The sequence below is a fragment of the Humulus lupulus genome, chromosome 7, assembly GCF_963169125.1.
Source record: "Humulus lupulus chromosome 7, drHumLupu1.1, whole genome shotgun sequence".
Classification (NCBI taxonomy): Eukaryota; Viridiplantae; Streptophyta; class Magnoliopsida; order Rosales; family Cannabaceae; genus Humulus; species Humulus lupulus.
This window is the reverse complement of record NC_084799.1, coordinates 188,679,517-188,751,605: the sequence shown is the minus strand read 5'-3', so window position 1 is coordinate 188,751,605 and position 72,089 is coordinate 188,679,517. Positions and strand designations below refer to the sequence as shown.

Below are 72,089 nucleotides of genomic sequence, written 5' to 3'. Positions count from 1 at the left end.
ACATTAGTTACATTCTTTTTTTTTTATCTTAGTCCGCAATCATTAATCATAAAAATATTGGCACATAGATTATATAGATTTAATTGTTAAAAATTTAATTAATAATTAATAATTGACAACAACCAATTAATAATTAATATTTATTAATTATTTACTAATTTTTTTTAAAGTTAAATGATCATAAATTAGTTAAGGTTATGCAACTTACATGTTTTGTCGCCGCTACATCACTAATCCACTTATCCTTCTTCTTGTGGAGGTGCTTGAATATGTCGATCATGCTCGGGAGCTCACCAGTAGATGGGTCCATCTAAAAAAGAAAATTATTTAAACATTGTGACATTTATAATATTTTCGTAAATGTGAGGATATAGGTTATTATAATTTACGTGATCATAAACATGGGCAACGATGGATTTGGAACCGTGTCCTCCTAGTATGGTCATTTTTGCTCGAGCTTCTTTATTTTTCTTCGATATACGCTTCAAACAAAAAATAGTACTCATTAATCTAGATTGTAATTTTATAATTAAAAATTAATGTAAAATCTACAACATACCTGCTGAGAATCAGAAGCCCAAAAATCGCATAGAATTGCCCAATCAGAAGAAGTAATCGACCCAAAAGGTTTTGACTTCGCTCTCTCATTGTCCACCTCTCCTCCAACCTCTACCCAGTGTTTCTTCATCGTGTGGTGCCAATCAGTCAGATGTTTTTGCATTTGTCTTACCATGGCATCGTTGATTACTAGATTGTCTTATAGATAAATGAATTTGTCCTAAAATCACAATTAAATTTGGAATTTGTTAAAATATTATGAAGATAGACAAAATATTTAATAGTGAGTTATTAAAGGTTTAAAAAATGCTTACAGATAGCCTATTTCGAATAACTTAAATATTAGCTGGTTTTACTTGTTCCCAAGCTAGTGTAATTGGGGGTACGGTGTTACGCATATAACGAGCCATGAAATTGTTGAACCACTTGCCGTACGTTTGAATAGATTTTCCAGTTTGTGCATCAAACTCTACTTTCAAATGGCTAACTTTTTTGGTGGCCAGCTCCTTCTCGACATTGGCACCATAATAAGCTCCACTGCCCCTCTTGGAGCCACCACCTGTGTCATTACTTGGTTTGGCCATTCTACATTAAAATATTCATTAATTAACTAATTCAAATTATGTATGTCTGTTGTTTTTTGTTATAAAATTAACATTTATTCATTATGGTCTTTCCCTACCTATCCTATTCCAACCTAGTGGATCCCTTGGAGATAGTAAGCAGTCATGTACTTTTCCACATTTTTTCAAGATGTTTCCCAAACATCTTGAAAAAATGAGGAATAGTACATGAATACATTGGCTATCCCCAAGGCATCCACTAGGTGCATGTCTATTACTTTATATATATATATATATAAAACATTAACATTTTATTACTTATGGTATTTCCAAACCTACCCTATTCCGACCTAGTGGATCCCTTAGAGATAGTAAGCAGTCATGTAGTTCTCCTCATTTTTTCAAAATGTTTCTCAAACATTTTGAAAAAATGAGAATCAGTACATGAATACATTGGCTATCCCCAAGGCATCCACTAGGTGCATCACTATTGTTTTTTGTTATAAAATTAACATTTTATTACTTATTGTCTTTCCCAACCTACCATATTCCGACCTAGTAGATCCCTTGGAGATAGTAAGCAGTCATGTAGTAATTCTCATTTCTTCAAGATATTTAATCAAATATCTTGAAAAAATGAGAACCAGTACATGAATACATTAATTATCTCCAAGGCATCCAATAGGTGCATGTGTACCTATATCTAATACTATCATTAGTTAATGATAATAAATAAAGTTTTCATTGAATTAAATAAAAAGTTACATATACTTGTTTAAATTACATATCATTGTCCTCATCATCACTAACTACAACATCATTACGAACATCACTATCACTATCGACTAGAACATTGTCGTCATCCTCATCGTCTTCATACTCGGCCAACGTGTCATCTTCAAATTCAACTTCATCATCAACAACAAATTCATCTGAACTTTCGCCAACTAAATCATCGACATTGTACACTTCAGTGGCATGGACATCAACCCGTTCATACTGAAGACTATCAAAAATTGGAAGTTCTACCCACAACTGAAATGAAGAAGAATTAACTTCTTGCAATATTGGTATATCATTTGTGGTCTCAATATCATCAACATCGGAATTTGAGAAATCTCATACATTCCTCGGAATGTATTCATTAACGAGCCTCCAATCATCTCTATTTTTCACATCTCGAAGATAATACACCAACTTCGCTTAAGATGCAAGAACGAAAGGATCATCTTTATAACATTCTTCCTTCACATATACGCTCGTAAAATTGGATTCCACTTTAATTCTACTTGTATTGAACCATCTACACTTGAATAGGACAACACTGTAACCCATCAAGTAGGACAATTCAATTACTTCTTCCAGAACTCCATAGTAGTTCACTCCTTCCTCACTTGGCACCATTACACCGCAATTTTGTGTTTTAAGCTTCATATCACGACCATGAATCACAAATTTTATACCATTCACTATCATCCCTGGATATGAGAACACGGTGCCGCTTGATTTGTTTGCGAGAGCATACAATTCATTCTTCACTTCAGTAGGTTTTGACTCACGCAAATCGTTCACCTATCAACATTAAAATTGAAAGTTAGTTTTGGATTGATTAAGTGGGGTTTTGGAAAAGAATTGATTAATATACATACTCTTTCTTTGAACCACTGAGGAAAATTAGCTTCTTGTTGAACTTCAAGATTCGAGCCCCCCTGTCTTCTTAATTCATCCATATGCTCACTACAAATGGACAAAAATGTTATGATTTTGGCCTTTACTCGGTGTATAAACCAAACAAATTTATTGAAAAAAGACTAGAAAACACACCTAAGGTACTCCCTAATTTCGGCACAATTGTTCAAGATATACCACTCAGCATTTTGCTTTAATTGTGGATTGAGGAGCATACTTGATTTCTTACCAAATGGACGACCAACAACCTTATAAATAGAATATTCCCGATTTCGTTGGGATTCAACGCGATCGTCATTCCTCTCAGGTCGATTGAATCGAGTCTGAACCCCCCGGAGGTACATTGAGCAAAAGGTTAAGGCCTCGTTAACCACGTAAGCTTCTGCGATTGAACCTTCCGGACGTGCACGATTTCTTACATACTATTTATAAACCACCATCGAACGTTCAATGGGATACATCCACCTAAAGTGCACAGGACTGCCAAGAATTGCCTCTTTCGGAAGATGTAAAACCAAATGCACCATAATGTCAAAAAATGTTGGAGTAAATATCATTTCCAACTTGCATAAAATGGTGATAATTTCTGTCTCCATCTTCTCAAGGTCTTTCACATTCAAAGTCCGTGAACAAAGTTTTTTGAAAAAACCGCACAACTCAATAATTGGCTTCTGAACTTCAAGAACCAAAAACGACCTAATTGCGGCGGGCAACAACTGCTGAAATAATACGTGGCAATCGTGTGATTTCAGCCCAGTTATCTTGCCATCATTGACATTGACATTCTTTGAAAGGTTTGTAGCAAAACCGTCCGGGAATTCAACCAACTTCATAAATTCACAGAAAACTCGACGATCCGAGACACTGAGGGTGTAAGTGGCGCGCGGTTTCTTCCACTTGTTTCCCTCTTTACGGAGGTGGAGTTTTCCCTAATTTTCATGTCTGCTAGATCAAGTCTTGCCTTGTTAGTGTCTTTAGATTTTCCCTCTAAGTTCAACAAAGTTCCCAAGACACTGTCGCAAACATTCTTCTCAATGTGCATTACGTCCAAGTTATGCCTCAGCAATAATTCCTTCCAATAATCAAGCTCGAAAAATATACTCTTCTTTGACCAATTAAGTTCAATCGGAGTCATTTTGCGTTTCATACCACCAAATTCTTTGTGTTTCTTAGGATGTCTAATCTGCAAATTCTCTAATTGCTTCAACACATCATCACCGGAGTAATCTTTCGGTGGTGGCCAGAGTTCCTTGTTACCGTCGAATAGTGCTTGTTTGCTCCTCCATTCATGATCCATATCAAGAAACCTCCTATGGCCAATGTATGAAATTTTACTTCTAATCCCTACAGAGGGAGTTTCTTCATTGCATGTGGGGCATGCCTTGTACCCTTTTGTGCTCCACCCAGACATTATAGCATAAGCTGGGTAGTCGTTAATTGTCCACAAGATTGCTGCACGCATATTGAACAAGGTACTGTTGTATGCATCTTGTGTCTCAACACCATTCACCCATAACTCCTTCAACTCGTCAAGCAAAGGTCTCATATAGACATTGATATCTTTTCCAGGTGAAGAAGGACCTAGAATTAGAATAGACAACATTAATGACTGTGGTTTCATGCACTTCCACGGCGGCAAGTTGTATGGGACAAGTATCACAGGCCACATGCTGTAAGAGTTGCTCATGTTCCCAAAAGGATTGAAACCATCTGTAGCCAACCCAAGACTAACATTTCGAGGTTCGGCTGCGAAAGATGGGTACAACTCATCAAGGTGCTTCAACGCCTTACTGTCAGCGGGGTGCCTCATCACGCCATCTTCCTTTGGCCTTTTAGAATAGTGCCATCTCATATCCTCTGCATTATATCTGGAACTATAAAGCCTTTTTAATCTCGGCGTCAACGGAAAGTTCTGCATGACCTTATGGGCCACTTTCTTCTTGTTCCCACGATTATCTTGCCAGCGACACTCACCACAAATCGGACAGAATTCCAAATTCGCATTCTCCTTCCAAAAAATGCACAGTCATGCTTGCAAGCATCGATGGACTTATATCCCAATCCAATACTCCGCAACTTTGCCTTCGCCTCATAGTTAGACTTAGGTAAAATTGTTTCGTCAGGCATAGCATCGACTAACAATTCCAGCAAACCATCAAAGTAGTGATTGTTGCACTTGTTAATAACTTTCAGATGCATCAGCTTCACCAAGAAGTTCAACGCGGAATACTTTTGGCAACCCGGGTACAGTTCACTTGACATCTCCTTAAATAAATTGTCATACTTTTCGCGATGTTGAGGATCATCTTGGGGAGGATCATTATAGTTTCCAGCAGGAACGTCATCTTCAGCGTAAACATCCTCCAGGATATCCGCTATCTCATCTCTATCATGATCTCGTACCACAGCTGGTGGCGACGACCGCGCCTCTCCATGGTAATGCCACACTTTGTAGGACTGTATGATGCCATTGTTGAATAAATGCATCGAAATTGCATTTACAGGCTGGAACTTAACATTCCCACATTTCTTGCATGGACAGCGAACCAAACCCCGATCGTTCAACTGATTTTTGGCGATATCGAAGAACTCCTTAACACCATTTCTATACTCCAGAGACCAACGATTCCTCTCACTCATCCAACTTCTGTCGCTCGCCATCTTTAAGCGAAATAATTAAGAAAATATTAATAATTGTCTTAAAATGAAGGAAATGATAGTCAAAATATTTCATGATTGTTTGTCTCTCTAATTATCATTAACTGATAATAATATCCTTTCTCTGGCAAAAATAATTATTTATAGGGATATTTGCGGCTAAAATACTCAAACTTACAACTTACTAACACTTAAATACCCAAACTTATTTTTTGGTGGCAAAAGTACCAAAACGTGAAATTTACTTGCAATGAGAGATACACAGTGTTAAATGTTAAAGTTGACCGGTCAAATGACACGTGGCACCACATGATTGGTCCACATTATTATTTTTATTTTAAATAATTTTTAAAAAAATATATCATTTTATATTTTTCATTTTAAAAAAAAAATCAAATTTATTGTTTTTCAATTTAAAAGTAACAAAAAATATTTTTTTTCTTATTTAAAAAAAAAAAAATCAAATTTGTTGCTTTTAATCAATTATTTAAGATTAAGTAAAAAAAATATTTAATCTTAAATTATTGCTTGGATTTTAAACAAAATTACTTAATCTTTAATTGAAAAAAAGTAGACAAAATGATAAATAGGAAGATTTTAATAATAATAATAAATTAAAAAATTTGATGATATTAACAATAAAAAATTAAATTTAAAAAAAAATGTATTTTTCATACTTAATCTTAAATTGAAAAAAAGTTTGAATTTTTTTTTGAAAAAAATGTAAATTTTATTTTTTGTTAAATTGAAAATTATTTTAAGAATAATAACAATGTGGACCAATCATGTAGTGCCACATGTCCTTTGACCAGTCAACTTTAACATTTAACACTGTGTATCTCTAATTGCAAGTAAATTTCACATTTTGGTACTTTTGCCACCAAAAAATCAGTTTGGGTATTTAAGTGTCAGTAAGTTGTAAGTTTGGGTATTTTAGCCGCAAATATCTCTTATTTATATTTACCAAAAAAATTGTAGCTAATTATTAATTATTACAATTTTTTAAATCATTTACTTATTTATTACTTTTATTTTAAAATTAATTTAATTATATATTAATTTCATTTTGTAATTTTTTTATTAAATTCTTCAATTTGAATTTGATTATTTACTTAATCAATAACAATTTTATTATATTTATATTTTACTTAATTATATTTTATTAAATCATTTATATTTTTCACTTTTTTCAATTACAAAACATAGAATATTAATGTTAAAATTAATTGTTAATTATTATGATTGGTAATTTTATTTTATTTAAATTATAGTTAAAAATTAATTTTTTGATGTATTTTTTAATTATACTTAAACTTTTATTTAATTAATTATTAAAATTTTATTAATTTTACTAACCCTAACATAATTTGGGCAGCATAACGACTATATTTCAAACTGTACGCCCTAAATATCCACGAGTTATTAGCGAGCTGGAAAATGGCATAATTCAATCCGCCACGTGTAAACCGTCTACCCGGAGCTGCTGTTACGAGTCTCCACCTCTTTAGCCCGAGCTGATCAAAGAGTTAGCAGTATACTCGAAGGCAACGGGTCAGCAGTATGGATATCACGAGCTGGCACTACATCAAGCTCGAGGTGCGGCATAGATCTGGCATCCCTGACTATCTGTGAAGTCAACCACGCAATGTAAACGTGCACATATCAGACATCACGTGTCTATTCCATTCCTGAATTCTCGGACACGCAGCATAAACATGTGTATTCAGGCACCCCACAACTGGTTTGGGCCATGCGGCCCATTATCTCCTCTTACCTATTGATTAGACAACACCTCATTGTCAGATTTTAGTAATTAATCATCAGTGTCACAGAGATGACATAATGGGTGAGAAGGTCACGGGATCACCCCCTTTACCAACGCCCAGATATCCTCTCACTATAAATACCGAGACCATGAGCGTTGCAAGGGGTTGGCGTTTTTATTGTAAAGAAACACTCTGTAAGGAATACTTGAGAGATATCAATAATGTTGACTGGTGGACTAGAAGGATTTTAACCTTCGAACCACCCAAAAGGAAAGGAGTAATAACCTACCCATTCACCAGTTTAGAATTAAGTTAACATCATATTATAATATAATTCTCATAAACATGCATAAAATCATTTAATGACGTAATTAAACAGTTATGGCCCTTTCGGCCTACTAATCCAGCCATTAAACCACATTAGGGATTTCGGGGCATTACAAGCGGGTCATTATGAAGGAACTGTACATGGGATGTGTCATCTTCAGTAAAAGTTATGGGTTGAGATTCAACCCTTTGTTGTTTTGGAGCTTTGGGTTCGGGTTCGTAGGTAGATCTGTCACCATTTTTTAGCTCATTCACGTATCTTTTCTGGGCATTCCTGCCCGATCCTACAATATGGGGTCCCCCCGAGATGGTTATGACATCTTCTCCATCAATCGGAGGGGGTCGTTCACCTTCCCGTGCTCGGGAGTTACTGTTCTGGGCAGGTGGTGCAGCTGCTGTCCTCTGGCTAGTGGAGGCCTAATTGGGGTTCTGATTTCTTACGTATTGCTTGAAATATCCTCTCGAGATAATGCCTTCGATCTCATCTTTTGATTGCCTGCATTCATCGGTTGTATGTCCGATATCTCTGTGGAATCTGTAGTACTTATTAGAGTCTCTTTTCGCCTTTTGGTTTCTCATGGGGTTAGGTCATCTGAAAGGGAGCTGGTTTTCATTAGCCAGGTAGATATTCTCCCGAGACTCACTGAGCTCGGTATACACCTTGTATACGGAGAAGTATTTTTCCCCTTTCTTCTTCTTTCCCCCGTCTGCCTCGGGATTATTCCCTTCATTTTTCTTTCTCTTAGAAGGGTTGTCACCAGGGGGTTTTGATGTCGTAGGATCCGCCGAGGTCGAGGTAGAGTTTGTGTTTGTTGTTGTAGTTATGGGATGAGAGGTCATATTCAATGCTGACCTTGCCTCTTCTACATTAATAAACCTCTGAGCTCATCGATTGAACTCGGTTAAGGACCTTACAGGCTTCCTTTGCATATTTTCCCAGAGAGGACTTCCAGGCATTACTCCAGCTCGGACAGCCATTAAATGGCCACTATCATCGACGTCACGAGCTCGAGCGACTTCCAAATTAAAACTTATGAGATAACTTTTTAGTGTTTCATTTGGCTGCTGTCGGACATTGGTCAAGGCAGATGCCTCAGGCCTAATGTCAACCATGGCCTTGAATTGCTTCTTGAAATCTCTTGATAATTGATCCCAAGAAGCAATCGAATGTCTCTTATATTTTTCAAACCAGTTCTTTGCTGGTCCCGTGAGAGAGGCTGGGAACAACATGCACCTAATATCGTAGCCTCCATTACTGTAAATGTTGAGTAATATCCTAAGAAATATATGATCTTTGTTCCATTGTAGTTCTGTATTTTCTGCTGATTCAAGTTCTCTCCATCTTATTCTTAGCTATCTTTAATAGAATAATTTGAGTTTTCTAACCTTAAATCGTTGACGAGTTCTTATCGTCAACAGTTTGGCGCCGTCTGTGGGAAGGATAAATGTCAAGCCATTGTTCTTCCATTAGTTCTGGCAGGAAGGAATGTCAAGATTTTCTAAACGACTGAGAGAGCCACGAGAGGTGGAGGTCCACCTTGATGGAGATCAGCTGAAGGCCTCCATGAAGAACCCTCCTCTGCCCAGAGATATAAAGGCCCTAAAGGAACCCGAGGTTCACGAAGTTAAGAGGGAGGCCTCATCCCCGGCCGTCCCTCCAGAAGAGGATCATCCGAGGTCAACAGCTACCCCTGTAAAAGATGCCAGTGAGTTCTCGCCCCCAAGGCCGCCACAAGTGCCAAACTCCGGCCGGTAGGATCCGGGCCCATCAATGCGTAGACCTGACAAGTATCCCCGGGTCCATTCCGTGAGCTCGAGTACTAGGTCTCGATTCTATGAAGAAGAGATACGTGAACTGCACTGCAAGAACCAAAGGCTTGAAACCACCTTAGAGAACATGCAAGAGGTGTTAAATGGCTTGCTGCAAGGGAAGTCAAACATATCTCTCCCTAAGCGAAAAGAGAGAGGTCAAGAGGGGGCAGAGACCACCGTCCCAGTAGAAGATGGGAGGAATCGACTCTCCACCAGTAATACCCCCCGGCCGAAGCAGAACAAACGTCCCAGACCACCGAAGCAGCCTCCGAGGCCAGAGCAGAAGAACAATGCTGGCCCTCATAACGACATCGAAGTCACCTCAAGGAGAAGTCCCTCAGATCTATGAGAAGAACTCAACAAGAAAAGGGTGGATAAAAGCTCTACACCTCCTATAGCGCCCCGGGAAGGCAAAGGAAAGGGAGATGTTAGCCCGTCCACGTTGAGAGACTCCATGAAAAAGAGGAGACAAGACCTAGACACAGAGATGAGGAGCCTACAGAGCAAGATCGTCAGTGCATCTGGAGGACAAGCCATTGAGGACGTGTTCGACCGTGAATCGCCCTTAGTTAAGGAGATCCAAGCCATCCGGCTCCCAACCAACTTCAAGGAGCCTCATATGACCCCCTATGAAGGAAACACAGATCCTAAGTACCATCTAGACACATTTAACGACCTGATGAGGTTAAGGGGGATTAGTAGCAGAGCCAGGTGCCATTGCTTTGCTGTCACATTGAAAGGACCTGCATACAAATGGTTCAAGAAACTTGGACCAGGGTCCATTAGGTCTTGGCAACAGTTTTCTGATGAATTTCTCCAACAGCATCACGCCGTTAGTGATTACACAATGCTAGGCACCAGCCTCGCCAATGTGAAGTAGGGAGAAAACGAGAGTCTAAAGTGCTACATCCACAGGTTTAACATGGAGGCAGCCAAAGTAGGGAGCTTGACCCGCAGGGAGTTAAAAATGGCCATCACAGCCGGAGTGCATCTGGGAAGCAAGTTGTGGGATAATATGCTCAAAAGGGAAGTCACTGACCTAGATGACTTCTATGAGAGGGCATAAAAGTACATTCATGTGGAGGATGGCCATGCGAACTTAAAGGCAGGAAAAAGTGAGTCCCATGTAAAGTCCCCAGTCAATGAAGGGTTGAATGGAGCGAAGAAGAAGAGGGCGTATGAAGGGTTGAGAGATGATCAACAAAGAAGGTCCAAACGCAGAAGTGACCATAGGCAAACGACTTACACCTTCTATACGAGCCTGACGGACACCAGAGAGCATATCTACCTCACAAATGAGGATCAGATTCCCTTCAAAAGGCCCCCACCGATGAGAAAATACCGGTCCAAGAGGGACCCTAGCAAATACTGTCAGTACCTCAAGGATATCGGCCATACCACGACAAAATGTACCCATTTGAAGGAAGAAATTGAAGAGCTCATCCGAAGGGGGCACCTGGGCTGATATGTTAGAAGGGAGAAGAAGAAATCGGAGGACGTGCCGGTGATACCTTAGACACAAGGAGGAGCCCAAGAGATACAAGGAGAAGTGAGAACAATCTTCGGAGGTCCGGAGTTTGGGGGAGAGTACAGGAAGGGTCGAGACAGGTACGCTAGAGAAGCCAGATGGAGTCCACCACCGTGTGTCATGAGTTTGGAGCAGCGACCCTCGAAAAGCTTTAAGGGAGAAAATGACTCAATCAATTTCATAGAGGAGGATGCACGAGGGGTGCACTTTCCCCATAATGATCCTTTGGTGTTGACAGTTCAGTTGGCCAACATGCGGGTGCTCGGGTCCTCGTAGACAACGAAAGTTCTGTAGATATCTTATATCGCCCCGCCTTGGAGAAGATGGGTTTGGGCGTCAGATACTTGAAACCCTGTCAATCCTCCTTATACAGATTCACGGGGGACTCGATACAACCCTTAGGGGTGATCGAATTGGCACTCACCATGGGAGAACAACCCAGACAGACCACAGTCATGGCAAACTTTGTTGTAGTAGATTATGCTTCAGTTTTCAATACGGTATTGGGGAGACCATCCGTAAGAGAATTGAAAGTGATCACTTCAATATATCACCTCGCCGTCAAGTTCCCAACTCCTGGTGGAGTAGCGAGTATGAAAGGAAGAGAGGCAAGGGAGTGTTATAACCCCTCCCTTCACACGTCTGTGAAACTGCGAGTACTGATGGAGATGGTGGTACATGGGGGCGCAAACCCACAGGAACTAGACCCCATAATCATGGAGGAGCCAGGAGCTGAACCTGTGGAGGAGGTAGAGGAAATCATGGTGCTATTGCGAAAGTTGAAGGTGGGAAAAAGCCTTCAGAGCGACGCGAATGAGAAGTTGGTAAGGTTTTTGAAGGACAATCTGGATGTATTTGCTTGGAGTCACGAAGACATGGTAGGAATAAATCCATCCATCATGTGCCACCATTTGAATATCGCCTCCAAGGCAAGGCCCGTTAGGCAGAAAAGACGAGCGCTTGACCCAGAGAGGTACGCAGCCTTAAAGGAGGAGGTGGACAAGTTGAAGGCCAATGGGTTCATCCACGAATCCTTCTATCCTATATGGGTGTCGAACCCGGTGCTAGTTTCGAAACCGAATGGAAAATGGAGGACTTGCATTGACTTCTCATACCTCAATAAGGCTTGACCTAAGGACAGTTTTCCGTTTCCAAGGATAGATCAACTGGTGGATGCAACGGCCGGGCATGAGTTACTTAGCTTTATGGATGTCTACTCTAGATACAACCAGATGCCTATGAACCCAGCCGACAAAGAGCATACGTCATTTATAACGGATAAAGGACTCTACTGTTATAAGGTGATGCCTTTCGGATTAAAGAACGTGGGTGCCACCTATCAGAGACTGGTGAACAAATTGTTCGCTAACGAGATAGGGAGGAACATGGAGGTATATGTTGACGATATGCTGGTGAAGACCGAAAATTCCGCAGAACTCAACAAAGACCTAGGAGAGATGTTTGACACACTCAGGAAGTACTGAATGAAGTTGAATCCACTCAAGTGCACTTTCGGTGTATCCTTGGGAAATTTCTTAGGTTTCATTGTCAACTCCAGAGGCATCGAAGCTAATCCTGGTAAGATAAAGGCTCTAATAGAAATGAGCCCACCCAAGAACAGGAAGGAGGTGCAATGTCTAACGGGACGGGTGGCAACCCTTTATAGATTCATCTCGAGGTCTACTGACAAGTGCCTCCCCTTATTCAATATCCTAAAATGGAGCAAAAAGTTCACTTGGGATGACGAATGTGAGGATTCTTTTATCAAGCTGAAGGAACACTTAGGGAAGCCACCTTTGTTGGCAAAACCTGAAAGGGGTGAAAGGCTATACTTATACTTGGCAGTATCCGAGCATGCCATAAGTTCTGCCCTAGTTAAATGATAGAAGAAACACCAACAACCCGTGTACTACGTCAGTAAATGGTTAGTGGATGCGGGGAACCGATACTCGGAGATAGAGAAGTTGGCATACGCGTTAGTTGTGGCTTCAAGGAAGTTGAGGCCCTATTTCCATGCCCATGCAATCAAAGTCATCACCAATAGCCCTTTAAGGCAGGTCTTGCATAAACCTAAAACCTCAGGGAGACTGATGAAGTGGTCGATCGAGTTGAGTCAATTCGACATCGCTTATACCCCAAGGACCTCCATCAATGGACAAGTGCTCGCAGATTTCATAGTGTAATTCACCTATCGACCAAATGGAGGAAGAGATGAAGAAGAGGGATAGTCAGTCATAGAAGGAGAGCCAAGGAGTTCTGAAGAATGGAGCCTGGATGTGGATGGAGCATCCAATGAAGGAGGATCTGGAGTAGGTATCGTGATGACTGGACCCGAAGAACGCAGGATGTACTGCGCAATACGGTTTGGGTTCGAAGCCTCGAAGAATGAGGCGGAATACGAAGCGCTTCTAGCAGGGTTGCAGTTGGCTCAGGGGCTAAAGGTAACGCATCTACACATTTTTAGTGACTCACAGTTGGTGGTATTCCAGGTGAAGGGTGAGTATCAAGCGAGGGGTCCCAAGATGGCTGCATACTTGGAAAGGGTAAGAGGCTATTTGGGGCAGTTGGTGGAGTATAGCATAAAGGAAATCCCGAGAGAGAAGAATACCCATGTTGATGCCCTCGCAAAGTTTGCTTCCATTAAAGATGGGGATATCCTTGAATCAGTACCCGTGGAATACTTACCAAGGCCAAGCATCGTTAATTTAGACGTTCACATGGTCAGCATCCCAAAGGAGTCATGGGCTGACCCGATTATAAGCTACCTTAAGGATGGAGTTGTGCCAACAAACAAGAGGGAGGCTCGGAGGCTAGTGTGTAAGGCAGCTCGATACACCTTGGTAGACGGGATCTTATACAAGAGGGGGTTTTCTGTGCCACTCTTACGATGTGTTGATGAGGAAGAGGCTGTGAATGTACTGCATGAAATACATGAGGGTGAATGCGGTAACCATGCGAGTGGACCATCCACGGCTCGGAAAGCCATGAGGCAAGGGTACTACTAGCCCTCCATGGAGAGAGATGCAAATGACTTCGCAAGGAAATGTGAGAAATGCCAGAGGCACGCAAACTATTCCTGAAAACCCCCAAATGAGTTAACTAGCATGACTAGCCCTTGGCCCTTTACTATCTCGGGGATAGACCTGATTGGCGCCCTTCCCCCAAGTAGAGGTGGAGCAAAGTACGCGGTAGTAGCCGTAGATTACTTCACCAAGTAGGTTGAAGCGGAACCTCTAGTAAAGATAATGGCCAAGCATATCACCACCTTTGTAAACAAATTCATTCTCTGCAGATATGGAATGCCCTACAAAATTATTTCTGACAACGGCACCCAGTTTGAAGGGGAAACGTTCGAGGAGTACTGTAGGGAAAGAGGGATAAGGAGAAGTTTCTCAGCTGTTGTGCATCCACAGGCTAATGGGAAGGTGGAGCCATTAACAAAGTCCTTAAGAAGAACTTAAAAACAAAGCTGGAGAAGATGAAAGGGGCTTGGGTCGAGGAGCTACCTAATGTGCTTTGGGCCTACAGAACCACACCACCCACAACCACTGGAGAGATCCCTTTCTCCTTAGCATATGGATGTGAGGCTGTCCTCCCGATTGAGATGAAGGTTAAATCCTATAGGATACAGGCATACGAGGACCAGGTCAACCATGCGACAATGGCCGAAAGCTTAGATATGCTAGAAGAAAGAAGGGAAAATGAGAAAATGAGAGTGGTGGTATACCAGCAGCGAGTAGCAAGGTACTACAACTCGACGGTGCGAGAGAGAACATTCAGAGTAGGAGACCTGGTATTAAGAAAAGTACTCCCCAACACTCGAGACCTGGGGGCGGGGGTACTTGGGGCAAACTGGGAAGGGCCCTACCAAGTCGCTCAATACATACCACCAAACACCTATAAGCTGGCGCGCATGGATGACATCGTCATACCTCGAGCATGGAATGCTGAACACCTCAAGAAGTACTACCAATAAGACTTCCATATCCGATGCAAACAATATCTGCGTTTAGTTTGTTGCATGTTATGTTAACTTAGTAGACAAGAATCAAAGAGGTTTCCTAGATAAGCTCCCAAGTAGATGTACACTTTTCATATATATCGTTGTAACCTGCCTACTATGAATGAAACTGTTCAGAACTTCGCATGTTATTTTTCTTCTCTATGCGAGCATCAACCAAAGTGCCTGCTGAAATAAATTTCACCAAGCACTCGGGGGGGGGGGGGGGGTAGGACAGGAGGCATGAGTATAAGTAAAAAAAATCTCTTATATTCAAAAGGATTAGCTACCATTATGAATATTAAGGGAATAGTTTAAAAGGATGACCTCCAACCAAAGGCCGACACCCCAGGGGGTGAGGCTGTAAGGAAGGAATCTCCCAATAAGTCTAGAACGGCCATTAAGCCGGCTAGCGAAAAAGGGTCCTACAAGAGACCCTTGAATAAATAGTACTATATATAATGACGAGAAAGACGCTTCTCAGAAAAGGTAACAAGCGCGCGCAAAGAATATAAAAGGACCCCAAGAGCCCAATGGGTTAATGTGTCCTTACAGGTATAATCAAGGTGCACTAGAAAGATTATCATTATCAGATCAAGGAAGAGATATGTAATCCACAAATAATAATAATAAGAGGGACTTACCAAAGTCCCTTAAGTTTGATGAACACAAAAAAAAAAAAAAAGAGATAAAGGGGAAATAATGTGAGGGATTACATAGCAACAACATACATAGGCCGAATACAAAGGAACCTACAAATTTCCATCCTGACCCTTCCACTCAGAAATCTTCTCAACTGCATAATCTCCAAAGGGAGACAGGTCAACGGTGGGGTTGGTCCTCCATACGGCGTGCAGCGTGCGCTCGACTATGCCATTCTCAGCATTCACAAGCTCAGCCTCGAGCGCAATAATCCTCTCGTTTAAAGTATGGATGGTAGCCTCCAGCTGGGTGTTGGTGTGAGAGGTTGATCCAGCCTGGGCTAAAGCGGCGTCTCTCTGGAAAACCGCCTCGGTCAGTTGAATTGAAAAGACATCCTTTGTCGCCTCGACCACCGATAGGTTCCCCAATGCCTCCTCAAGCTTGCGTTGTAACCGTTGGGTCGATGAGGAGTTTGAGGTGATCAGCCGATGACTCAGTATAGAAGCCTAAGTAAGGGCAAGGACATAGAATAAAGCCTTGAGGGTCAAGCAATATCAAAACAAAAAATATATATATCATAAATGAATAAACCGAGTATCTCGACAAATACCTGCAAGGAGGCTCACATATAAGCGTCTTCTGGCTCAGCGTCGGGGACGTTGTGCAAGGTTCCCCACTCGCCTTTGGGAAAGTTTCCCAGATGATGGCTCATGGCTTCCTCATACTAGCTTGCCAGAGGATGATCTTCGAAAGAAAAAACATAAGCTTGACCGGGGGAGATGCCTGTGCCTGCCGAGGCACGTTTTGGCAGGGATGGGAACCGAGAAGGTCCTAATCCATCCGCAGAGGTACAGGGAGCAGAAGAGTGCGGAGTCATCTCCTTAGGTAAAGAGGCGCCTGAAGACGCCCGCCTAGAACGCCTCCCCGAGGGTAGAGGAGCCCCATCAAAAGAAGGAATGATGAAATTCCTTTTATGCGCAGAGGGGTGGGGGACAGAGGCATCGAAGGCAAACTCGCCGCCAAGCATCGATGGTGGCATCCGAGAGGTAACACCGCCAGTATGTCCGTCATCGGCCACACCCTTAGCCCTGCCGGCTAAAGAGTGCAAGCACGAGTGGTTCTCAGACACCACTGTCTCCTCAACGTCCATATGATCGCCTAAAGGGTAGACATAGTCCCTATCGGCTACCTCGTCATAATTACCTTCATCGTGGTCGTATAGCCATGGACCCGCAGGTTCAGATGAGGCGGGGCATGGACCCTCAGGTTCAGGTGAGGCGGGGCGTGGATCCCCAGATTCAGATGAGGCGGGGCATGGGCCCGCGAATTTAGAAGAAACGGAGCATAGAGAGATGGTTTGGTCCGGGGTCAGCAACCTGTACAAGTGAAGGCTGCTCTCTGTAAAAAGGGTGCAGGCTTGTTTGCATTCACCTGGCAAGGCCAGGATTTTCATCACTCGGTCGCGAGCCGACGGTTTCAAGGTGGAGCCAACAACCCCTAAGAGACCTACCATCAAAAGAAAAGAAATAACTATAGTTAGAAAAACCATAGAAGAAAAGCCGAGTAAAAAGAGAAACCTCTCATGTATGAAATCAAGGTGAGAATTGTCTTACTTGGGGTGTTGAAGCTAGTGTGTCGGGTGTGCCCGCTATAAGAGAAGAAGTAGTCTATCTTCCATGAGCCCCTATTTGAAATGGAGCCCTCACGAGGGAATTCCCTTTATGGGCCATGGCTTTCAGGAGTTGGTAGAACCCGAGAGTAGATGTATTCGCCCTAAGGGTGTAGAAGTAATGAACCTGGCTCATGGAAGGCCCTCTGGAATGCACCTGATGGTACAACACATATAGGCTGCTAAGCATCACCCAAGAGTTGGGGGACAATTGTAGAGGCGCTAGTTCAAAATAGTTAAGCACTTTGACGAAAAAGGGGTGAAGCGGAAGAGCCCCACCAGATCTGATTATGGAATCACTGAAGGCCACGAACCCTTCTGGCGGCTCAGATGCATGTTCATTATGCTTTAGGATGACAAACTTGAGATTTGATGCTAAGTGATGAGCCTTTAGCATGTTGGTCAGTTTAGTGGTGGTAAGGCTGGACCTGCCCATTTCTTCGGAAGTGTCAGAGGTTCTCTTCGGCATCTCAGGTACCTAGATAGAGATAGGCAGTTTATGAGCTATATACTTTCTAAGGATCCTGGAAGACCCCCCACATGTCCTATATCTACCAGCACTTTGCTTGACCCTAGGGCGTAAGACGGGGGGTAGGGGATGAAGTGTAGGTGGGATCATAGAAAGAAACTTCAGTTCAACCGATTCACGTCTACTGCCTTCGAAGAAGGACCCTATGACCGGGAGACTCGTCACCACAAGAGGAAAAAGGCTTAGGGGGCAAGTTTTCTACTAGGTAAGCGATTTTAGAAAGGAAATCCTAAAGGATTGATTGTAGCTGGGAAATGTATGTCGCATTCTGGGGGGAGAAACCTAAACCCTCGTCCCTGGTATTGGATTCTAGCTCCTTCTCCAAGTCGCAGGCTTTCTGTCTGAGGTAGGACAGTCTCTGGAGGTAGAGCGTTCGCGCACCCCCACGGTTAGAGGGTCTACGAACGTCAGCCTCCAAGTCAGAGGATGACAACTCAATGAATTCAACATTAGATGGACCTTCAAGACATCGCCTAGACGCCATGGACCAGCTAAGACTCGAGGGCGTATATGCATAAGGGTAACCCTATATCTACAACATGAGTGTGAGGGGTATAAGAAAAGGGCCTATGCATATTTACTTGAAAGGCCATACGAAAAGAGAATGACAAACTCTGAAGAATGAGTACCGTACAGCTAGTAATTCATCCCCCGCGTAATAGATATAAAAAAAAGGGGCATGTGCATCATTGGAGGAAGGAGGCATACCTGGAGGTATATGTATGAAGCCGAAGGTGTGCAAGGATAGACTTGTGTAGGCGTAAATTCGGTTGAGCAATAAGCAAGGGCAAGACCGTAGGAGCAAGAGAATGCCTAGCGTCACCGCAACGCTAGCTCGATAAAAAAAAAACAAAAGAATCAGGAAAAATAATAAAAAAAAAAGAAGGGGAAGGAAGGAGGATGAATAAATGAAATGGAAGGAAAATTACCTCAAGAATGCTTCTGTGGTGGATGGAATCTTTGAGCTCTTGAAAGTGGTTTGGAGGGAATACCACTAAGCTAGGCAAGTTTTGGTGTGGAGAAATGACTTCAAGCCTTGGGGTACTTATAAGGAAAGTCAAGGCCCCCTAGCCATTGGATTCAAGTCCATACGAATGGTGGAGATCAAGAGTATGGGCAGCCTTGGGATCCGCGATTGAGAATGATTGGCCCTTATGAAATCTTAGGGACATTTGTGGATCCCCCCAAAAGTTAGATGGTTTTTGTGTTTCTTTGGACACTATAAAGAAACACAACTTCAAAACTCACTTTGTGTTTCTTCAAGCAACATTGGATAGCGCTCCAAGGTTGAGTCCACCAAAACTGGCCATACATATCAAACAAGAGAAGAAGAAAAAAGTCTACAAGCACACTTGAAAGTGTACTTATAGACTCAGGGGCAAGTGTAAATGTTGAGTAATATCCTAAGAAATATATGATCTTTGTTCCATTGTAGTTCTGTATTTTCTGCTGATTCAAGTTCTCTCCATCTTATTCTTAGCTATCTTTAATAGAATAATTTGAGTTTTCTAACCATAAATCGTTGACGAGTTCTTACCGTCAACAATTACTAGCTTGCATGATTGTGTTGAATGTACTTAAATGACTGTATGGATCCAAATTTCCATCAAATGGCGGGACATGAGGAATTCTGAATCCTTGAGGAAACAGGGTGCTAGAGATGTGCGGGGCAAAGGGCTCAAGTTCTTCATCGAACTCTTCGTCCCTTTCCCAGCTTTGCTCATTTTGTAAGAGCCTGAATGCTCTTTCCAACTGCTTAATCCTTTCTTGGACTGGATCTACGGGGGGTCTGACTTGAAACAGCGAGAACTGGTTATCGTTGATTACAACTCCAGTTCCGCACCTTGGTGTAGGGTGCTTTCGCCCATTGAGATGATCTCTCAGATCTGGATTCGATGGATTATCACGCCCCCGATTATGGTTTAGATGCTCCCGTAAGTCTGGCTGATCTCTTCGATTTCTAGTGTTGCTAGGTTCCTGGTCGTATATACTCACAGACGTAGTGTCACCTGAGCCTTCACTGACATGACTCGTTGCACGATTATTACGAGATGAGTTTCTTACTTGTCGCCTTATCTCGACAGTTTGAGATTGAGACATTTGGCCTCTCGTGGGATTGGGACTCCTATGCTCCCTAGCAGTTTCCCCATTCCCACACCTTCGCCTAGCTCGCCTTTCCTTATCATTATGGGTCGGTTGTGCATCCCTCTGAAATGGCGAGGGGTGCCTTATTGGAGATGGTGGGTGCCATCCATTACAGGGCCTAGAAGGCTCTGAGTTTGCTCGATTAGGTTCTGCCACATTCTGTGCGGTACCAGGGTTTCGGGTCCGAGCCTCCGAGGGGGCTCGGTTATTCCCTACTCCGACCGGTGTCTCCGTAGTTGGGTTGGCAGGACGTTCAGCCCGGTTACTTCTCCGGGGTCTCGGCGGAGCAGGTTGCTCTGCTGGTGGCGGAGGTTGCTCCGCTCTTCGGGTGGCCGCGTTTTTGCGCGTCCGTCCCCCAAGGCCTACGCGGTGGAACGTGAACATCCCATGGAGGTGGAACCTGGGCATCTTGCGGAGGTGGGGCCTGAGCTGCCTGCGCTTTAGCAGCTAGTCTGGCTAGCTCTTCGTTGCGCTTCTTAGCTTCTGCCAACTGCTTTCGCAGTTGACAATTTTTGAGTTCCACTATTGGGACGTATCGTTCAAGATTGTAGTACATGTCCTCGTCGTCCCTGGGGGCAAGTGGTCCCCGAGAGTCGGATGAACCACTCCTCTCCTCGGGATCAGAATTCACCATAGGCTGCTTTCTAGGGCACCGGGGGTACTCAACTTCATCTAAAATTTCCTCAGGAATATTGGGATCATTTGCTGCCATTGCTATTCTGAGAAGCTTTCTGACTGAACAGACTCACTCACGTATTGTTTAATGGCTCTCAATGAAAGTACCAAACTGTTGATGCCGTTTTTTGTCAACTTAAAAAGAGAGCAATTACGCAAGAAAAATATTGGAGGAAATAAACAAAGATGAACACCAGAGGTTTTTTACGTGGTTCAACAGTTAAATTTGCCTAGTCCACAAGTCTATGTTATTAGAACTTGGGGGTTTTCTGGAAACTTTTCAGAGAATAGTTGCCCAGAGTTTTATCTCCAGAAATCAGAAATCAGTCCTCACGAATGGAGCTTCCTTCTCTATTTATAGAGAAGGTTTGCAGAATTCATTCCCAAAAATCTCTGGAAGATATTCTTTGAATCCATTAATATAATGCTATTTAATGCATTGTTTCCTATATATATGGAAACGTCCCACAAAATGTGGGATCGGATAACAGATTAAATAATATCCCTTAAACATCGGGATTGCACAACAATAAACATGTTCACATATTACTGATCAACTCAGATACGGGATTCATCAAATCTTCGAGACCAGCAGTTGATCATGAACTCACCGAGACTATCAGTCGATCACGAGCTCGTCGCCTAACTTTTCCTACACTCGAAACAAGTAAACATTGACGATGTTTCCATATTCGAACTCACACATTCCGAGCTCGAACAAGCCTGGAAGGCAAGAGATGGTTCAGGGGTATATACAAGTGTCATATCATGCCATTTACGAGCTCGGAGCCTTTTCAAGGCTACATATCCCTTGAGGCTTCGAGGTCACTGTTTACAGAAATGGTTTATCCCACAGAGACCGCATCTATTTCGAGCTTACACCTAATGCGCCTAGATTTCGGGATCACAATCTCATGCTCGAAATCTGGGTGTAACAGACTGGATATTGATTAATTATGATGTTGCAACTGCAGATGATGGATCAATGGTAGTGGTCACTGCATGGAACCATGAGTATAAAGTGGTGGGTGCTTACACTGAGTGGATCCCTCAAACTAACCCAGATGTGGATGAAGCTTTGGTAGTTATCAAAGGCATTGAACTAGTAGTAAAAAACAAGTGGGGTTGGGTCATTTTCCAGTCCGAATGTTTGGAAGTTGTGAAGGCCTTCACTGAGGACAACAATCCTAATGTAAATCTTTATTTGGCTAATCCCAAAAAGTTGTTTCTCTCTCAGGTGGGTCTCCTTCAGCGCTAGGCGCTGGAGAAGATTGATTCTAACTGGAATTGTGCAGCACACAATCTTGCTAAATGGAGTCTTAAGGAAAGGTTTACAGGCTCTATTCCGCTCTAGAAGATTGAGAGTTTAACTATCAAAAACATGTCTGTTTTGCAACTTTGTTGAATTCTCTGACTTTGGTTTTGTTGTTTTCTCTTATTATTCTGTTTTCTGGCTCCTATTTCGGTTTTCTTTTGGTGTGTTTCTGGTACTTTTGGCCCGTGCGATCTGTTTGGTTTTTCTTAATATAGTTTTCTTTAGCCCCTGTGGGAGTAGCCTTTCATTAGAAAAAAAAAAAACTCATATCTTCTCCATATTCTTTCTACTTTCACTTAAATCATTAATGATTTTCATGTATTGAAGTAAATTTTAGATTTCCAAACTCAACTTTTTTTTTCTATCCAAAATATAAGGACTCATTAAAATGCTATAATATTTCTCCTTCATTCAAATATCGAACCACTCATATGCTATAGGAATGTATAATTTTGATACACTAGCAAAACAGAATATATACAAATCCTCCAAGAACGCCAATACAACAAAGGGAATCGAACCACTCATATTCGTGCTGAAAGACAATTAAGAATACAACATACAAAACTACTTATTTCCAACACAATCTACACAGTACGTTTTGTTATATTTTCCATGAAGTCTTTGCATAATATAATAATACAAAACAAATTGATGGCTAAGTGAAAAAATGACTACATTAATTTAAGACATAGCCACACTCCCTACATTAATTTATAGGGATGGATGCCTATAATAAATTAGAGTGTTAAGGAAACTATTTTCTTCGTTCTCTTTTCTTTTGCACTCTCTATTTAATTTTATGACACATGTCATTTCTTTAAGCAATATTTATTTGTACTTAATAATTAATCATTATATCATAATTTTATTACATTTATGTACTCCAACTAAATTATTCTATTAAGTTTTTTCACTTACTCTTCTTCACCAAATGAAAGAAAAAAGTTATTGATTCTTCACTGATCTTCCTTTAAATATATGTAAATATATATACAAGCCAGTGGCCAGTTGCGCTTTGTTATTTTTTAATATATATATATATATTTATATTTATATATAATAAGTTTATGACGCCATTTATAAGGCAGGTTCCACTTTTATTTTTTGTTTTTTTATCTTTTAATTTATTTTATATAGGAGTTGACAAGCATAGTATTTGCAAATTTATGTATTTTCTTTGCTGTCCAATTTAAGTAATTGGTTTGTTGTGTAATAAAAAAAAACTTCTAAATGTGTATCGTGTTTTAAAAAAACAAAATTATGGCTAATCTTTTTCCTAATTTTTATTCCCTTAAGTAAAAAAAAAATTAATGCACTAATTTAGTTAGAGTGGTATATATATATATATATATATATAATAGAATTATAATATCATGACTAGTTATTAAGTATAAATAAACGTTATTTAAAAGATGACATTTGTCATAAAACTAAATAGAAAGTGAAAAAGAAAGTCTCCTTAGCACTCTACAATAAATTATTGGGAATATACTAATTTGGTACTTTATATTTTTGCAAAGTATCATTTTGGTACCCTCTATTTTCGATAATGCTCATATGGTACCTTGTATTTTAAAATCGTACATATTTGGTACCCTGAACTCATATTTAATAGATAAAATTTTGTCAATTTAATCAAACTACTGTCAATTATGTAAGTTACAAATTTAAATTTAATTACATGATTACATATAACTGATGACAGTTTGATCTGTTAACCCAAGATATGTTTCCAAGAAGGTGGGTGAATTGGAAATTTAAACTAATTTCAGAAATTTAACACTTAATATGCCAAATTATGCAATAAATCAAATTTATCAAGTAAAAGCAAATAATATGGCAATCAAATAGATATAGCAAATAATCAACATTGTAATGTAAAGAGTTTAAGGTTAAGAAATTGCAAACTCTCGAATTTTACAAGGTTCGGTAGAACTAAGCCACCTACGTCCTTGGTCTTCAAAGCTATGGACCTAGCCTTGAGTTCCACTATCGAGCCAAGTTAACGGGCTTGTGTTGACGTCGTTTTTCGTCAAACAGTGAAAGAAGAGCACAAAAACTATAATAGATAATGGCCAAATACAATAAAACAAATCAAACACGCGATTTTTACGTGGTTCATCAGTTAAATCCGCCTAGTCCACGAGTCTCTATTATTAAACTCAATATTATCTCTGAAAATTCTTAAGCATGAATTCTTCAGAGTTTTCTCTCCAGGATCAGAATTTCGGTCATTTACAATGGTGTATGACTTCTCTATTTATAGAGAAGGATGCAGAATACTATCCCACATATTTTGGGTAGTTACTCTTTTTGTGTAAATTAAATAAATGGCTTTAAATGCCTATAATCAGATATAAAAGGAAACGTCCCTGAAGACCAGGAAACGCATAACTGATCAAATAACATCCCACGATTCTAGGGGATTTACATTAACAAATGAGGATTATATCTCATATTTATAATACTTGTAAATATTCAAAGTGATTATTGCGTATCTCCAAGGCTTTAGTCTCCCAGGTTTCCTGTCACCTTTCGAGCTGGAGACATCTTCTGAGGTCACTCAACCTGTTCGAGATCGTATGTGCGTCGAGCTCGGGAACCCTGATCCGAAGTTGTCTCCGAAGATGAATGTGTTCCTGGAGCTATCTTTCGAGATCATGAACTCTTCGAGGTCACCATACTCGAGATCGTCCATATCCTGCAAGCTCGGCATATGATCCTGGAGCTTGCTTCCAACCTTATGAGTCCACTTATTTGCGAATCCAACTTTCGAGGTCATAATTAACATGGTTCGAAATCTGGGTATAACATTTTGCCCCCTCAAAAGTATTTGTTCGAATCCTAAGAGAAGGAAACTTTTGAACTACTTTCCTTGAGAACTGTACCGTCACACCTTTGAAAATGGACACGCGTCAGCTGGGTATTGCTCACTTTTGGTACTCGAGTGCCTTGGAAACACGCCCACGATCGTCCGTCTGACAACTTTTCGGCGCCTTCTTGTCATTGATCCCCATCCGTTCGATCTAGTGAGGATTTCACTCGACGCTCCTGATTAATTCCTTTTCCCCACTTATATATACAAGACCCCACTCTTCATCTCCTTCTTCACTTTTACATTCATTCACCATAAGCAAAAAAAGAAAAACAAACTCAGAGACCTCTCTGCAAAATTCCTATTCTGTGCATGTTTTCTCGACCAAAGAAGCAAAGGAATCCTGGTCTGTTCGAGTTAGTGAGCTTTTTTCTGCAACCTCTTCTTCAATCGACGATCTCTCTGCAATCGCCATTACTGTGTAAGTATGCCATTTTTTTTTATTTAAACTGTTCTTGCTGTGTATCTGTTTATACTGGTTTGCATCCATGATCGGAAGTTTTAACACGATAGGCTTTCATGCCTTTTAGACTTTCATTCTGGATTTTCGTCTCTGGTTTATACCCAGTTTTGACGTTTGAATGTGGTTCCCATTTTCTGGGTTTTGAAATTTTTAGGCAACGTTTCTTGAGCACTAAGCTTTCGGATAAAAACGTGGGTCTTGATAAATGCATGAAACCCAAAGACGCCTTTCCTGGTTAACCGCCACTCTTCTTTCCCTTGAATTTCAGGATTTTCAAAAAATCATCCACGCTCCTTTTCTTTTTCGTGGAATACACGCCCCTGACTCTTCAATAAGGGTCTTAGTATTTAGTCTCGTTCCTAAATTTTCGAGCTCAACCCATCGAGCTCGTGATTCTTGCATGCATGGCCCTCACCATTTTTTCTTTCTCGTTAGATGTCACAGAATCTAGAAAGACGGTGGGGGTCATTGCTGGCAATCCCTTACGAGCCGAAATCTCCGAGCCCAGAATCGCTCTTCGCCCGGAACCAACGTCGGATAAGAGAATACGAGCTTGCACGCGAGCAAGAAGACATTCGAGCTCACTATCGCCGCCAGATAGACGAGGTCATTGAAAAGAAGATAAGAGTTCTTCGGGAGGCCCTCTTTCCGGAGCCCAATTCAGGACCTAGGCCCATTCCCCTCGACCCTGCGCTAAAAGTCACTGTTGCGTATCATCCAGGGGAACTCCAGTTTTCATTAATGGGGGAAACTTCATCCTCGCAGCCGAGGAAGGAGATGTTCGAGGCCGAGCTCTACTGGAGCACGGTTACCACAACCAGCCAAATATCTGAAATCCTGACCTTCCATGGCCTTAGCTCGTCAGACGCCTTTAAGTGTCGAGTTCCGGCCAGCCATGAACGGAGCTGTTTTGCTCCTGGCGGCCGCGACGCCACAGTGAGATACGCGGCATGGAGCCAGGAGCACATGAGGGCAGGAGCTTTGCTGCCCTTGAAGTCTTTTTTCAAAGACTTTACTGATTTCGTTGGGTTGGCACCGTTCCAACTCAACACCAATTCGTACAGGGTGCTGTCTGCCCTGAGGTCCTTGTACCACGAGCTGGGGTGGGAAGGACCTTCACCTCAAGAGATTTTATATCTCTTTTGTTTAAAAATTAACTCCTCCCGAGCTCGGGGAGGGGATGGTTTTTATTACCTCTCGAGTTACCCCAAGGAGACGAAGGTTTTTGGGGATCTCCCCAACCACCCGCCTGATTTCAAGAGGGCCTTCTTCTGGACAGATGGTCTGTCCCCGTCTCGACATTATTCGTTCAGGCAGATTCGTAAGTATTCTCGTTACTTTTATTCTTGAGCTCGAGACTTTAGTTCTTAAATCCATATTTAGACGAAATGTGTTTCGCTTTTCAGCTAATTTTAAGCGTCCCACCCCCAATGAAGCAATGATGAGGCACAGAGAGGCCTTGCTCCAACTTCCTTATGGCAGGAGGTCTCTCTCGTATCTATTACACGAGGACAAGCTTCGAGCTTGCGGGTTGTTGGGAGAGGGATAGTCAACCTCTGATTGGTCCAGCAAAAAATATGAACGCTGGGAGGAGGTGCCACTGCCCACAGGCGCCCTTCCTCCGAGGAGAGAAAAGAGGCCATCACTCCCAGTTCTCTTGAGGAGTCCGCGGTCCGCGAATGAGGCTAATGATGAAGCCTCGAGCTCGGACTCAGATGAAGGTAAAGTCCTCCCTACCTCGAGGATGTGGTCCCCCACACTACTAGAACACAGGCCCAATAGGTTAGTCTCGTGCCCACAGGATAGATACCACTTCTACATATGGAGTTGGGTAGATGACTGTGTCCATAGGTTCAATAGTGGGCTTGGGAAATACGATACCATGTACACCACGGACAAGGTGTGGAATGGGATAGCTGTGCAGTACGGGACCAATGATTATAGGGACCTCTCGAGGTTATCACCTACTCATAGGGAAGGCACTCCCCCCGCCTCCTCTGAAGACGGGGGAATCTCATGGTCCCCAAGCTCGAGCTCGGGGGAGAGTTCCAGTTAGGTTTCTTCTATGATCACTCTATATGTCTGATACCGAAATTACTTGATGTACACTTCTCTTTTACTGACTCACTGTGTTGTGACTTGTGCAGGCGAGATGGACTCCGACCTTGACACCCTTATCGACAATGCAGGCGCCAAGAGGAGCAAACGCCCTAGGGCGGGGTCACTGAAGACCGGTCAGCCGGGCAAAGGCTCCAAGAGATCCAAAAAGACACCTCCCCTTGCCCCGCTGGTTTCGAGCTCTATTGCTGTGTCGACTGTCCAGGCCAGCGCCTCCACGACAATGCCATCCTCGCAGGCCGTCGTCTCCGCGGTTGCACCGACTTCGCTGGTTGGTGCCCCTGCCATTGAGTCCCAACCTCCTGTGGTGGGCGAAACGTCTTCTACTCAACTTTCCAGGAGGCCTTCTGCTTCTCGAGTTCAGAAGCTAACAATCTCCACCCATATGGACTCGTATGTGGTGGACAATACTGCTGGACCTCACGGATCTACGCTGATCTCGGATGTCATGTCTCGGATCGACCAGAGCTATGGCAGTTTCGAAGCTCCGCAGTGGCAGTGCCTAACTGGCACCCGAGACCGCACTGTCCTTTACGAGAAGAGTATCGAGCACAATGCTGCGGTAAGTATCCTTCTATATTCCTTTTGCTTACATTCATACTGACCTGAGGCTAATGGTGGTTTCTTCCTTTTTTTCAGGCTCTTGCCTTCACTGCCCAGCTCAATTATGAGCTGAACAACGAGATCCATTCGAGCAGGACTCATGCTCAAGAGGCGAAGGACCCCCACCTTAGAGCGAATGACGATCTGAAGGCGGCGAATGCTAAGCTCGAGGCAGTGGTTAAGGAGCGTGAGGACATGGTCAAGGAGCTCGGAAAGCTGAGAGCTGAACTCGAGAAGCAAAAGAAAGATAATAGCCAGCTTTGGGAGACCAATAAGAAGCTCGAAGAGGACAAGGCCGCCACCTTCGACATCATAGAGGATGCCAAAACTTGCCTTCTTGCCGAGTACAAAGAAAAGAAGGAAAAGGCGGTCGACTCAGCCATGTACCGGATGTGGGCTTATAATGAAGATCTGGACGCAAGCTTCTTAGGTCCCCACGAGGCGTCGCTTCTTGAACGATGGAATGCTCGGCTCGAGAAGGAAGAGGCTGAACAGCTCGAGAAGGAGAAGGCTGCTCCGGACACCGTTTCGGAGGGAGCTCAGGAGGATAGTCATGCTATTCGTCCTGGGGGGTCCGTTGCCACCGACGCTGAGAAGGCCAAGGAGACTCCTCTTCCTTGAATCTGACCTCGGGGAGATCAGTTATCGGGGCTTATTTCTGTAGTTATTTTAATGTATGCCCACGGGGCTGATACAATTTCTTTTACCATTCTTTTATATGCTTTACATTTCTTGGCTCGAAATATTTTGCATATTTTTATATTGATGAGCCGGTTATGTCTATTTAATTCATACAAACATAGTTTGGATTTAGGCTCGAAATTCGATGCATTCATGCATAGTTTATTCGAACTATCCGCTTCCGACCTCGTTACTTATCAAGGTCGGATATTACTTTAACCATGAACTCAAGAGTACTTATATGGTATGTAATGTGAATGATCTAGTTATATCTTTTTTTGTTTAGTCACTTTTCCTCATCCTCATTTTTTGTTCCGAGGTTAAGAGTTTGAAACTATTTTTCTCTTAAGATATTCCAGCCTCGGTCTCGACTTGTCTCGTGATAGGTTTAGGCTCCTACTTATCATCGATCAATTTTTTGGCTGGTTTGTTCCAGACCTGTTAAGTTTGCACATCTGGTTAACTTCAAACGTTTTAGATTTTTGGTAGTTCGGTTTTGTCCGAACTATCTAAGCTCGCGTATTTGGTTATATCCAAATACTTCATATGTTTTTGACAACTCGGTTATCTAGGCTCGCGTACTTGGTTATCTCCAAATACTTTTATCTTTTTGATAAGTCGGTTATGTCCGAACTATCTAAGCTCGCGTACTTGGTTATCTCCAAATACTTCATATATATATTTAATTTTTTAATCTGATGGTACATATACCAATGATGCCCCCTTAATATCCTATGAGTGTGACCATAGGTTATTAAATTAAGAGAGATTGCAAAAATAAAAAGAGATTACATATGGAACAAAATAGACCTTTTATTTGATGAAATTCAAAAACAAACAAACAAACTAGTACAGATAGAAAGTCATGGTTACAGGCAACACTTCCTACACTATTGGTAGTAAGGTCTAAGGTGTTCGCCATTCCATGCTCGCGGTATCAGGCTCCCATCCAATCTCGCAAGTTTGTATACATTAGGTCGGATGACTGACTCTATCTGGTATGGTCCTTCCCAGTTCGGCCCGAGCACTCCAGCTGCTGGATCTCGGGTTGCCAAGAATACGCGTCTTAATACCAGATCTCCCATTCTGAAATTTCGATCTCGAACCCTCTTATTGAAATATCGTGTAGTTTGTTGCTGGTAAGCAGCGTTTCTCAGCTGAGCCTCTTCTCTTTTTTCATCAATTAAGTCTAGGGTTTCTTCGAGCTGAGTGTGATTGGAACTTTGATTGTAAATCTGAGTTCGAATCGTTGGGATTTCGACCTCGATGGGCAACATTTCCTCGCAGCCGTATGCTAGAGACAATGGGGTATGCCCTGTTGAGGTCCGAGCCGTGGTCCTATACCCCCAAAGGACTTGAGGTAATTCCTCGGGCCATCGTCCCTTGGCTTCTTCCAACTTTTTCTTCAGAGAACTCTTGAGAGTTTTGTTAACGGCCTCGACCTGACCATTCGCCTGAGGGTGAGCCACAGATGAAAAACTCTTTATTATGCCATTCTTTTTGCAAAAGCTGGTGAACAAGTCGCAATCGAACTGAGTTCCGTTATCGGATATGATTTTTATCAGTACTCCGTATCGGCATACGATGTTCTTTACCACGAATTCAAGGATCTTTTTCGAAGTTATGGTTGCCAATGGTTCAGCCTCCGTCCATTTCGTGAAGTAATCAACGGCGACTACAGCATATTTCACTCTGCCTTTTCCGGTTGGGAGAGAGCCTATGAGGTCGATGCCCCATACTGCGAAAGGCCATGGGGATGTCAACATGGTCAGTTCGGATAGTGGAGCTCAGGGTATCATGGCGAATCTCTGGCATTTGTCGCATTTCTTCACATATTCAAAAGAGTCTGATTTAATGGTTGGCCAGAAATATCCTTGGCGTATGATCTTCTTGGATAGGCTATGCCCCCCGGTGTGGTCTCCGCAGAACCCTTCATGAATTTCTTCAATGATCTTCTTTACTTCGGGAGGGGTTACACATCTAAGCAGCGGCATGGAATACCCTCTTCTGTATAGCTTTCCGTCCAGAATGGTGTAACGAGGAAGTTGATACATCAACTTTCGAGCTTGATTTCGATCTTTTGGAAGAATTCCATTTTCGAGATAGTCAACTATTGGACTCATCCAGGTCGGTTCTGTTTCAATCATACACACATCTTCCTCGTCTGGCTCAGTAATGTTGGGTGCTGATAGGTGTTCTACGGGTACAACATTCAGCTCTTCATTTTCGGCGGAAGTGGCGAGTCGAGCTAAGGCATCTGCATTTGAGTTTTGTTCTCGGGGAACCTGTTCAATTGCATAAAATTCGAAATACTCCAATGCGGATTTTGCCTTCTCCAGATAAGCTGCCATTCTTGTGCCACGAGCCTGGTACTCTCCCAAGATTTGATTAACTACGAGTTGGGAGTCGCTGTAGCAATGTATAGCTTTGGCTTTGAGCTCTTTTTCTATTCGTAGTCCCGCGAGTAGAGCCTCGTACTCAGCTTCATTATTAGATGCTTTAAAGCCAAATCTTAAAGCAGAGTGAAATTTGCTCCCTGTGGGGGTGATCAGAATAACCCCTGCCCCCGCTCCATTTTCATTTGATGAGCCATCGACGTAAAGTTTCCACAGCTCGTGGGTCGTGGTTATTACCTCGTCGTCGGCTATACCAGTACATTCCACTATAAAGTCTGCCAATGCCTGTGCCTTAATGGTCGTTCTTGGATGGTAGGTGATCTCGAACTGTCCGAGCTCAACAGCCCATTTAAGGAGTCGACCTGAAGCCTCTGGTTTAGACAGGACCTGCCTAAGTGGTTGATCTGTTAGTACATGGATGGGATGTGCCTGAAAATAGGGGCGGAGCTTACGAGATGAATGAATTAGACTGAGGGCGAGTTTCTCCATCAATGGATACCTTGACTCTGCCCCCAGTAATCTCTTACTGATGTAATAGACGGGTTTCTGCACCCTCTCTTCCTCTCGAATGAGCACCGCGCTTATCGCGTGTTCGGTGGTTGAGAGGTATAGGTACAATACTTCTCCCATTTCGGGTTTTGACAGGATGGGTGGTTCAGCGAGGTGTCTTTTGAGCTCCTGAAAGGCCAGCTCGCACTCCTCTGTCAATTCAAACTTCTTACTTCCTCTCAATAAGTTGAAGAATGGAAGGCCACGACCCGTTGACTTCGAGATGAATTTGCTCAGGGCGGCCATCCTGCCAGTCAAGCTTTGGACATCTTTATGCTTCCGAGGTGAAGGCATATCAATCAGGGCCTTTATTTTGTCGGGATTAGCCTCGATTCCACGAGAGTTGACAATGAAACTCAGAAATTTTCCCGAAGATACCCCAAAAGTGCACTTCTGAGGATTTAGCTTCATGTTGTATTTTCTGAGCACGCCAAAGCACTCTTCGAGGTCATCAACATGGTTCTTGTTAAGTTGAGACTTTACAAGCATGTCATCAACATAAACTTCCATGTCGTTCCCTATTTGCTCTGAAAACATCATGTTTATGAGTCGCTGATATGTAGCTCCAGCGTTCTTGAGCCCAAACGGCATAACATTATAACAGTATAGCCCTTTATCTGTGATGAAGCTCGTATGTTCTTGGTCGGGGGCATGCATGGGAATCTGGTTGTATCCAGAATATGCATCCATGAATGACATCAAGCCATGCCCCGCCGTGGCATCCACGAGCTGATCAATTCTTGGCAGCGGAAAGCAGTCCTTTGGACAAGCTTTGTTGAGATCCGAGTAGTCAATACAGGTTCTCCATGTTCCACTGGGCTTTGGGACCAACACTGGATTGGCTACCCAGTCAGGGTAAAAGGCATCCCTAATGAAATGGTTTGCTTTTAACCTGTCAACTTCCTCCTTTAATGCTTTCTTTCTGTCCTCGTTCAGCTGTCTTCGCTTTTGTTGCTTCGGGGGAAAGCTTTTGTCTATGTTTAATGCGTGGCTCGCAACATTCGGGCTTATCCCCACCATGTCTGAGTGTGACCATGCGAAGACATCCTGGTTTTTCTTCAGAAAGCAAATTAATTGCTATTTTGCCTCGTCTCGGAGGTGTTTTCCGACCTTCACCTTCTTCGGGGGATCAGCTTCCTCGAGCTGAATTTCTTCGAGCTCCTCTAAAGGTTCAAGGTCAACTTTCTCCTCAATCCTCGGGTCGATCTCTTCGTCAATTTCTAAGACTGTTCCATCTTTATTTTGTATGATAGCGAGTGTTTGAGCGCTCGTTTGTTTCTTTCCCCTCAAAGAAATGCTATAACATTCCCTTCCTGCCAATTGATCTCCTTTTAATGTCCCGACCCCGCTTGTAGTTGGGAACTTAAGGGCCAGATGCCTCACAGATGAAACTGCCCCCAGCTCGACCAGGGCGGGTCTCCCGAGCAGTACATTGTAGGCAGATGGTAACTCTACTACCACGAACTCCATTATCTTGGTCACCGAGACCGGATAGTCTCCCAAGGTCACAGGGAATTCAATGGATCCCATACAGGCAGTTCCTTCTCCTGAAAAGCCGTACAGAGTAGTTGCACACGCCTTCAGGTCGCGAAGGGAGAGTCCCATTTTCTCGAGGGTCGCTTTATAAAGAATGTTGACCGAGCTCCCATCATCTATGAGGACTCAGCGGACTCTTTTGTTGGCAAGCTGAAGAGTAATAACCAATGGATCATGATGAGGGAACTGAACATGGGAAGCGTCCTCCTCAGTGAAGGTTATCGGTTGTGTTTCAATCCTTTGGTTTTTCGATGCCCTAGGTTCGGGTTCATAAGGAGACCCGTCCCCTGTCTTCAGCTCGTTTACATATCTCTTTTGAGCATTTCTGCCCCCTCCTGCGAGATGAGGCCCTCCCGAGATGGTTATCACGTCCTCTCCATCTATCGGTGGGGGCCTGTCTTCTTCCCGAGGTCGGGAGTTATTATTTTGTGTCGCCGAAGGCGCGGCTACTCTCTGGCTTGTAGTAGTCTGTCCAGTACTCTGGTTTTTGACATACTGCCGGAAGTAACCTCTCGAGATCAACCCTTCGATCTCGTCCTTCAGCTGTCGACATTCATCAGTTGTGTGTCCGGTGTCTCTGTGGAACCGGCAATACTTACTGGAATCCCTTTTGGATTTTTGATTTCTCATTGGGTCCGGACGCCTGAAGGGGACCTGGTTTTCATTAGCCAGGTATATGTTTTCCCGAGACTCGTTGAGTTCGGTGTGCACTTTATATACGGAGAAATACCTTTCTCCTTTCTTTTTCTTTCCTCCTTCAGCCTCGGGGTTATTTCCCTCACTCTTTTTCCTCTTGGAGGGATTCTCCGAGGTAGGCTGTGGAGCTGCTGGGTCAGCCGAGGTTGAGGCGGAGTTAATGTTTATCGTTGTAGTTTCGGTCTGCGAGGTCGCCTTGAGCGTTGACCTCGCCTCCTCTACATTGAAAAATCTCTGTGCCCGTCTGTTAAACTCGGTTATTGACCTCACCGGTTTCCCTTGCATGTCGTCCCAAAGGGCACTTCCGGGTAAAACACCAGCTCGGATAGCCATCAGGTGCCCACTGTCATCCACATCTCGAGCCCGGGCGACCTCCAAATTAAATCTTGTCAGATAGCTTTTCAGTGTTTCGCCTGGCTGTTGTCGGACGTTGGTCAAAGTGGATGCCTCTGGCCTGACTCCCACCATAGCTCGGAACTGCTTCTTGAAGTCTCTGGACAACTGTTCCCATGAAGTTATTGAGTGTTTCTTGTACTTTTCGAACCAACTTTTGGCAGGCCCTGCCAATGATGTTGGAAACAACATGCACCTGAGCTCGTAACCCACATTACTAGCTCTCATAATAGTGTTGAATGTACTCAGGTGACTACATGGGTCGGTTTTTCCTTCAAACGCTGGGACGTGAGGAATCCGGAACCCTTGAGGAAATTGAGTGTTAGAAATATGTGGAGCAAATGGCTCGAGCTCCTCATCAGAATCCTCGTATCGACCATTCCCCCGTTCATTCTTTAAAAGCCTAAAGGCTTTTTCGAGCTGATCGATCCTTTCTTGGACTGGGTCCGTGGGAGGTGCTGTCTGGAATTGACAGTCATTGATCAGGATTCCAGGCTCGCGTCTCCATGAGGGATCTCTACGCCCATTCAGGTGATTCCTCAGGTCCGGATTTGTCTGATCTTCCTTCCTCCTACTCTGATTCAGATGATTTCACAGGTTAGGACGATTCTTGCGACTTCCAGTATTTTTACGACCTCGGTCGTGTTTACTGACGGACCTGGTCTCTCCGGACTCGTCACTGGTGAAACTCATTGATTGGTCATTTCGCGATGGGTTCTTCCCATGTCGCCTCGTCTCCGCAGTGCGAGACCGGGACGTCTGACTTTTCTCAGATTAAGCGCCTCTCTGCTCCTGGAAAGTCTCCCTGTGTCCTTGTCTATCCCCCGTACGCCCTTGATCCTGATCTCGAACAGGTTGAGCATTTCTGCGGGGAGGCGAAGGATATCTTATGGGAGACGGAGGAAACCGTATAGGCGATGGTGGCTGTCGCCCTTGCCTCGGCCTAGAGGGTCCAGAATTTGCCCGAGATGGGTCAGTCGCATTCGGTGCACTACCAGGAACCTGAGTCCGAGCCTCGGCAGGAGTTCAGTTATTCTCAGTTCCTGCAGGCACTTCCACAGGTGGATTAGGCGGGACCCGAGCTTGGGTACTCCTCTGGGGCCTAGGAGGAGCAGATGGCTCTGCTGGCGCCGAAGGTTGAGTCGGCCTCCTTGTGGCAGCATCCTTTCGTAGCCGCCCACGGGGCCTCCGGGGAGGAACATGCACGTCCCTTGGAGGAGGGACTTGGTTTTCGCGCGGAGGTGGGGGCTGAGCCACCTGCGCCTCTACGGCTATCCTAGTCAGCTCCTCATTCCGTTTGTTGGCCTCTGCCAATAGTTGTATCAACTGCCGGTTTTCCAGTTCTACAATAGGAACGTAACGCTCTGGATTGTAGTACATATCCTCATCCCTTGTTGGAGGCGGTGGTCCCCGAGAATCAGAAGACCCACTTCTCTCCTCAGCATCCAGGTTCTCCATTGGTTGTTTTCCAAGACGCCTTGGGTAACTTTCATCAGGCGTGTTCTGATTGTTCGTGGCCATGAATCTCTCAGGGATGAATGCTTAAGGCTCTCAATGAAAGCACCAAACTGTTGACGTCGTTTTTCGTCAAACAGTGAAAGAAGAGCACAAAAACAATAATAGATAATGGCCAAATACAATAAAACAAATCAAACACGCGATTTTTACGTGGTTCAGCAGTTAAATCTGCCTAGTCCACGAGTCTCTGTTATTAAACTCAAGATTATCTCTGAAAATTCTTAAGCATGAATTCTTCAAAGTTTTCTCTCCAGGATCAGAATTTCGGTCCTTTACAATGGTGCATGGCTTCTCTATTTATAGAGAAGGATGCAGAATACTATTCCACATATTTTGGGTAGTTACTCTTTTTGTGTAAATTAAATAAATGGCTTTAAATGCCTATAATCAGATATAAAAGGAAACGTCCCTGAAGACCAGGAAACGCATAACTGATCAAATAACATCCCACGATTCTAGGGGATTTACATTAATAAATGAGGATTATATCTCATATTTATAATACTTGTAAATATTCAAAGTGATTATTGCGTATCTCCAAGGCTTTAGTCTCCCAGGTTTCCTGTCACCTTTGAGCTGGAGACATCTTCTGAGGTCACTCAACCTGTTCGAGATCGTATGCGCGTCGAGCTCGGGAACCCTAATCCGAAGTTGTCTCCGAAGATGAATGTGTTCCTGGAGCTATCTTTCGAGATCATGAACTCTTCGAGGTCACCATACTCGAGATCGTCCATATCCTGCAAGCTCGGTATATGATCCTGGAGCTTGCTTCCAACCTTATGAGTCCACTTATTTGCGAATCCAACTTTCGAGGTCATAATTAACATGGCTCGAAATCTGGGTATAACAGCTTGACTAACCCTTACAACTGGGAATTTTTCACCAAGGTATTTCCAAACCTCTTACAATAGTTTTCCACCACCAAGGACTATCAACATCTTTTTCGGATTGTTGAAGTGCCAATCTCACTCTAACTGGGTTGTTTACAAAACCGGTGCCAACCTCACCTCAATCACAATATGGGAATGTGTTTGATATTACAAGCAAAAATCACTCTAGAAGTATGATGATACAATGAGAAACCTAGAGTGATTAGCAAGCACACTTAGAAGAAATAAATACAAATTTTGGCTCAAGTGTGTGAATATGTGTTTGGATGATTTAAACTTTGGGAGCTCTTTGAAACCAATGGATTAGGTTTGATATATGTAATAAATGCTCAGCCAACCACCAATTTTGAGTGAAAAACGAGTTTATATAGAGTTTGGGAAAAAACTAGCCGTTTATAGCCGTTAGGGGTTATTTTTTTATGCTGCCTGCCGCGAACCGGAAGTCCAGATGGGGAACCGGAATTCCGGTCTGGGAGCAACCGGAATTCCGAATGGCAGACAAAGAGCAAAAGTTCAAAATATGCATATTTTCCCGTTTTTCAATTCTTTATAACTTTTAGCTCGTTTATCCGATTTCAAAAATTCCAATTGCGTTACGACTGTATCGGGATGTATTTTCTTAAAAGTGAATTTAGGATGTCTAGTTCTCATTTTGAAAAATCACCATTTTTAGTACGTGAATGAGCCAAATTTTATACTTATGACTTAAAGTAAACTTGCAATCACTTTACAAGACTAAGAAATGAAATTAAATCTTTATCTTGAGTTTCTTGAGTCTTGAAATCCATTTTGGGTCATTTCCGGAAAATTTGGTAAAATGACCATTTTGCCCTTGGTCATAAGTTTGACTTTGAAATGCTAATTCACTTTGGTTTTTGCTACAAAATCAACAAATACTTAGTAAAAAATAATAATAAAATATTTGTTAATCATCAAAACAATGAGACTTAAGAGTTTGGGTCAACATGATCATATTGACAAAATTTTATCTATAAAATCTGAGTTTAGGGTACCAAATATGTATGATTTTAAAATACAAAGTACTATATGAGCATTATTGAAAACAGAGGGTACTAAAATAATACTTTGCAAAAATATAAGGTACAAAATAAGTATATTCCCTTTTTTTCAGCATTATAAATGATAGAAAATATAAGATATATTTGGCAACATATTTTATTACACTTGTCTTATTTCAAATGAAATTAATTACACTAAACACTTTTAATCAGCATCTGAAAGCCTCAGCTCTCATAATAAAAAATCTAACTACATACAACTACTGATGACCTGCCTTTAAACTTCAATTGGGGAACGGTAACCTGCAATAAATGAAGGAAAAAATGTACCCGTAATTAAGGACGATATTTTTTATATAAAAATAGTTTTTTTTTGTCAATTAATAAACTATTTCAGACAGAATATAAAGCATACAGCATATGTATATATTGGCATGTAAAAAAGTATAGTACTTTGAGGTTTTGCTTATTGGATTCTATTTTTGTGACAAAGTGCAATATAGTAGTCTTATTTCGCCTGCCACCAACTCATTACTTTTCTCTATTTGTATGTACCTCTTATCGGTCTTGTAAAAACTAAATGTCCTTTCTACTCTCTATAAATACAAGTAATGATTAAAAAAATTTAAATGTTGATATACAATTTTTTTTCACTTACAATTTAAGAGCATCAACACTCAGCATTTTTAAAGAGTGTCAAAAAGTTGGTTTAACGATATACTTAGCACATTTTACAAAATATCAGAATTGACACATAATAAAAATGGTGCTAAATTTAATCCAAAATATAACACAAGTCAAATTTGACACATTTATATTTTTTTATTTACTATATTATCATTGATTATTATAATTAAGTAATTGACAATTAATGATCAACTATATATTATCTTTTATTTATTTTTTAGTAACAAATTTTTTGGAATACATAATTTGAACAGTAAAAAATAAAAATAAAATAATTTTTATATGTTTTTAATAAATATTTAATTAATTATTGATTTTTTGTGTTAAATTGCATCTGGTGCATTGGAATATAATTACAAATATTGAACAAAATATAATATTAATTTATTTTTTGTATTAAATTTAACACAAAATTTACATATATAGTCTAATTAGTATTAATATGACAGATTGTCAAACCACATCCGATTCCAAATTAGTCCTTTTTATTTTTTTTTATTCTTTTATCTCTTGTAAAAATTTAAGATAAAAGATTAAAAAAAAAAAAAACAATGTTCCTTTCACACACACTCTCTTTCTGTATATATAATTATTACTAGAAATGTTAACCTAAAATTTAAATGTTCATACACAATTTCTTTCACTTAATTAAAATAACTAATGTGGTTGACACAACTTCTGAAAAGCACTTGTGTGGTTGACAACTTTTAAACCCTTAAAAGTTCTTTTGAAAACTTAATTGAATATTTCAATAAAATATATTTTTAGCTTTAATAAGCTATTTTTAGAGATAAGTTTTCAAAGACTACTGTAGAAAATAGATGGTGAATTAATAAATAGGATATTTTGCAACTAGTCCATTCTAATTATGATTATATATTTCAGAATGACTTATTTTACAAGTGTCGGACGAAAATATTTTTTGTTGGAGAGCTCCTTGTTAAATATTTTTAGCTAAGAGATTACTAGTATAAATTACATATGTAACTTTTATTGAAAATATAAATTGTGAGAGGTTATATGATAAAGTTTAAAAATAAATGTGGTTTTTTGAAGGAAAAAACAAAATTTATAAGAATGATTCAAGGGTCTTTTGGTTATAATTTAAAAATAAAAACGTGTTAATATAAAAAAAAAACAAGCATATCATAGAAACCACTGCTCAATTCTCTGCAAAATAATCTTTAATTATAAAAATCTTCTATTATATTTTTTGACGCATAGAGTACTTAAACAAAAATATATTAAGCGTGTTATTTTACAAAATATATATATTTATATATATAGGACAATTATTTTATAAGGGTTTCACTTTAAGTCTTACCGGTAGGACTCTCAGTGTTTCTTGACCCGTGAACAATTTTCGGCGCGATTTTTTTTTATGACCATGTATATTATAGCTATTTAGAGCATCTTGCAAATTTTTAGAAAATTCCGAATAGTTTACAGTACCGAAAACTAGATTCAAACATGTTGTTTTCCACTCGCATAAAAAAAATTAGTCACGCGTGCAACATGTTTGAACCTAGTTTTCGGTATTGTAAACTATTCAGAATTTTCTGAAAATTTGCAGGATGCTCTAAATAGCTACAATATACACGGTCATAAAAAATCGCGCCGAAAACTGTTTACGGGTTGAGAAAATGAAGCCCTATAAAAGAATTCTCATATATATATATATATATCAACAAACTATTTTACAAAATGATATTGGAAAGAAAAGTGACATTTACACACAAATATATAATAACACTATTTTTTTTTGTTAAAAAATATTATTACATATCTTTAACTAAAATGATTTTTTATTAGTTCTACTTATAAAATTTAAGTTTTACTTAGTACCCAATTCTAATAGATTTAAACTCTATTTTTTTTATTATTTATATTGAGTTAAATCTAAAAATTATGTAACACAACATTTAAAAATATTCACTTAAAAAATTAGTTATATAATATAAAAAGAAAATTTATTGTATTTTTTTATTAATTTTTCATAAATTTATACTTGAAATTGTATTAATCACCTATATTTTTTATTTAATTATTTATTTTATTTAGAAAAATAATATTTATAATTTAAATTTTTGAATTTTTAATAAATGATGTATATTTTTATTATTGTTTGAATATATAAAAATGGCGTACAACTCAAATGTAATATGGAAATATACGAGTGTAATTATAAATGTAGCTCTCCTTTTAAAAAAAATGTTTATTTTAATTAATTATGGTTAATAAATAAGTCAAATTATGTGTAAAGTTTAGATTAAAAAAATTCTCCAAATTATTGCTCATATAAAATATATATTTATATATATATATTTATTTATTTGGTGTCTAAACTATTGAAAGTATCATTTTGACGTAACTTTCCTGCTTCTCTTGTTAGTTATACTCTTTTAATAATATTTGAAATGTGATATGAGATTGAATTAATAATTTACAAATTACTTACCCCAGTTTGAGAGTAGTATCTGAGGAGCCATGATGATGATGATGATGATGATGATCTTGATCAGGTTGAGGAGCAGAATTCTCTGTATTGAACATATTATTATTTGAGGTTGAGTCAATTAAGCTTTTCTCAAATGCATCTCCAACTTTTGCCACATTTGTTTTCTGTCATAGAAAATATTAACCTCTACCATTAATAATTAATTCTAATGAAATATTATTATTAATATTAAAAAGAGATTCTTGAAGCTATATCTGGAACCGAATTAATAAGGACCTAAACAAAATTAATATTGCTATTTGGCACTTTAAAGTGACCAATATCATACGAAGTGATACCTCATAATTGGTTAGTGATACCCTATAATACTTATTAAATTAAAATATGTAGGATCCAATATTGAATTGCATCAATAGTGATACGTCATCTTCTTGTCATGTTGGGCACTACTAATGCCCATTAGCAATTCTCAAACAAAATAATACACAACATCAAATACAAGAAGATTATTAATAATAGCTAGCAGAGCAAGAAAAACAAAGGAGTGTGTGTATAGTATTAATTACCTGTTGTAATCGGTGGTTATCTTCCAGTAGCTTGATTCCCTTCACATATAATTAATGGAGATTATTATTAATAATAGCAAAGAAAGAAAAATGAGATATTTTTTGTGATAGAGAATTGTTTGAGACTTTTCAGCTTCTTCGTAAGTACACCTAAATGAGTAATTAAATACACTTGTTTATGTTGTGAAATATGCCAAGTTATTGAGCAAGAAAAGTAAGAATGAGCACAAATTTAATTACTCGGTTCAATAAAAATTTGATGCATGTTAAATATTTAAGGAGGACACTCATATTTTACACCACAACTAATAACATGAATACATGACAAAAGATTTTGAGTGTGGGTGGCATTACTCATAACTATTCTATTACTTGAATGTGAGGATGAATCAAGTCTGCTAGGACACTATGTATCTATACACTTTAAACTCTTATATATTCCACAAAATCTTCATTCTCAGATAGTTGGTTTATGAACAAGTCACTTGTTAATATAAATAGCTGTCATATTTCATTGTGAATTACAAAACCTTTTTCATTCTAATTATTTCTAACTGTGGTTTGGGAAGGTTCATTTATTTTTGCTCTTGGTGAAAATGCAGCTGTAAAGCCTATATCTATAAATATATATATATATATTTAAAAAAAAGATTCATGATTATTTTAATATCTCTTTTTAAGAAAACTTTGCAAAATTAAAAAATTTAGTCCTTAAGCCCTCTCTAAATTAAAAAGAGTTATGGTGGTCTTGGCTTAACCTAAGTGGTTCCACAATTCTTCTTTTATTGAGATAGACAAAGGTTCAATCCCTCTTCCTACCTGCTATAATCCTGGCCACTATAAAATCTGGTTCTGCACTATGTGTGATGTTTGAGCGGGATGCTCATCATATAAAGATGATAATCCATTTAAGTATTTGTAAGAAGAGTTGTTGAACACAGATTTTTTATTTTACTTTGTGTTTGTAAATCTAATTTTTAAAAACAGTTAATTACTAATTAGTTGATTGCTTCAAATCTAGACAAGTTCCAATGAAGTTGGTGTTTACACCGAACTAAACAATTCTTATCTTGCATTCATTCAAATCGATCTTAACAACTAGAGTTCAGTAATAAAAATCTAGGTAAACAATACTTAAGTAGCAATCAGACTTGCATAAACCAACAATAATGTTTTACAATCAAGAAGAAGAAAAATTAAAATTCTAAATTCTATATTTTATATATATACACATCCTTATAATTATCAACACTCCGAGATCATGAATGTAACGTTATTCGTCTCCTGAAAATTAATGCATCATTCCTCTCCTGCTATTTTGACTTTAGGATTCAGTAAGCATAAGCTATGAAGATAGCTAGCTTCTTTCACATGTACACTACTACTTAGTAACGAAATAGTATATATATTTCTCTATTCTCCAGAATATATAAACAAGACCAAACCAGATATATACATCTATGCATATATATATATATATATACATATATGCATCTATGCTATTATAGTTAAAGATGAGGATTAACAGAGCGTGTTAGAGATACATTGTTGAACACCACAACACGTGAAAACGTAATTACTTTATTATTACAAAAGTAATTACATCAAGACTTGAATACAATATTTTCTCACAACACACTCTAAACACTTACACACTTTGTTTTGGAGAACTCACTTAGCAATTTCTCTCATACTCTTTTTAGACACACTTATATAATACTTACTTAGACTCACACTTTTGGGACACTCACTTTGCTACTACCTTGGACACACATTACATTTGTATTTATAGGCTACAAAGGAAACATTCAAATCTTTCTAGAATTTTCTAACTTTATAATTTATTTAACTAATTTCTAACTTTTTCTAAATGATTCTAAAACTCTCTATATATTGTCTAATTAGTTCTAAGTTTCTTCAAGAGTTTTCTAGAATGTTCTATGTTCTTCCTAGTATATTCTAGAACATTCTAGAACTCTAGAGCATTCTAGATACGGTAATGACTTTTAACACTTCCCCTCATTACCGAATCTCTAAGCTTCTTCTCGTTTGACGAGGTTTAGTTGAGTTCTGAATTTCAAAAACTTGATTGTGCTTAGTCCTTTGGTGAATATGTCAGCAACTTGATCATCTGTGTTGATTTGCTGCATCTCTATTTCTTCTTGAAGCACTTTTTCTCTCAGAAAATGATAATGCACTTCCACGTGCTTTGTCCTTGCATGAAATACTGAATTTTCTGCTAAGCGAATAGCTGACTAATTATCACAATAAAGCGGCATTGCATTGTCTGTAGATTGGTGTAGATCCTTCATTAGTTGCATCAACCACATACTTTCCTAAGCTGCCATTACTGCTGCTCTATATTCTGCTTCAGTGGTTGACAAGGACATTGTTGGTTGCCTTTTGCTACACCAAGATATAGCTCCAGATCCAAGCTTGAATACATACCCAGTAGTTGATCGACGGGTATCATGATCTCCAGCATAATCAGCATCACAATATCCAACTATCTTAACCTCGTCATCTGTCTTATATAAGAGACCATAGTTAATGGTATCTTTGACATACCTCAGCATTCGTCGCACTGCTTCCGAATGAGGTTTCTTTGGGTGTTGCATATACCGACTTGCTACACCAACTGCATACGAGATATCTGGTCGAGTCAATGTTAGATAAATTAGACTACCAACCAGCTGTCGGCACATTGCTCTATCTTGCAAGTCCTTCCCTTCATGCGCGCATAACTTGGCATTAGCTTCCATAGGTGTTGAGATGGGCTTGCACTCGAGCATTCCAAACCTTTGCAATAAATCTCTTGCGTACTTTTGTTGACAGAGAAATAAACCTTCCTTAGTTCGGCCAACTTCTAATCCAAGGAAGTGTTTCAATTCTCCAAGTTCCTTTATTTGAAAGCAAATTGACAGGTTCTCCTTTATTTGGCAAATTTCTGCTTCATCATCGCCAGTGATGATGAGGTCATCAACATATACCAAAACAACTGCGATCTTTGCTTCCTTTACTTTAACAAATAAGCTTGAATCTGCACGTGCCATGACATATCCACTCTCCACTAAGAACTCAGCAATCTTACCATACCATGCTCTTGGAGCCTGCTTCAATCCATAGATCACCTTTTTCAGTTTACAAACATACTTAGGATGAACTTTATCCTCAAATCCTCTTGGTTGGACCATGTATATTTTTCGATCTAGCTCTCCATGTAGAAAGGCGTTCTTCACATCCATCTGCCATAGTCTCCAGTCTTTACATGCTGCAAGTGCCAGCAGGACTCGTACTGTTGTAATCTTGGCAACTGGGCTGAATGTCTCATCATATTCTAGCCCTTACTGTTGAGAGAATCCACGAGCTACTAACCGGGCTTTATATCTCTCAATCGATCCATTAGGACGAGTTTTTACCTTGTATACCCATTTGCAGGAAATGGGTTTTACTTTCTTTGGTTTTGGCACCAGCTCCCAAGTTTGATTTTTCTCTAGAGCACTTATCTCTTCTTTCATAGCTTCTATCCATTTGATATTCTGGGACACTTCTTCATATGTATCTGGTTCTCTAAAATTTTCTTCTTCGGCTACAGCAGCATTAGCATACTTAGGATTCGACTTCCGTGCTGTTGTTGATCTCCGAGGTTGTGGGCTTACTTCTTCAGGTTAAATATCAATTGCATCGTCTGCTGCTCTTTGATGCACTCCTGTTTGTCAGGGACTTTGTGTTGCCTCTTCGTTGTCTTCCTCACTTTCTTTTTCTTCATCCATTTTTGGAGTCGAATGTAGCTCAACAATTTGCTCCCCCATCTTCTTTTGCAAATTGTCTTCAATTTCTCTAGAATCTGGTAACTCTTCTTTTTATGGTGACCACCATGATGAGGCTTCATCAAATACCACATTCCTTGACATATAACATTTTCCATTATTAGGATTGCAGCACTTCCACCCTTTCCTTTGGCTATCGTATCCCACAAAGATACATCGAATTGCCTTCTTGTCAAATTTGCTACGTAGATGACTTGGCATGAACACGTAGCATACACAGCCAAACACTCGAAAGTAACTTACTGCAGGTTTACAACCCCACAGTTTCTCAAAGGGTGAAACGAACCCTAACTTTGCTTGGGGAAGTATATTGATCACATGAGCTCCTGTCTTCATACCTTCTGCCCAAAATCTTCCTGGAACATTCTTCACATGTAGCATGCTTCTACATGTCTCTGCAAGGTGTCGATTCTTCCTCTCAGCTACTCCATTCTATTATGGTGTATTGGCACATGTGAATTGATGGCGTATGCAGCACTCTTGTAGGTACTGAGAAAATTCATCTGATGTGTATTCACCGCCATTATCTGTTCCCAGACATTGAATTTTCTTGCCAACTTATCCTTCGACTATTTCTTTGAATTATCTAAATTTTGAAAAAGTTTCGGACTTTTCTTTTATAAAGAACACCCATACGTACCGCGAGAAGTCGTCAATGAATGTAACCATGTACCGCATGCCGCTGATTGATGGTTGCTTGACTCGCCCGAATACGTCAGAATGGACTAGCTCCAACGATGCTTTGGCTTTGAACTTTGAGTCTTCATACGGTAATTGATGTGCCTTACCGTATTGGCAGCCAGCACATACAGTCTCTGTTTTAACTCCAAGTTGAGGAAGACCCTTCAGCATAGATTTCTTTATCATCACCTTGAGTTATGATAACTGACATGTCCTAGCCTTGCATGCCATAAAGCTGTTGTTTCGTTCTTTCGAGTCTTGCCTACATAAGCAGACTCTGCTGACATTACATAGACAAACTCTAAATGTCACCTTTTCATCATCGGTGTTCCAGAGATCTTAAGGTATTGATATATCTTGACATCATGAGGACCGAATATGACGTGGTGTCCTGATGTCGTAAGTTGCGCTACTGACAGTAAGTTTTTCTTCATTCCAGGTACATGGTAGACATCCTGGAGTGATACTTCCTGTAAACTGAATCGTGGCACTATTTTTGTTTTACTGATATGGGCAATCGGTAATCTTGAGTTGTTGGCTGTCACTACCACGCGACCACCTTTGTACTCGGTCATGTTTTGCAACTTCTCTTTGTCCCCTGTCATATGATTTGAGTAGCCAGAGTCAATTATCCAATCATTATTGTAGTCGATTGGTCCAGGAACAGTAACTGCTAGAGCTAATTCTCCTTCCTCCACAGCGAAAGATGCTTCAGCGTCCCATTCTTCATCGCTTGCTCATCCTACGTTTGATGTGACTACATTGCCCTATGCTGTTTTCTTCTTGGACCAACAATTTTTAGCAATGTGGCCCTTCTTCCCACAGTTGTAGCATTTACCATCAAATATATTGTTACTCTTAAATTGGCCACATGTATGCATGTACTACATACACATGTATGCTTTCATTGTCGAATGCCTAGTTAGTGTACATAGAAACTCGAATGAACGAATTTGTTTGTTAAATGAGCAAAGATTACACTATATTTGAGAGATATTTATAGACCTTGTACAAAATTTGATGTATATATTGGTTACAATGAGAAAATATGGGAAAAGTGTTTGATGCAAGGAAGAAAGAGTGAGAATATATGGACCGAGCTTGCTTAATTTTTTTTTAAAAAAATATAGGTTGCTTGCATAAACTAAGCTAAAATCCACCCTCAAACTCAAGATGTTGGTTAAAAACCAAGTTGAGTTTGGATGGCAGATTAAAAAAAAGTAGTGGGATGAGCAAATTTGTAGCAAAGGCAACAATGCACAAGCACCAAAAGTAGGCTTTTGACTGAATATAGAAGATCCAACAAACGTCGATGATAAACCAAAAAGTTTCTCCAAAAAAAGGTGTGTTAAACTTCCAAAAGTTGTTGAAGATGAAGCGACAAAAGTTTGTGGGGAATGAAAAGGGTGAAGATTAACTAGAGTATAGCACAAAAATACCAATTGACATGCCACCCAAAAATGGAACTCCTTCTTAATTAACAAACCAAAGGGTTGTGCTACAAAAGAAAGTGTCGAACTTCCAGAAGTTAATGAAGATGAAGCACCTAAATGTTGTGGTGGATGGAAAGGGTGAAGATTAAGTAGCACCAAAAACACCAGTTTTCTTGTATGTGAACCAAAGGGGTTGTGCTACAAAAATGTTTTTGGAAACAAAAGAATTGTTAATGTCATTATTATGTTGTCCAAAAATTGATGGAGAACCAAACAGGCTACAAGATGATAGTCCGAAAGGGTTACTAGAAAGACGTGCATAAATTTGGAAGAAAAAGTTTGAGGACGAGAATCTATTAGCTAAAAGAGCATAAAGTCATATAGGTAAGATGAGTTTCTAATTAATGATTAAATGGTGAAGCAAGCTTAGTAAGGCAAAAGACCAAGGCAAGGACGAGTTGCTGATGTTTAAACACGGAACACAAATTGTTGATGGCATAGTAATGATGTGAGATATGACAATAATATAGCATCATAATTGACATGACTATTTTCATATGTTATAATTTGGGTATCAAAATTTTCTAGGAAGTAGGGATTGGATCAAAAAGCTTGGAACTAACGTCTAAGGTCTTAACTAGTTGTTGGGCTTTTTTAAAAAAATAAAAAAAAAAAGGAGATTTTGTAACCATATCGTGTTGGTATTGTTGGTATCAAAGGTTATATAAACTTGAATGAGCTAGAATTTTGGAACCGATCATAACCTAGCTATTAAAGTGTCAAACATCGAATAGATGTGAGGCTATGAACCAACATATAAGATCACACATTACTCACCCATGTATTTTATTAAACCCTTACTCTATATACATATATAACCTTTCATTATCTAATTCTATAAACTCTTCTCCTACAACTAACATCCATACTTCTATCAAATCTGAACTAGTTGGAAAGAAAAAATATATAGTTTTCTTCTCTAGTTGATGACAACCAAACCAATGCGTGAAAAATTCTCATAATACCGTGATTGTTGCGTGAAGGTATATTTTTAGCTTCGAATTTTTGAAAAATATCAAGAATAATTTGAGGAGCACTTTTTGAAAAATATCAAGAATAATCTTGTGATAATTTTGGATCTGGTGCCATGTAAAAATTAACTAGTTCAATAACATTGTAATACGAATTTGAACTAGTGAAAGACAAAAAATGTAAGTTTTCTTTTTAGTGATGACCATCAATGCGTAGATTACAATCAGAATATGATGAACATCTAGTGTCGGTGGGAGGAAGAAATGATTGAGGAAAGAGTGAATTTATAGACTAAACTTGATTTAAGACAAATGTAAAGAAAATAAAGTTGATTGCATAAACCATGCGAGATGACACGTAGCAAGACTAAAAAATGAAAAGTTCTGTTGCATCTAACCTTCTTTTGAAGAAATGTAATCTCTTTTAGACTCTTTTGATCCTGAAACATGCATAATCAAAAACAAATTATGATATATGTATTAATTGATGTGTATATATCTATATATAAGAAGGATCATCAAACCTTAAATTCAATGACACGGCTAAAGCTATTCTCAACTAATTTTTCTAGTTGCTTTAATTCTTCAAGGCTTAGTTCTTGAAGGTCTTCTCCCTTAATGTACCTGTATGTGTTTACATTAGTTATTAGTTGATTATATATATATATATATATATATTTAATTATCTATGCACATGTGTGTGTATATGTACGCACCTAAGTTCCTTTGTCTTTTTTTCAAGCTCCTTCCTCAGTGATGCATATCGTTTTCTTTCATTCTAAAAGGATATATATCAAGGATTAGTCAAGCTATATAGAAGGGTTGCTTCAACAAATAACAATAGAGACCAACATATAGAATTTTTATTTTTTAGATGCATTAATATGAATGGGTTTGAGTAACTATACTAATTTGTATTAGAGAATGAGTTTACAAAATTATGGCGATTTGGGTATAGAGAGATGCAATTTTGCTGAATCACTTAAAATATTGTGTTTATCTTGCTAATTAGATGGATTTTTATTGACATTTATACTTGTTTTTTTTTTATGTATGTACTTCTGTTTCATGATGCTGGTTCGTATAAGGTGAGTAATTTTAATCTATACTCAAAAGTAGAAGTATTATGTAAATGTACATGTATATGTAAATATAATATGCATGTTTAGCTCCTATCATAGATGTATTAATACATGTAAACAGTTGTATCTGAATATATAAAAATGTGGTATATAAATATGACGAAGTCAAGTAACTGTATATATATACAAACTAATTAACATGATCTTTATGTATAAAAGCATAAATGTAAATTAAACATTATATATGCATAATGCATAGATTTGTTTTAGATGAACGTATACGTAGAAAACAATGATGTATGTGCTTATAATTTTATATTATGACTATATATATATATATCTGTGTATATGTGTGTTGTCATGTACGTACCTCAAGCAAATCAACAGATGGTTGGGTCACTTTTTGAGGATTTTCTGAATGGGAATTATGCCTTTCAATCACTTGTTGCGTACTAATTTAATTAATACAGACACTTATTAGCAAAAACAAATCATAATCAACTTAAACTTTATTAGATAGTACATAACATAAAACATATAAGATACTTATATGTCCTTAATTATATTCTTAACTATATAAGAGATATGGGTAGTTACCAAACTAACTCATTAAGTTCACTATATATATATAGATTCAAACATATATTTATATATAATCAACTTCATACAGCTTAATTATATAAAGCACAGTATATAAAACTGAAGCAGTGGGGATTGAAATCATAAATAGCTAAAATAAAGTAAAACAGCATTGATAACATTCTTATTTCTCAGATCAGAAAGTAATAGATCAAAGTACGTACTAATCTTGGGAATACAACACAACATATATAGACAAGTACACCATGGAGGAGAGGAGATTAATTAATCACATGAAAAGTCACAACTTAATAAATGGTACATAAATATACAAGACAAGACAAGACAATCACTGCTTCAAAACCTTGTTGTAACAGTTAATTAATCCACCATTAATCAATAATTATATGCTTAAGTTTCTACCGTCATTAAGCCCAAAAATGAAAAAGAAAGAAATATAGAAGAAGAAGAAGAAGAAGAAGAAGAAGAAGAAGAAGAAACCTTGAGCTGGCATAATCATAGAGCTTTCCAGTAGTTGAAAACACAATGAGAGCAATCTCAGCATCACAAAGAGTTGAAAGCTCTAAAGCCTTCTTGAAAAGCCCTCTCCTTCTCTTAGAAAACGTCACCTGCCTTGCCGTCAAATTTTCTATCTTCTTAATCTCTATTTTTTGTCTCGTCATTATATATTCTGATTTAATCTGAAACAAAACTAACAATAAAAAGTCTATATATATATAACCACTAGTACTATTAGCTAGATCAAACCAAACTTACCCAGATGAGAAGAACAAATCTCCCTTCTGGGACATCATTAAAGGCATAAAAACAATGGGTACTTTACGATTTACACAATGAACACTCATGTGAACCAAATCTAAACAAAACATTACGGAAACTATGGTATATTATAATTATATATATAGTACTAGTCACATGAGGACCAACAAGATAGTACGGTCAACCCTAACTAGTTCGTATTAGTAGAAGATATGGATATCATAATATACTGCTCCATTATGAATAACAACAAGTTAACATTTGAAAGCTGATAAAGGAAAAAGAAAAGGAAAAAAAAAACTGAAAATAATTCCTGGAAAAAGTACCAAGTTAAAATAAAATAAAAATCTTTTCAAGATTTTCTATGTACGTTTTGAAAAATTATTCACAAAATTTTACCTTTATTTTCTATACTGGTAATTTGTAGACACCCCAAGTCTCAGGTATCTAATATTACTCCAAGGTAGTCCTTTATAGATAGCACCAACGACGAACCCAGTTAACAAATGAAAGCCACCAATTGAAGTGAGAGAGAGAGAGAGAGAGAGAGAGAGAGAGTAAACTAAAGGCAAGAAAAGAGAGAAAGAGAGAGAAAATATGATTCCTTTTTGGGCCAGACCAAACAAAGTTAATGTCCAACTGCAAGTTTTGAAAAGAAAATATGGTATTTGATGAGAAGGTTTTGATTTATAAGTTACCATTTATGTATTTTTTTTAATAAATAAAGATTTTATCAATGGAAAATTATTTTTATATAATTTGGAGTGGGTTATTATGTTTTTAGTGAGATAAGAGGAGTGTTACTATTTTTAAGCGTATAATTAATTTTATTTTAATAATTAATTTAGAACCTTTACTCTGTGGAAAAATGTGGGACTTACTAATTATTTCAGGATTTTTTGGTAATTTTTTTTATCAGTTTGTGCGATGATAGTAATTTGTATTTCCAAAATTAGAAATTTCACTTTATGTTTTCAATTTCAAGATTTTGTTTAATGAAAATTTACTCTTGAGTTGAAGTTTCTCTAAAGTAGAATGAAAGGGACGCACAGTCTATCATTTGTCAAACTTTAAATTCTAATTGAAATTGAAATCAAAATATAAAAATCATTCCCCAAAAAAAAAGTATAAAACACCATTTAAATATAACTTAAAGAAACTTGTATAATTCGTTCTATTTATTTTATATTATCTACATCGATCTACGTCTAAGGTTACATTTTGTAACTCCATTTTTGTCATTTTCTGTTTGTTTTAGTTTTATCCAAAATTTATTCAAACTGATAGCACATTCTTTCGTTTTTATTAAGATCACTTATGCTGCTAATAAAGAATAGGTCATTACTTTGTGTACAAATAAATAAATATAGACATTTAAAGTTAATTAATAAATTAAAGTTATAATTAGAATATAATAAATATATATGGTGAGAATGACTTTGGTTTTCGTGCAAATAGCCATGCTGTATCGATGCACAGATATCATGACATGTTTGTACCCTCGTACCCGTCATGCTCCCTCTCTTCAATTTCTCACCCAGTTTGATATTTATATATATATATATATTATTTGCTTCTACTTGCTTGGACCACAATTGTGTTTTCATTATTATATTTTCATAAAATAAAATAAAATAACATATTAAAACATTATATTCTTTCTTGGTTTGTGATTGTGTTGTTTATTGCACCGAGTTTTATATGTCCGATTTTAGGGCCGGTACGGGAGGTTATCTTAAAATGGAAGGAAAATCTCACATTATTAATTTGTGTGATATAAGTTTTGTTTCTATTTAAACACAACTTAGTGATTTCTATGAGATTTATTCTACAACCCATCTTTGAACGTATATAGAACCACACATAATTAAATAAAAGTGAAAAATTATGCACAATCAAATACTATTTTACATTCTTAAAAAAAAACTATTTTATATAATTTTATACAATTACATTACTTTTTTCAATTTTCTCATTAATTAGAAAGTTTTCAACTTTTCATACTAAATGGTCTTCTAGTATGGGGTATGCATATTCATATATTTATATTGTTTGTAAGGCAACTATAAATTTCGCTCATGTACTGTGCAAAAACTACCCATTGGATTTTTTATTTTGTTAAATGACAATTTAGACTATACGTTTTGTAAACTAAAACAAAATTGTACCATGAACCCAATTTGGTCAAATAATTTTTCAATATGACCAAAATACCTTCAAATTTTTTAATTAATTAAATAATTAAAGATCAATTTTGAAATAGAACATGAATAAGATTGATTTTAAAATAAAAAATATCTTAAAAGCTAATATAATTTTGTTTAATCAAATAAATTTTACAATCTAAATTATAACAAAAGTTAGATTTAGAAACCCCAAATCTAAATTCGTAAACAATTTTTCTTCTTCTTTTTCTTGTTCTTCTTGTCGGTTAGACAAAATCTCCAAAATTAAACTAGAAAACTCTAAATTTATCATTACATTTTAAATCCAAATTTCATCATCACATTTCAAATCCAAATTTCATAATCAAAATCAGAGTTAAAAATCAAAATCTAAATTTATCATCACGTTTCAAAGATGTCGTTGCACCTAAACCTTGCCACCCACCTGCACTTCTAACAAACCCAAGGCCCCTGACAGCCTCTCGCACCAATAAAAAGATCTTTTAGTTTCCCCATTAATCTCGTCCCCCACCTGCACCTTCAACAAACCCAAAAGCCCCTGACAGCCTTGATTGCCAATAACCCGAGTGTGTGGTCACTCCGCCTACATCTCAATCTGAAGATCCCGAATCTTAGTACGCCATCTTCAACACCAGTTACCACTCTACCTTTTAGTTGTGCTTCTCAACCTACCATCCCTCATCTCTTTGACTCTCATCTAGTTCGACGAACCCAAGCGTCCAACAACCCCAATTCCAACCACCTGCAAAAAGAAGAAGATAATGATGAGTTTAGGCTAGATCTAGGGTTTTAGTTGAACTAGGGGAAATAGAAGAGAATAGGGAGAGAGGGAGTAGAGAGAAAAAATACAAAACTAATATATGTTTTTTTCTTTTAGATTTTTTTATTTTTTATTATTTAATATATCTTAATTAGGGTTTTTAATTATTTAATTAAAATATCTGAGGGTATTTGGGTCATATTAGAAAAATATTTGACCAAAATTGGGCTTAAGGTACTATTTTGTTTAATTTCTCAAAACACAAGGTCTGAATTATCTTTTAACAAAATCCAATTAGTAACTTTTGTACAACACAGATGCCAAAATGGTATTTGCCCTTGTTTATATTGCATATTTCTTTCTATATAATTATTAATAATGTTCAAGTTCGTATTGTAAGGTGTTCATACTCATAGTATTATTAAGTTAATTTTTTTTCTTTTCTTTTAGAAAGAGTTAAATCGAACTTTCATTCAACGATAACAAGGACATGGTCCATTACGACTCAGACACATAATATATGCTCGTAAAAGAGTAAATATAAATTTCTCGAAAGAGATGACCGACATAGGCATATAGGTCATAAATAAGGTAAAAAGAAACCTCTTCAAAATAAAAACAATACACATACAAACATATTTGGTGCTCAAATAAGACTTGATGTGGAAAATCTTTGTGTTTTCCTTCATACGACAGTTTTGACAATATATACCAATAAATGGTAACAGACAAAAATTTATCAAAGGATCGTAGGAGAACAAAATACCTTAATAATACTTCGATAAGACTTAAACAGAAAACAAAAAACATAAAAAAAAAAATCAAGAAAAAACAGATCAACAAACATTATTGTAGGCAGGGTGCACAACACAAGAAGTTGACTATATGGGAAGAATTTCCCCGAAGTGACGTGGCATGACACTTAAAAGAGAAAGTGTCGATTTGGAGGAGCGATTTCACTGGGAAGGTCAAAGTATGATTGATGAGCTCTGAGTTCAAAATGATTGAATTGATTGATGAGTTATGAGCTCAAAATAAACGAATTAATAGATGTGCTCTGAGCTCAAAATGAATTAATTGATTGACGAGCCTTGAGCTCAAAATGAATGAATTGATTGATGAGCTCTAAGCTCATAAGTAATGAATTGATTGACAAGTTTTAAGCTCAAAATGAATGAATTGATTGATGAGCTCTGAGCTCAAAATGAATGAATTGATTGGCGAAAATGAATGAATTGATTGATGGGCTCTGAGCTCAAAACGAATGAATTTATTGATGAGTTTTGAGCTTAGAACGAATGAATTGATTGATAAGCTCTGAGCTCAAAACGAACAAATTGATTGACAAGCTCTGACCTCAAAACGAATGAATTGAACGATGAGCTCTGAGCTCAAAATGAACGAATCGGAAGATGAGCTCTGAGCTCAAATTGAGCAAGGAGAATGATGAGCGTTTAAGCTCAAAATGAGAAGAAAAAGAACGTGAACAGAAGGTCAAGGAAGCCTAACATGTGGACCAATCACGATAAGCCTTTTTTACCTTATTCTCTGTTATTTTTCTATAAATAGTGAATAAGGAACTCATTTGGGGGACCTTGCACTTTTAGATTGACTAATACTAATAAGATAGTGGATTGAGAGTAGGAGAATTAGACTAACTTAAGCATCAGAGTATCTTTTTGGAAGTACTCCCCCCCTTGGTTCCTACTTCTCGATTAAACGAAGAGCATATTTATGTTGTTGGTTTAGCCAACAGAATGTATATCAATTGGAGGAACTACATCGATTAATTACGATGCAACAAATTAATATACGAACGAAGTAAATTATTGATTTGGGTAGGATTTTTATCCAAAACGAAATATGCAAATACCTTGTCCATCACCATCGTTGTCTTCTATCAATCCTCCAATCACAATGTGTGTCTTCACCACTCCCCTTGACTTATTTGTCACTGCAAAAGAACCATTACCACTAAACAACAACATAAAAAACCATCAATATGAGGCATCCACACCACACCGCCAAACTCGAGCAACACCAAGGCAATGGGTCGCAATGGTGAGGTTCTGATTGGCAACTAAGAGAGGGTGTAAAAACTAAGAGGCCATGACTAAGAATAAAGAAAAGTATTTCCAGGAAGAAAAGAAGAGAATACACTAGAACTAAAATGGTTCTTATTATTATTGTGTTAGTTATTGAATTAATATTATGTTTTAAATATTGTATTAATATGGTGTCATTTTATTTTATTGAGAAGAATTTAGAGATTTTTTTTTCGTAGCATATTAGAGATATTAGTTTCACGTTTGAAAAGTCAAAAATTTATTACACTGATAACTTGTGTACTACGAAAGGTACATACCATTTATTGCAATTAAAACTTCTATATTAAAGAGGTACATACAATTTTAGTAGTTGTTAAATATTTTCTATTTATATTTTAATTTTATCAACTAAATTAATTTCATTTATTGGTATTTTTTACTGTTTAAAAAATAGAATGTAAAAATGTGTTGATTGAACCAATTCCAACACATGTATTGTTTGTAATGATGGATTTGATAAATTTTAGTAAAAAATATACTTATTTCTCTATTAAAGAGAAGAGTTTATACATTTTTTGACTCTGTATTTTTTTTATTATTTGTTTGGACCATTTGTTTTAAAAAATTTATTTTTGGACTTTATATTTTGTAAAATGATTCAAATAGAATCATAAATTCAATTTTAATAAAAAAAATTAAATATAACAATAAAACTTTTATACAAAATGATTTTATTTTTTATTCTAAATTGTTAGTTTGATGAATTATTTGTGATTTCAATTGAGAAAACTTTGACCAAAATTAGATTTAGGGTTCTATTTGAACCATTTTACAAATTATAGGGTCCAAAAAGTAATTTATCAAAACACAAAATGCAAACAATTAATGGGACATAACACAAGATCTAAATATATATATATATACTAATTTAATACATTATTGTTTTTCCTTTACACCAATTTCGGTATATATTATGAACTGATTTACCATGTACAAAGTATTAAAAATGATATTAATTAAAGCTAAAAAAGATATTGATTAAACTATAAAATACTAATAAGTATATTAAAATTGTGTATTCCTATATTTATAAAGTTACGTTGTTAGAGGCAATATTCTAGCGTTGTTATTTCTCATTTCATGATGAGAAAACTTGATAACTATATATTAAAAATATTATAATTAACATTCTAGTACAGAGAAAACAAATATATAAAACAATTCCATTAAAATTAAAACAAAGATATAATAGAAATCAAGGCATTTCATTAGAGGAAATTATGATATCTCATTAGAGAAAATCACGTGATTATCTAAAATATATATTTACATAGGGCTAAAACTTTTTTTTTTTTGACCTTCCGTTTTGTCTCATTACTTGTTTGAACCATATGTTTCAAATTTTTTTTTTTTTACCATGTATTTGCAAAATGGTTTAAATAGATTTCTAAACTTGATTTTTGTCAAAAAATTTTGAATTAAAATCATAAATAATTTACAAAACTAACAATTCAGATCCAAAACATTATCATTCTGCCTAATAGTCATGTTATTATATTCAATTTTTTATTCAGCAAAATTGGGTTCTAGAGTCTATTTTAACAATTTTACAAAACACATGGTCCAAAAAATTTGTCAAAATACAAGGTCTAAATAGGTAATGAGACAAAACACAAGATCCAAAAATGTATAATCCATGTTTACATATATAAAGTAGGTATCTAACCAAAGTTATTTACATATATATCATATTATTGGAGTTGATATGTCCTATTGTCATTCGGAAAGAAAGCTTTGTTTATTTTACACTCGTTAGATGCTCAATTACTGATGCCTATTGGACATTTTTTAATTTTATATTGGGATATTTGCGGCGAAAATACCTAAAATTTTCACTTTGGGACACTTAAATACCCAACTCTTTTTTTTTGCAGCTAAAATACCTTTCGTCACACTTTTTTGGCATTCGTAGGTACCTGACTGTTAAGTGTTAGGTAATTTCCTACATGGTTGCATTTGATTGGTGCATGTAGATATTTTTTATTATTTTATTTAAAAAATCATTTAGATATTAAAAATTTAAATAAAAATTGTTTAAAATCTAATAAAAATTAAGAATTATTTAAAATTCTTATTTTAATTAAATTAAAATTAAAAATCATTAATTTAAATCCCTAAAAATACAAATCTAATTTAAAATAAAATATAACTCTGATTTAAAAAAAAAAACAAATCGTATATCGTCTTCTTCTTCCCCTCTCTTCTTCTTCTTCTTCTTCTTCTTCTTCTTCTTCTTCTTCTCAGGCGACGAGATCTAGGGTTTTGTGTGCAGTTCGTGCCTTAGGTTGGGGTGGGTTGTAGGTGGTACAATCTGTGTGCTACACGATGGCGTAGTTGACAGACGACGATGAGGTGAACCTGTGTGTTGCACAAAGAGAAGACAGCGATTCTGGGCTGAGGCGAGGTGACTGCATCGTTGGGGGCTTAACTCTGACGACAGATTGGACTTATTTTGGGTTAGATCTAGTTTGATTTTGGGTCATTTTTATTTTTATTTTTTTCTATTGCTGAATGTGGTAACGACAAAGTTTGGAGTCTGTGAAAATTGTTGGGTTTTGAATCTTTGAATTGAAATTGTATTGGTGAAATTTGTTTGAATCTATAGTTTTTTACGGTGGTGGTAGACAGGATCTAGGGAGAGGGACACTGGTTGGAACTAATATGTGGTAGTGAACAGTTCCTCAATATGTTGTAGGTGATGGAGATTGTTATTGTTCATTTTTTTTTTTTGGGTTTTACTGTTTTTTTTTTTCATTAGGTTGAATGAACTTGACTCAGACCGTGAAAGTGCTCAGTTTGGATGAAGAAATTTGGAATCTTGGAGTTATGTTTGATTGGATGATGTTTGGGTGTGGTGGATTTTCAATTTGTTACTGTTTCAAATCTTAGTTTCAGTTTTTTGTTAGGGGTTATCTAGGTTTTGAACACAAAAAACACGATGATAATTTTTTTTGACAAAACACTATGAAACGTTTTTAAGTTACTTTATTCAATTTGTAATTTATTTGTATTATTTTATAATTTTTTTTAAAAATAATTTAATATTAAATATATTTTTACATTTTAAGATTTAAATTAAATTTAAATGATTTTTTAAATAAAAAAAATAAAAAATGTGGATCAGTCCAAGACTTCCATGTGTGTGTCTACCTGACATTTAATGACCAGGTACCTACGGATGCCAAGCAAGTGTGATGGAATGTATTTTAGCTGCAAAAAAAAAAGTTAGGTATTTAAGTGTCACAAATTGAAAAACTTAAGTATTTTCGTTGCAAATACCCTGTTTATATATATATATGTGTGGGTTTTCTTTCATTTGAAAATTGTAATTGATTGTTACAGATATTAATCTGTGTGAGCCTATAATAAGTTATATTATATTAATTATATTAATTTTATTAATGAAAATTATCTTTTTTTAATAAAAAATAAATAAAAATTATTGGTTTAACGATTTTTTATTTTAATTTAAATTTATGAGAAAGCAACAAAATATTCAAAATTTACAAATCTTTACATTTTACAACATACAGGGCTTTTGGCTTTCTCTTTAATTCTTTTCTTTACATTCTTTGTTCGGACTTCTTCAACTTCTTTGAAAGCCACTTCTCAATCTTTGTTCCATATATTTGTATACCCATAAAGAAAAAATAAATCACAAAAAAACATTGTCAATAGATAATGTTCTTATAATAACCTTATTTCAACTAACAACAAATATAATCTTATGATAAACGATTTCTTCTCCTTTCATTTATTTCCGTTGAACTTTTCAAGTCCTTTCTTACAATGTTGTTTTTAATTATTGTATAAAATATAACAATAGATAATGAAAAGAAAAAAAAATAAAGATCACAAACACACACACATATATATATATATGGAAACCGTGACACTACACGAAATTATGGTTTTTTCGGTGATCAATTTTGCTGCAAATACCATAATAATTCACCGCAAATACTTCGTCGCAAAAAGGATGTCGTAAATAGCATTATTTGCCGCGAAATAAATGCTCACCGCAAATAACCTCATTATTTGGGGTGAAAAAATTGTTGGAGTATTATGTCCTAATTAAAAACTCAAATTCTTTGTAATCTCATTTATTATCAATAAAAGAATAGAAATCATTTTTTGACTTGGTCAATCACTTTGTTCACACGTTTTATTTTCATGATTATTTGTTTAATATAAACTTCTATTAAATCCCGAGCATATATCTAATCTTATTTATAATGACGTAATCACAGTGGAATATAAATATGATTATATATTCAAAATAAGTTAGTCATAAGATTAGTCAATGCACAGGATTTATACTGACTTGTCAATCTACGATATGATCTACTTACACATTACAGTATTATGTTCTTTCCAAAACATTAGCAAAGTAGATAAGAACGGATGTATTTGTTACATCGAACAGGACCGATATTGACAGTTGATAAGATAAGTAAGCATACCATTATTGTCTATTCTAGTCATATCATATAGTTGACCATAGGTCAATTCAATCTCAATTCTGAGTGGTTAGTATTCTAACTGATTGTATTAGTTGATTTCTTTTACTTGCTCGTTACCAGCTTACCCTACGGACTAGCCCATACTTACATCTTGGGAACTCGGTAGTATAATCGAGTGGAAGTGTTAATCATAGATATGAACATCTATAGCTTCTGGTGAAGAAGTGAAATGATGATTTCCTTTTAGTTTTGTTCAAGGTGTTAAATTATAGAGATCTCATTTCAGTAATTAAATTAGTTTACTGAAATATCATTTACAAGGAACTAAGTGTTTTAAGGATAAAGTACAATGAGGGGTAAAACGACATTTTAGTCCTATCTCATTGTAGACCGTGTATAGAGGATTGAGTGACATTTATGGTTGTAACAATGGATAATTAATAGCATATCTATATTTTTTATAGAGCGTTCTGTGAATTCAAGAGTGCAATTCCGAGTCTATAGTGGAGTCACGAGGAATTAATAAGTTAGTCAATTTATTTGTTAGATTTATGATAACTTATTGGAGCTTGATTTCATAGGCCCATGGTCCCCATTGTACCTTGGATAAAATCATCTAGATAATCTCAATTAATTGATTTAATTATCAATTAGAATTATCAAAGTTGACCAGGTCAATTTTGGATAGTTTCATAGAGTTATGTTGTACGCCCTTTCCCACAATAATTTAACTCATCTCTTAAAATTACCAATAGAGTACCACATTCTCATCATAGCATAACCACATAATATGCATACTAAGTCTATGCCTCTCTAGATGCAACAATACAAGGAACAACATGGCACCAAAACAAATCAACATAATACAAAAATCACAACTAAAAAGTTGACCTGCCACCATTGAGGAACTAGCCTCAATCTCAATCTTAGTCTTTGACTGCGTCAGAGCGAACACTCGAGCTAGAGTCGAGCTATCCGCCCCCTTTGGCTCATCCTTCCTTCACCTCGAGCAATCCCTCTTACAGTGCCCAAACATCCCACATAAGAAACATGCCCTTGCTTGGCATTCTCCCAAATGACGTCTCTTACACTGAGTGCATTTTAGGTATGGTTTCCAATCCTCATCCTTGCCCAATCCAATAAACGGAGGTATCACTACTTGAGTGCTGCACTCTCCGACACCCTCCTTCCCAATCTCATTTTCTATGCTCTCAACAACAAGAGCCTTCCCTACCACCTGCGTGTAGGTAGAGATTTCATGTACTGGGGCGATTCTAATGCCCTGAGCTATTCTAGAATTCAATCCCTAGATAAATCTTTCCTTCTGAGCTACATCCGTGGGTACCATATCAAAAGAAAACTTGGCCATCCCATCAAATTTATTAACATACTCGGTTACTGTCGTGTTTCCCTGAACCAGATTTAGAAATTCATTTGTCTTAGCAGTCTTAACTGCATCACAGTAATATCTTTCACTAAACAACTGCCCAAATTTTCTCCAATTCATCGCATCTGTATCACGTATCTGGGATACCACTTCTCACCATGTTCGGGCACAGATCACCTTATCATGACCTACCACCACCATACTATCGAGGATGGAACTGATCATGCCCATCCATTAATCAACTCTGAATGGATCTAGGCCTCCCTCAAAAACTGGAGGGTAATATTCCTGAAATCTCCCACACAGAAATTCCCATCTGTTCTCAACCCTAGGTTAAGCCAATACTGGTGCCACTCCTGGCATAGCAAAGGAAGAGGTGTTCCCTAATAGAACTTGTTGTTGTTTTAAACACTTGATCTCTTCCTCTTGCCTCTGCAATCTTGTTTGCATATCTGTAAACATCTACTACAAATTCTGAGGGGCAGGCGAAGGGCTCAAGCCCTGGCTGTAATTCCCAGCCTCAGTATAACCACCGTCGGGTACATAACCTCTAATTGGTTTGCAGTCAATAACTTAATTCATTAAGCATGATAAGCACATTCAAAAGCCTTCCCCATGGGAACAATCACACAACACCATATTCACACACTACTATGGTAATAAAATACATGCCCACAATATTCATGCATAAATCAATAACCCTTACTTTTTCCAACATACATACCATGCTCTCAACTCCAACATGCATATAACACATTCATATATTCACTGAGTAGGTAATCACATAATCATATCAATAGTCAAGGACCAGGCCCTATCAGAATCTCATTCATCCTAATAAGGCATGCAGGTAAAGCATTTATATCTCATTTAAGCAGTTAAACACATAATGACATAAATAATCACCATACCTGGAGCTTGCCTTTAGTGATGAGAATACATGCCCAGCTTGTCTTCAGGAACCCTTATCCTTGGTTCGCTCTAATACCAAGTTGTAACGCCCCACGTCACTATGGCTGCTTCCTACAATGATGACTGACATTGCAAACCAACATGAGTCTTTCTAGCATGCTTTGTCCTCACTCGCACGCTTCCTGGGAAAACTTCCCATGAGGTCACCCATCATGAGACTACTCCAGGTCAAGCACACTTAACTTTGGAGTTCTCAAGTGATGGGCTACCGAAAAGAAGATGCATCTTGTGAGCATAGGTAGTGTTAGGAAAATATTGTTATGCCTCAATGGAAATGATTATAATATTACAACTCTATGCAATATATTACAAATAAATAATGATAGATTAAATAAGATTACAACTCTATAACTGAAAATTACAAATAAACAAAGAAAAGGAAGAAGATGATGATGAAGAATAGAATAGTGAGAATACAACTCTAAGCAAAAGATTACAAGTAAAATAAAGTGTTTAGACCAAAAGAAAAGATTACAATTCTTAAAAAAAAATATACAAGTAAATAGAACAAGAGAATAAGAAGAAAAGCAATAGAATAAAAAGAAGAATAGAAACACAATCAAACTCTCACTTACACAACCTAAGTGAAGAGGATTGGGGATCACCAACTTGAACAAGGTTTAAAAACTTTGTCCAAAAGCTTATTTCCCCCTAACTCAAGCACTAAGGGATCTCTCTTAGATATTGGAAAAGCTTTCTGGAATTATCAAGCCTCAAGGTGTTTATAGCCAAGTGCTCTAGTGGATAGAAAAGTTGTGTCTTTCAAGTGAGCTATAGTCTCCTAATTATAGAGTTTAGAGACACCCTTTGAATTTCAAATTCCACCAACCCCATGGCTGTTACCAATGTTTAATTGGATTAATATGGAATTAAAAAAGAGATTTGGGAGTTATTTGGGTTTTTTGAGTCGTTCAACAAATATTGAAAAAACTGAAAATTGGTCAGTTTTTGGCTTGTGGCCGTGGCCAGAGACAATGGTGGTCGCGGCCACTGGTCTCTACCCCACAATCCGCGGCCACTGAATGTTGGTGGCCGTGGCCACTGACCAATTTCAGCACAAAAAATTGTGTTGTTTTTCCAAACGGTTCCAAACCCTCCCAAATGATTTTGTAACTCCCAAAACACATTATTGGGGTTAAAATCATATCTCTAACAGCCATATCACATATGGCTTTATGAAATTCATCTCAATATTGTGTAACAACAATTTTACACAATAAAGGGTAATATTTGGAAGTTACAAATTTGTAACACCAAATATGTTACATTATTTGGATATATCTCATATATCTAAATATTGTAATTCTCTATTATATGTTACAATGTGTGACACACTTTGTCACATTTATTTAATCTAAAACATTATATTATAATATAATATAATTTTACATTATATTATAAAATAATATAACATTCCCCCACAAGATTAAATAGTTATCTATTGTAACACTTATTTAATCAATCATTATATTTTGAAATATAACATATCCCCCACTTGATTAAATAAGAACTCTCTCTTATAGGAGTCATTGCATTAGTGCATAAAGTAAAGTGTTTTTCAACTTGAACTTTACTACAGTGTAATTATCACAAAATTTGTCGAAAATTAGGTTGCACTAGGCATTGAACCATCTTTTCTTGATGACCAATCGGTGATAACACACACACCTTTGCGATGTTCACTAGAGACCTCTATGTCTCGCTTTGCACCGTTAATGGCCATGTGCACTTTCCATTCATGGACGTTCTTGAGAATACTCCCAATTCTCATGAGAGGCGGCACCAGCCCTAGGTCCATATAGGTAGAATTCTTACAGTATTTTGTTACCAAAAATACTTGTCTTTACAAGACTGAACTCTATTAAAAAACCTTTCGGTTTTAACCCTCCACTTGGTAACACACAAGTACTCAATATCTCAGATGAGACTTGTTTTGAGTACAACTAATATTCACTTGATTGACTTGTTATTACCTATTGAACCTAACACTAGTTGAATAACTAGTGTTAAGATAGGTTACCATCAATCGTGAATCTCTTTAGGGAGTTTAAGTCCCATCCCTTGAGATGATGCGGCCACTAAATCCCTCGTTAGTGGCTTAGTGAAAGGATCTGCCAGATTTTCACTTGTTCTCACATAGGATATTGAGATGACTCCTCTTTGAATCAATTCTCTTACATATCCATGTCTTAGACTAATGTGTCTAGACTTCCCATTATACACTCCGCTGTATGCTCTAGCCAATGTTGCTTGGCTATCACAATGTATCGATATGGTAGATACATTCTCTTTGATTATGGGAATCTCTATCAACAGATTCCTTAACCATTCGGCCTCTTTGCCGGTAGCAGCTAGAGCTATGAACTCTTCTTCCACAGTGGAATGAAATATATAGGTTTGTTTCTTGGAACCCCAAGAAATTGCACCTCCACCAAGTGTAAATACCCAACCAGTTGTGGACAAGTTGTCCCCAAGATTGGATATCCAACTTGCATCTGTATATCCTTCTAATATCGAAGGAAATTTGGAGTAGTGAAGGCTTAGTCCTTTGGTTTTCTTGAGATAACCTAGGACTCTTCCAATTTCCTTCCAGTGATCCACACTTGGATTACTTGTAAACCTACTAAGTTTACTTATCGCAAATGCTATATCAGGTCCAGTACACTGGGCAGCGTACATTAGACTCCCTATAGCACTAGCATACTCCAATTGAGCCACCGCTCTTCCTTCATTCTTCTCTAGTTTTACACTATGACTGAATGGAGTATTGGCATCTTTAACCTTGAGATGGTTAAATTTGTTCAATACTTTCATAACGTAGTGGGCTTGCCCTAGCGCAAAACCCCCACTATGTTTCTTTACTTTGATACCGAGTATGGTATCAACTTCTCCAAGATCTTTCATCATGAAGGTTGATGATAGAAACCTCTTCATTTCTTCTATCCCTTTCATGTTATTACTTAGAATAAGCATGTCATCCACATATAAGCAAACAATGATCACTTATCCCTTACAATTTTTGGAATACAAACACGTGTCTCCATTGTTACGTGTAAACCCATTAGACATGATGGCTTGATCAAATTTCTCATGCCATTGCTTAGGAGCTTGTTTCAATCCATATAAGGATTTTACAAGTCTACAAACTTTATGTTCATATTTTGGTAGGACAAACCCTTCAGGTTGTTCCATATAGACCTCCTCATTGAGGTCACCATTAAGGAATATCGTTTTGACATCCATTTGATGAACATACAAGTTGTGTATAGAAGCTAAAGCGAACAAAATTCTTATAGAAGTTGTTCTTGCAACAGGCGCATAGGTATCAAAATAATAGATACTCTCTTTTTGCCTAAACCCTTTAGCTACTAATCTAGCTTTAAAGGTTTGGATAGTGCCGTCAGTGTGGTATTTTCTCCTAAATACCCACTTACACCCAATTGTCTTAGACCCCGGTGGGAGATCTACCAATTCCCAAGTGTTATTGGAAAGAATGGAATCCATCTCATCATTGATGGCTTCTTTCCAAAATGCACTATCTCTCGATTGCATAGCTTCTCTATAAGTCTTAGGATCATCCTCAACGAGAAGTACAATAGGAATTTTCCTAATGACTTCCTCTCTATTTCCTTCTACCATGTAGAATGAAATTCGTTGAGAATCTATCTCATCCACTACTAGACTTTTATGATTTTTAAGCCTTTGACTTCTTCTAGGTTCAAAGGGTTGCTTTACATCCTTTTGAGAATTCTCCTCTTGAGAATCAACTTTGGATGTAGAAGCTTGAGAATTGTTTTCATATAACAAATTCTCCTTTAGAGATGTTGAAGCTTGAGAATTGTTGTCACATAACATGTTCTCAAAGAGTTCAACTTCTCTAGATTCAATCATAACATTAGACTCTGAGTCTAATAGCCTATAAGCTTTGCTATTGTTGGCATAACCAACAAAAGCACACTTTATGGCTCTTGAACCTAACTTTGTTCTATTAGGTTCGTTTTTCTTGCAATATGCAAGACACCCCCACACTTTGAAGTACCCTATGTTGGGTTTTCTTCCTTTCCATAACTCATATGGAGATATCTCATTTTTCTTCATCGGTATTCGATTAAGAATGTGACAAGCGGTTAAAAGCGCTTCACCCCATAAGTTGAAGTTCAACTTAGAAAACACCAACATAGAATTTATCATCTCTAGATAAGTCCTATTTTTCCTTTCGGCAACACCATGGTGTTGTGGTGTATAAGGTGCAGTGCACTCATGAATTATACCATTTTCTTCACAAAATGTATTGAATTCATTAGAGAAGTACTCTCCTCCTCTATCACTTCTTAGCACCTTAATCTTTTTATTTAGTTGATTTTCAACTTCTAATTTATACAATTTAAAAGCATAAAAAGTCTCATCTTTATGCTTTAAAAGAAACACATAGGTATATCTACTAAAATCATCTATAAAAGTAAGAAAATACATTTTACCACCTCTAGTTAAAACACCATTTAATTCACAAAGATCACTATGGATTAAATCTAGTAAATTAGATGATCTTTCTACACTAGGAAATGGTTTCTTAATCATTTTCGCCTTAACACATGTTTCACATTTACCATAGTTTTTAATATTGCATGCAATCATACCACATTTTACTACTCTTTTCATGGTTGAAAAACCTATATGCGATAGTCTAAGATGCCACAAAAATAAAGAATCATACTTAACAATATAGGCGGAATTAACATTTTTATTGATAACATTGAAAGTTACTTCATTGGTGCACAATTTGACCATACCCTCACAAGAGTACCTCTTTCCCAAAAATACATTTGATTTGGTAAGTATAAGTTTACCGGACTCAAAAACGGCTTTAATGCCGGGCTTGCCAAGAAAATCACCACTTACCAAGTTTCTACTCATTTCGAGAACATAAAGTACATTCACTAATGTAACTTTCTTGCCGGAAGTGAAAAAGACTTCAATGGTACCTTTGCCAAGTACCTTGGATTTGTCCTCATTGCCCATTTGTATCTCATGGTTGCCCTTTGACTCTTCAAAGGTCTTGAACAATGATTTGTCATAGGTGACATGGAAGGTGGCACAAGTATCATACCACCAACCTTTCACCTTGCCTTGGACCGCATTCACCTCACTAAGGGTAGCAACTATGTTTTCCTCTTGAGTTGTGTTCACCTTAGGTCCTTGTTGGTCTTTTCTATGCCTACACTCTCTAGCATAGTGACCCTTTTTCCCACACACAAAGCAAGGACCTTTCTCGCCCTTAAACTTGTTTGGGTTGATTTTTGGACCCAAAGGTTTCTCATTACCCTTTTTCCCTTTGTTTTGGGATGTTTTGGTTGTGACACCGCATTTGCTTTGGAAGTCTCTCCATTAGAACCCTCCACAAGTTTATCTCTACATATCGATTCATCTTCGATTCGAATATGCTTTTGGATCTCCTCCAAAGAATAATCCTCATTTTTATGAAGGATTCTTTTCCTATAGCTCTTCCAAGTTGGTGGTAATTTAGCCACAATAGCACCAACTTGAAAGGCCTCGGGAAGCTCAATCTTTAACACTTTCAATTTATTAACAATAATTTGAAATTCATGTATTTGAGGAAGAATAGGTTTATCACCAAAAAAATTGAAATCAAAGTATTGAGATATCAAAAACTTTTTGGTACCTTCCTCTTCCGCCTTGAACTTTTTCTCAAGTGCATCCCAAATCTCCTTGGCCGATTTGGTCTCGGTGTAGAGGTCATACAACCTATCGGATAAGGCGTTGAGGATATGACCCCTGCAAAGAAGATTGTCCTCCTCCCTTTTCCTTCTCTTCTCCACCTCCTCAGGAGTGTCTTTGTCGGATGGCTCGACTAGAGGAGCCAAGGAAGACTCAAGGATGTAGGCAATTTTGAGAGTGGTTAATAGAAACCTCACCTTGTCTTGCCACCTAGTAAAATTGGATCCATCAAACCTATCCAACCTTACTAGGTCTTGGTTCATGATCTTGATGGTTTCCCCTTCCATTGAAACAAAAAGGGATTAGCTTTTGAATGTTAGGAAAATATTGTTATGCCTCAATGGAAATGATTATAATATTACAACTATATGTAATATATTACAAATAAATAATGATAGATTAAATAAGATTACAACTCTATAACTAAAAATTACAAATAAACAAAGAAAAGGAAGAAGATGATGATGAAGAAGAGAATAGTGAGAATACAACTCTAAGCAAAAGATTACAAGTAAAATAAAGTGTTTAGACCAAAAGAAAAGATTACAACTCTTAAACAAAATATACAAGTAAATAGAACAAGAGAATAAGAAGAAAAGCAATAGAATAAAAAGAAGAATAGAAACACAATCAAACTCTCACTTACACAACCTAAGTGAAGAGGATTGGGGATCACCAACTTGAACAAGGTTTAAAACCTTTGTCCAAAAGCTTATTTTCCCCTAACTCAAGCACTAAGCGATCTCTCTCAGATATTGGAAAAGCTTTATGGAATTATCAAGCCTCAAGGTGTTTCTAGCCAAGTGCTCTAGTGGATAGAAAAGTTGTGTCTTTCAAGTGAGCTATAGGCTCCCATTTATAGAGTTTAGAGACACCCTTTGAATTTCAAATTCCACCAACCCCCATGGCTGTTACCAATGTTTAATTGGATTAATATGGAATTATAAAAGAGATTTGGGAGTTATTTGGGTTTTTTGAGCCGTTCAACAAATAATGAAAAAACTGAAAATTGGTCAGTTTTTGGCCTGTGGCCGCGGCCAGAGACAATGGTGGTTGCAGCCACTGGTCTCTGCCCCACAAGCCGCGGCCACTGAATGTTGGTGGCCGCGGCCACTGACCAATTTCAGCACAAAAAATTGTGTTGTTTTTCCAAACGGTTCCAAACCCTCCCAAATGATTTTATAACTCCCAAAACACATTATTGGGGTTAAAATCATATCTCTAACAGCCATATCACATATGGCTTTATGAAATTCATCTCAATATTGTGTAACAACAACTTTACACAATAAAAGGTAATATTTGGAAGTTACAAATTTGTAACACCAAATATGTTACATTATTTGGATATATCTCATATATCTAAATATTGTAACTCTCTATTATATGTTACAATATGTGACACACTTTGTCACATTTATTTAATCTAAAACATTATATTATAATATAATATAATTTTACATTATATTATAAAATAATATAAAAGGTAGTACCTATCAATCCATTTAAGCCCTCTTCAATTGTATAGTCCCATACTTACACAATCTTATAATCATCACACTTGACCTTCCCCAGGCAGTGTGGAATCATCACACTTGACCCTCCCCATGCGGATCATGAGATTCTGACTATCACATTTAAAAACACTTGTTGGTGTGTAGTTTCATTAGTCTAGTTATTTCTTGCTTAAATATAGTAACTTTCCCTCATCCTTATGTATGGTCTCAAGGTTGCGAGGTTGACACCATTTTGCAAAAGATTCCAGCTCTGTCTCGATTTCAGAATATTTTCAGTTTATCTAGAATTCCAGCTTTATGCGTTTCAATTTGTTTTTGCCGGCTTATTCCAGACTTGTTAAGTTAGGTTCATGCCTGGTTTTTGTCTCGAGTTTTAAATTCGTGCTTGGTTAGTAGTGATTCATGTACTACAATTAATTGTGTTCATGTTGATGCTATATTTTTTCGAGCCTATGGTATTATTGCATACCACTTATGCCCCATTAATTTCCTATGATTGTGAAATCTTAGGTTTTGAATTTCGAGAGCTTGCAAAAAATATAACAATAAAAAATAAAATTTGAACAAGAAATAGTGCTTTATTAATGATAAAAGTAAAAAAGTAAATACAAGATTGGTTACAACTAAATAACATTATTCCTACATTACTGATAATAAGGTTGTAGAAGTTCACCATTCCAAGCTCGTGGAACTAACTCTCCATTCAATATTGCTAGTTTGTACACCCCAAGTCGAATGTTGAAATCGATTTGGTAAGGTCCTTCCCAATTAGGGACGAGCACGCCTACAGAGGGGTCTAGGGTGGCCAAAAATATGCACCTAAGCACTAGGTCCCCCAATCCAAAGTGTTTGTCTTGAACCCTTTTATTGAAGTATCTTGTAGCACTTTGCTAGTATGCATCATTTTTAAGTTGTGCTTTTTCTCGCTTTTCTTCAATTAAATCTAGGGCTTCTTCGAGATGAGATTGGTTTGAGTCCTGATTATATACTTCACGTCTGATGGTAGGAAATTCAACCTCAATGGGCAACATCGCTTCACAACTGTAGGCTAGGTAAAAAGGTGTATGTCCAGTTGAGGTTCAAACTGTTGTTCTATAAGCCCATAAGACGTGTGGTAATTCTTTTGGCCACGTGCCTTTAGCTTCTTCAAGCTTTTTCTTAATGTTAGAGCCTTGTTTACCGCTTTGATCTGGCCATTTTCTTATGGATGGACTATTGAGGAGAAACTTTTATTTATTTCATTCTTCTCGCAGAACTATGTGAACAGCTCGCTGTCAAACTAGGTTCCATTGTCTGAGACATTCTTCCTTGGTATCCCATATCTACAAATTATGTTCTTTACCACAAAATCCAAGAATTTTTTTGAAGTGATTGTGGCCAGAGGTTCTGCCTCGGTCCATTTGGTGAATTAGTCCACAACATCTACAACATATATTACTCCACATGTTTTCATTGGTAAAGATCCTATGAGGTCGATTCCCCATACTGTGAATGGCCATGGGGACCTCATCATAGTGAGTTCGGTTGGTGGAGCTCGTATTGAGGCAAACCGTTGGCATTTATCGCAACATTTAACATATTCAAATGAATCTTCCTTTACTGTAGGCCAGAAATATCCTAACCTAATTACTTTCTTTAAGAGGCTATGCCCCTAGTGTGATCTCCAAAAAAACCCTTAATGAATTTCTTCTAGGATCTTTTTAGCCTCGGGTCGAGTTACACATCTTAGTAATGGCATGGAATACCCTCTTCTGTACAATCTTCCCTGTATCTTGGTATTTTGTACATCCATTTTCTAGCCTCGTTCTGGTTTATTGGGAGGCTTTTGATTTTGAGGTAGTCGATTATGGGTGTCATCCAAGTAGGATTTGAGTCTATCATATCAACCTCGACTTCATCAGGCTCGTTTATGCTTGGTTCTAGTAAAAATTCCACTAGTACCACATTAAGTGTGTCAGCTTCTTTTGTTTTTGCGAGTCGAGCCTGAGCGTCTACATTCGAGTTATATTCACGTGGAACTTGCTCAATTGCATAGAACTTGAATTTTCTAATTGATGCCTTGAACTTTTCCAAGTATGCTGCCATTTTAGTGCCCTAAGCCTGGTTTTCTCTTAGGACTTCGTTGACAACCAATTAAGAGTTACTATAGCAGTGAATGGCTTTCTCCTTTAGCTCGTATTCGGACCCCTACTAATAACGCCTCATACTCAGCCTCAT

General features: G+C 37.8%; 1 protein-coding gene across 2 annotated transcripts; it reads right to left on the bottom strand.

The window, feature by feature from the left end:
- Positions 1-37,694: 37,694 nt before the first annotated feature.
- LOC133788949 (MADS-box protein SVP-like) lies at positions 37,695-51,381 on the bottom strand. 2 transcript variants are annotated; one of them, XM_062226625.1, is made up of 9 exons: positions 51,143-51,381; positions 50,465-50,664; positions 49,755-49,836; positions 49,019-49,080; positions 48,827-48,926; positions 48,701-48,742; positions 41,328-41,366; positions 40,762-40,925; positions 37,695-37,919 (listed from the first exon to the last, which is right to left on the bottom strand). In XM_062226625.1, the coding sequence occupies exons 2-9, from the start codon at positions 50,644-50,646 to the stop codon at positions 37,901-37,903; spliced, it is 690 nt and encodes a 229-aa protein (XP_062082609.1). In that variant the 5' UTR covers positions 50,647-50,664; positions 51,143-51,381; the 3' UTR covers positions 37,695-37,900. The 2 variants fall into 2 exon arrangements, with proteins under 2 accessions (XP_062082609.1, XP_062082610.1); XM_062226626.1 differs by lacking the exon at positions 51,143-51,381 and adding an exon at positions 50,741-50,998.
- Between the last annotated feature and the right edge of the window lie 20,708 nt (positions 51,382-72,089).

Excerpts from the sequence above, each read along its gene's own strand:
- LOC133788949 (XM_062226625.1), bottom strand. The coding sequence starts at position 50,646 with ATGACGAGACAAAAAATAGAGATTAAGAAGATAGAAAATTTGACGGCA. Across the intron at positions 49,837-50,464 it reads TATGATTATGCCAGCTCAAG|TACGCAACAAGTGATTGAAA; the intron begins GTTTCTTCTTCT and ends TAATTAAATTAG. Across the intron at positions 48,743-48,826 it reads GCCGTGTCATTGAATTTAAG|GATCAAAAGAGTCTAAAAGA; the intron begins GTTTGATGATCC and ends TGCATGTTTCAG.